Here is a 72,089-nt window from a genome sequence, read left to right as displayed (position 1 = left end):
AAACCAGTTTATTTCACAGACAGAAGAGTTTCTAAGAACAGGGTAAGGAATTTAGATTGTCATTTCCAACTCTGGATATTTGGATTAAAGAGTCATATCTGTTTGCCCACTGGATCCACCAGATCTCCAACTTAGTCTCTTGACTTGAAACAGAGGAGTAACATAATTCTTTCAGCTCCAAGCAACCATTTGCTTCTGGAGGACTTCACCCTAAGGGACTTCAAATCTCCATGTGAACAGAGCAGTACAGTGGAGAGAGAGCACTGTATCTGAAGTCTAAGAAAAAAATACAGACTTCTCTGAGTTCCTTATTAACTATGTGAACCTTTCTTAAGTATCTAAAGTCAGAATGAAAAAACAGGTCCTTCATGGATGGCTTCCTTTTTACTCCTATTGTCATATCACTTAGATGGCCTTTTGCTACCATGTTTATTCTTTTCCTTACAAAGCCAAACCTCTTTATATACATAAGTGATCCCCTAAGTCAGTAGATTGCTCCTTTCTATTTTATCCTCACTTTCTCATTTATCTTCAAAGTCTCTCTGTCTTCTGGCTTCTTCTTAATTTCCTAAAAACACATACCCTCAAGTGAACAACAGAGAAATTTTGAACCAAGGTCTTCTCAGTCATTCCAATGTACTGAGCTTCTTGATTAATCATTGTCACCAGAAAATCACAGAGGAAGCAAAATAGAGGTGAAAAATTCTAACTAGGCAAAATAGTTAGGAATTTAAATAGCATCTAGTCTGCATATATTTTAGATGCAATTCCAATAACCTTCTCCCACATATATGATTTCTTAAATTCATCACTCAGCAAAATATCACTCAGTCATAGAGAATGTGGAGAAACAATGGAGAGCAATGAAAGGAGTAGATGCCAGATATTGCCATTCATTTAGTTTTCATGACAAAGGTGGAAGAAGAACAAAGGTAATGAAGAATGGGGAAGGACCAATTTCTAAATCCAGACCTCCAAGGAAGCTGGGATTCCAGAAAGGTACAAAATGATTATGGACTTTGAGGTAGAATTCAGGGATCAGGGAAATTAATGATATGTGAAAACCTTTCAAGATAAAGGGTCACTGGAAGAATTGTGAGAAGGAGTTCAGCTATCTGTCACCTATTCCATTGCTCTACAGATTGTCCAAACAAAATCATGGTGCACTCATTTAAATGTTGGGATGAAATCCTGGTTTGTTATATGTAGGAGAACATTGCCCAAATAGCAAATAAGGAGCTCCAGAAAGGACACTGCACTAAGGAGGTATAAGGAGGCAAAAGAGAAAGAGGGAAATAGAGAAGAACTTGGAGTTAGTTTTTGGTAATAAGAGAATGGATTGTAGTAAGTAGTGATCATGTGAAAAAGACAAAATCTCAGAAAGATCATACCTCACAACTGAGAACCCACCTTTCAATATTTGGAAAATGAATAAGAGCAAACAATCTTATCTGAGGTCTTTGTGGGCTTCTTAAGGAATAGGAAGGAAACTTGAGAAAGGCAAGAAAATGGAATCTGATGACCTAATGATCTCCTCACTTAGAAGAAATAGAAGGGAGGGTGTAGAAGATATGCAATGGAAATATACAAAGTCAGCATTGGTGATGGTAGAAGAGGTGTCATTGAATGTTATGGGAACATAGGTCAATGTCTGCAACAGAAGATGGAGGTTTAGTGTTCATTATAGGGAGGAGGATGGAAGGTTAGTGACTATCATAGGGACAGAGAAGAGTAAGAGATAGAGTCACAGAAGGATCAGTAATTATAAAAGGGATGTAGGAAGGTCAGTGTCTTGTGAAAATAACACAAAAAATGGGGCGGCTAGGTGGCGCAATGGATAAAGCACCAGCCTTGGAGTCAGGAGGACCTGGGTTCAAATCTGGTCTCAGACACTTAATAATTACCTAGCTGTGTGGCCTTGGGCAAGCCACTTAATCCCATTTGCCTTGCAAAAAAAAAAAAAACCTAAAAAAAAAAAAGAAAAGAAAATAACACAAAAAGTCAAAGTTTGTGATGATTGCATATCACTTAGAGAGCTTGGGGGTAACACAGCTGCAAACAATGGCCAGGGACTAATTTTCCTTGGAAATATAGGGAGGACTGAGAAAAAGACAGACAAGCAAGGCTTTCTCTCACATGCAAAAGACTGTCACTTGGATCTAGACCAAGGGCAGCTACAAACTATAGAGAAATATGACTCCATTTGGCAAAGAACAAGAAATAAAGGGAAGAAGTCTGTGAAAGGCAGGCCTACAGAGCTCTAAATCCAGAGATAAAAGGAGAGATGAAGTATGGAACTTGAGGGACAAAACAAAGTATAACATAACAATCTTAGAGTCTAAAGAAAGAAGACATTCCTTGGGGAGAGTAACAGAGATAGTTTTTCTTTTGAAGACAGATTATTAAAAATTACTCTTAATTCTTACCGTCTCTACTTTCCCAAGGCTCAGAGATGTAAACTAGGAAAGAGTGTGATAGGATTAGACTACATGGGGGGGGGGAGACAGAGAGACAAGTTGAGATCTGTCCAGTAGTCCCTCTGCTTGTGTTAGAGTTGGAGTGATGGCCAGGGTTTCCTCTGATGGAGAAAAAGCTATCTTCTCTTTTAAGGTTCTTCAAAGGACAAATATTATTATTAGCCTCTTGAAACTCCTGCCTTTCCCTCTTGTGATCTATGATAGGTGGAGTTAGAAATCAGCATTGAGCTGAGCTCAAAAGTGAAACTATCCTTCCCCAGAAGAGGGGAGATGGGAGTCTAAGAGAGTCCCATGTTTGTGGCCTACTTCCAGTTCCTGGTTAACAGTCCCATTTATCAATTAAGAATTCAGCTTTCACAATGACTGACCTGGAAACTGATAATTTGCTACTTGACTGATTATTCCCTACTCTTAGTTCATTCCTTTCCCTCGAGGACTCCTTTTACAGTCTCATTATCTTTCCTTCTAAATACATTTTTTCAAGACTAGATTGTGCCCTTCTCTGTCCATTATTTCAGACCTTCATCCCCTGGATTCCCTTAATCCCCTTGGTCCTGAAGAGTGTTCAACTCCAAAATTCCTTTGGCATTGGTTTGGTCCAGAAGCCTTATATCCATTCAGAAACCTAAAGGGTTACAGCTTCCAATGGGGATCTGGCCTTTTTGTACCAATTTGAAAGTATCTGATATTGTATGGTCTTGGGTCTCATGAAGAAAACTGTTTAATAGTTGGTTATATCTCTCCAATAGTAAGTGATAAATTTTTTGTATCATAATGTGAAATTTGGAAAACGTACTACAGGTATCATAAATTTTCAATAAATTCTAAGAAGTAGGTTCTATAGATTTTACTATCCCCATTTGAGAGATTAGGAAATTGAGAATCAAAGAGTTTAAAGAATTTTCCCATAGTCACAGAGTTGATTTCATCAATGGGATATGAACCCAGGTCTATGTGATTCTAGCTCCCTACCAGCTCTCACTTCATCTGTATTCCACTCACCAGTACCTTCCCCACTGTCCCAAATTCACACAGGCCACACTCTCTCCCAGCAGACATCATGGACCTCCCAGGAAGTTCTAACACATCAAGTTCTCAGGTCCATTTCCTCTGATAAAGTATAAGGAGTGGGGGTTTGTGGAAGTGGGAAATAATAGCATTACAAAGTCATAATGATGAAACTAGGGAGAGTATCAAGTTCAACATTCGCTCCACTCCACCGCTATCTCACACTTTATATTCACCCAATCTACATATTTTACCACAAAAAAAAACCACATTAAAAAGGTAAAAGGAAATTTATAGAAAGTCACACATGGTATCTGTGACATTGCCTACCTTGGTACCTATAAGGTCTTCTAGAGTGGGGATAACTTCTGTGTTCTACCTAAAGTGTTAATGCCAAGGCGGGGATTTTGAAACTGCAGGATCACATTCAGTAGGGGTGGGTCAAGTGACAGACTTTGGTGACAGTCACCATGTAGGTGGAGCCCTAGAACGTAGTATCTGGTCCAACATCTTGAAATAGAGGCTGGACTGTTAGCAGCCCTTTTGAAAAAGAGCCAAAGGCTGTTGTGAAGGGAAAATGAGGTTCAGAAATGAGGTTGTACAAGGCAGTAGTAGGGACAGTCTCTGAAGGGGTAGCAGAGAGATGGTATTTGGTGCCATGGATTATTCATTTCATTGATAAATTCCCTGTGGCTCTCTGTTTCCTATTTATGTTCTTTGATAAAATGGCCTCTCAAATGTGACTGGTCATGATTAGCTGGGGCCGTGGGAAGAAACATGGAGACCAGACTATGTGGTAACTGTGAGTTGGCAGGGAGTCATCAGTGACAAGATGAGCTGGTCATCCAAAGTTTGACTTCAAGACAACAAGCATGTTTTAAGTGATTTCTACCAGAATGACTTTTTTTTTTCCTCAGTAATGGGAGAGAAAGATAGGTAGCAAAATAGATGATAGATTAGATATAGATAGATAGATAGATAGACAGATAGATAGAGATGGGTGGATGGGTGGGTGGATGGATGGATGATATAAAAAGAAAGGTAGGTAGAAAAATACTACAGTATAGAATAGATTAAGTACATAGGCGAGGTCAAGCTGAGAGATTCTGTAGAGGGGGCTTTCTTCTAATCCATGAGATTTGTGAAAGTTTCTTGGAAGCTGATGACTGAGCTGTGTCTTAGGAAGTTAAGGAATGAAAAACAATCCTTCTCATACTACAATAAACAATAAGTTTCCTGAGTCTTATTAAATGATGCAATAATTAAGGATGTTGTAAACCTTAAAAGTGTAAGCTATTTGAGGAGATGAAGTGTTGCCATGGATAGTAAAGTGATGGACCTGGAATCAGGAAGACATGAGTTTAAATTGTAAAGCAATTTGGAAAAAAAAAATGCCTTAAGTTAATCACACTACATATTCGAATGAGCTTGAAATAGAGATATAACTTGTATAAAGATGTCATTAAAAATGAGAACTAGTTATCTTTTGCAAGTATACCTCATAAAGAGACACACAGAGAGAGAAGTGGGGGAAGGGGGGTTGGATTGCACCAAAGAAAAATAATCGCTAGTATATGATATTGAAAATATTTTGTGAATAAATTGAAGTAAACAACTGGAAAACACTTCCATCAAATATTTTTTTAAGGCTATGATATCCAAATACATATGAGGAATTAACAGAAATATGTGATGTTAAGAACCCTTCCCTAATGGGTAAGTAATCAAAGAATGTGAACAAAGGAATGGTAAATAACTAAGCACCATGTAAAATTTGCTCCAAATAAATGCTCCAGTTAATAGAAAGATGACAAAAGTTATAATTCTTTGTATTGTTTTCAGATTCTTGGTGCAGAACATTGTGTCTACTGTGAGAATTGGTTAATGTGTTGCTTATTTTTGCTGAGCTGATTTTTTTTTTATTCTTTGTTTTGAAGGATGTCTTGCAAGGGAGGAGAAAGAGATGAAGTGGAAAATAAGGTTATGCAAAATCAAGACAGTCTTTTTTTTTTTTTGTTTTTTTTGGTAAGGCAATGGGGTTAAGTGGCTTGCCCAAGGCCACACAGCTAGGTAATTATAAAGTGTCTGAGACCAGATTTGAACTCAGGTACTCCTGATTCCAGGGCCAGTGCTCTATTCACTGGGTCACCTATCCGCCCCCCCCCCCCCAAGAGAGTCATAAAAAAAAATCAGTGGGGCAATTTGAACACTATATGGCAGACTTTGAAGCAGTTTTTTTCCCCGTGTTTCATGAATCTTATTGCTTTGTTGTCTCTGAAAAATTCTAGGCATTATTAATTTCTACATTATGGAATTGTTTTACCTTTTATTTTATTAATCTATTTAATGTTCAAATGCATTAAATTGACATCATAAACATTTCTGAATTCTAAATTTTTCTCTTCTTTCCATCCCTCTCTCCTCCCCAAAACAGCAAATAATTTGCTACTTGTATAATATTTAAGCTTATTTCCATGTTGATGTTTGTCTGCTTTCAAAGTAGACCATGATACCAGGAAGGTGATGCCCTGGCATGCACATGAATTGGATTTGTGTGAGGGCAGTGTTGTACTAAGTCACCAGCCTCACATACTCCTCCATGGCCATTCGCGCTATTCACCATTCCTTTGTTCACATTCTTTGATCACTTACCCACTGTATCACCAAGCTGCCCATATTAGTGATGTTGTAAAAGAAGAATTGGAAAAAAAAAGGGGGGAAATCATAAGAAACAACAAATTTTAAAGTGAAAATAGTACGCTTTTGTCTGTATTCAGACTCCACAGTCCTTACTCTGGATGCGAATGGCATTTTCCATCACAAGTCTTTCGGAATTGTCTTTGATCCCTGTATTGTTGCTAAGTCTGTCATATACAATGTGGGTGCTACTCATCTCCTGGTTCTGTTCACTTTACTGGGTTTATTTAAGTCTTTCCAGGTTTTTCTCAAAACTGTCTACGCATGATTTCTTACAGTTTAACAGTGTGAAGATCAGAATCTAGATTCCCGTTAGGTCCTTCGGGAGACTATGACAAGGGACTGGAGAGTCTGTTCATGCACGGAGGATTAATGAAGGGTTAAAGTGGGGTACAAAGCAGTAAAAGAGAAGTCTCCAAATCGCTGGGAGAGCTGGAAGGCAGGTTCCAAAAGCATCTACGACGTCACTGGGTTTCCTTCCTGGGAATTCAAAGGCCGATTCACCCAAAACCCGAGAAGCCTCGGGTGGGAGCGAGGCCGGAAGCCAGAGGCCTCTTCGGGCCCCCAGGCCCCCTGGAAAGGCCCTGGCCGGGGAGCCATCGCTGGCTCCGCTGATATTTGGGCGGCGCCCAGACAACGGGTGACTCTGACCCCGCCATCTGGGGAAGCGGCAGCGAAGCTCCGACACCCTAAAACCGAGGCCCGCCCCTAAAGGCCGGAAAAACTACCGAGGCGGAAGGGCGAGGTCGGCCCGCTCTTCCGCGCGGCTGAGACGGAAGTCAATGACGCGAACAGGAACTAGCCGCTCTAGGCCGCCCGGATGACTCTCATCTCGGTGGTTCGGCCTAGCGGGGCCTCCTTAGTGGAAAGGCGTGGGGGTGGGGGGGTGAGGTCATGCCCGCGCGGAGGAGTGCTCCGGATCCACAGTTCTCACTCCGGGTGACCCGGAACAAGCTGCTATTCCCAGGCCTGAACTTCCTATTCCGTACAACGGGGGCAGTAACCGACCAGCCCCTTGGGCGTGGCCCTGCTCCGGCCCCGCCCCCGCCCCAGCACGTGACAAAGGGGGAATGTGCTCAACCAAGGGATTTTCTTTTCTTTTAGGGAGACCTAAAGTTCGGCGCTTTAGAATATAAATGAGAACAGAAGGAGGGGCAAAAGGAGGCGCAAACAAGTAGCCGCACTTGGAAAGAGAACTTGTCCAATTTGTTGCGTATTTAAAAAAAAAGCCAAGTTCTATACAATATCTAGTTTCACATCTCACCCTGCCTGTTGTGATTTATGTAGAAATAACTGAGGTCTTCAGAATAAAGATAAGAACTTTCCTTTTCAAAGTAAAAGGAAAGGGGGCGGCTAGGTGGCGCAGTGGATAGAGCCCTGGAATCAGGAGGACCTGAGTTCAAATTCGACCTCAGACGCTTAATAATTACCTAGCTGTGTGGCCTTGGGCAAGCCACTTAACCACATTGCCTTAAAGAAATAAATTTAAAAAATTGAAAAAGAAAAGGAAAAGTGCTACATCCCATGAGATTAGCAAGATCTTTATCATCACAAAGGAAGTGAGAATAAACTATCCCTGTATTCCGGGCAATTATAGGAAAAGGTAACTGAACTTCTGATCTTTAAATCATGCCTCAAAGAAAGAGGACCCTTTCAACTGCAGGAATTCAACCTTTTAGTTCTTCTAGGCTGCATCCCCCCAAAAACATTTTTTAAGGGCGTTTGTATGTCAAAGTAAAAAGTTGGACGCCCCTACTTTAAAGGTTTTGCATTAACCAGGTACAAAAAAGTCAATGTTAATGGAAGCAGGGATGGGGCTTTCAGGTGGAAAACATGCTCTCCAGTCCAACAATTTCCTTGAAGAATTCCTTAAGCCCAAAAGAAATTAGTATTATATAAAAAGTAAACAGAAATGGGGGGTGGTAATCAAGAGAATTAAAGTAGAAGTTCAAGTTTCTCTTGTTACTATTCAGTTTATACTCTACTATAGTTATTTCCAGGATTTCTAGGGTGGTCAGAGGCTGGACAGGCTTTTAAGGAATTTGGGTGGCTACAAGAGAAAATTAAAGTCAGCCCATGAAATCTCATAACAGTGGATTTAATGAGGGTGTAGTGATGGGCATTAGAGTAACAATTGGAAAATTCTGTCTACTAGAAGAGTTTGAGAAGATTCTTTCTTGCAAAAGTGTCTTAATTAGAGGCTCCTATTGCTTTTGTTCCTTTTTTATTTATTCATTTATATATTTAATTTATTTATTTTTGTTCCTTTTCATATATGAGAAGGGTTATCTACCTTTTAAAAAAAGACAAAAGTAATGTTCACATATTTATTTTTCACTGAACCTGCAGTTAATCATGTATGAAAAGGAGTTTAGAAAAATGAGTTTAGAGTCTTTTGGGTGGAGCATATTTCTACATTACCACAGTCAGAAGAGGGGACACTTAAGTAGGTAGGATTTTCCATACCTGTCCATCAAAGGAGTTCCCAGGTGTCTTTCCTGAGATATGAGTCACAAGTCATGCCCATCAAGGGCATCATCAATAATTTAATTTAATTAATTTCAGTAAAGGTCCCTCCTTACAGACCTTGGAATTTATCAGTTATGCTAAAAGACCTTCACAAAACATGTGGGGGGAGGAGAGGAGGTCTAGATGGGATCTGGGGAGATTTGATCTGATTACCAAAAAAGGATTTATGTGAAAGATAAATTTCTGACTACTTGTGTTACAGAGGTATAAGTATCTTACAAAAACAAAATTCATCATTCACCCTATGAAAGTGGGAGTTCTATCTGTGGACTTCATGAAAATGTCAGTTCCCTAATGGATGACATCAAGGAAGGAGGCAACATTTTTAAGAAGGGACTGATGGGAACTGAATTTAAGCCATCTCCTAAGAACTTTTACCACCAAACTACTAACCATATCTGGTCAGATAAATTGTACAATTTGAAATTTGAGGAGATTGGGGGCAACTCCAGCAACTGCTCTGGCAAACAGGGCTGTCCACACAAATAAGCATCTGGGGATGGTGAGGGGAGGCCTGATGCCTGTCACCATGGTAGCTGGGCAGAAGGGATCAAATTTTGTGATATAAACATGATGGATTTTTTTAAAAGAAGTTTTGAGTATATCTTTTAAAACATGATATAGATAAAAAGATAATTGCTGGCCAACCTATCGAAGTGTTAATGAAAATTTATTGGGACATCTGAGACCAGGGTAATAAAGGGTCCTTTTCTCCCATCAAAATTTAGGCATTCCTGAAAGCTTCTATTCTGTCTGTTGCTTTTTCAACTCATATGATCTCAAATCTTTGTATTCAGATTCATATTTGAAGAAGTACTAGAAATTATTCCCTCTGGGTTAAGTTTTTTTCCAAAAGAGACAACTGTGTCATGTAATAGATAAAAGCACCAGCCCTGGATTCAGAAGGACCTGAATTCAAATTTGACCTCAGATATTTGACATTTACCAGCTGGGTGACCTTGGGCAACTCACCTAACCCTGACAGTCTAGCATTCAGGGTCATCTCCAGTTGTCCTGATTCATATCTAGCCACTGGACCTAAATAGCTCCAGTGGAACTATTTACAAGATGTCATGGCATCACCTCTCTACGATTATGGTCTTCTTCAGGAACAAAGGACAAACATCACAACGAGGAAACTGGTGGCATTTTGGGACCTGGAAGTGCTATATCTCCCATAACCATCTCAGTACAGTGCACCTATGGAAGATGATAAAATCAAAAGCTGAGTGGAGACAAGAAAGGAAACAAAAACTATGAAGCAAAATGTACAAACAGCATAGACTCAGTACAGGAGATAAATAGGGCCACACCAATACACAGGCAGCACTGAGGCAAGCCAGCCTGAGTTACAAGCACAGTACTATTCAGGAAAAGCCCAAGCTCAAGCAGATCTAAGTATAGCACACCCAGACTCTGTCAGTCTAGAAGGCAGGGCAATCAGCCCAAAGCACCACCCCCAGAAGTCCAACCCAAGGCATCACAGGAAAAAGGATCAGCTTTTAGTGCCTCTTTGTAGTACTCAGGGCCAGTCATTTGCAGTACAAAGGCAGCTCAGCACTAGGCAACCACTCCTAGACCATAGCAGGAGAAAGAACTTGGACAGCATCTTGGAAGCAAATCAATAATTTAAAAATATAATAAAAAATAATCAAACAAGTCCTTAATGAAGTCCCAAAGGAAAAAAAATCTCACAACCAAATTCTTTCAAACGTTCAAGGAACAATTAATTCCTGTGTTACATAAACTGTAAAAAGTAGAAGAGATCCTTCCAAACACCTTCCATAATACAAAAATGATTTTGATACCTAAACCTGAGAAATACAAAGACCAACTTTAGATCAATTATTCCTAATGAATACTGTTGCAAATGATTAAACAAAATGTTAGTTAAGTGGTTTCACTAAACAACATTAAAAAAGATTATACATTGGATTTATATTAGGATTACAGAGTTGCTTCAATATAAGGAAAATTATAAACATAATATTAGTAACAAAATTATAAAAACCACATGATTATGTCAATAGTGTTGACCATAATTTCCTTATGCTAAGAAAATAAAATAATAAAGTTATTTTTATAAATGAAGTTTAATTCTCTAGGATCTTACCAAAACCCATGGGTGGATGGCATCCTTGCAAGTACCAATGTTGATACAAAATTTGGGGGGCATTTTATACAGAACGAACAAAGAATCATAAAACTTTTGGTGGATCACCAATGAGATTTCACAAAGATGACATGGTTGTATGACATGATTCTCTCAAATCTTATAACATCTACTTAAAATTCCTATTGACAAAAAATTCCACTTATGCCGAAGAGCAAATGTTTACAAATAACAATAGGATTTTCTCTCTGCTCATACAGGATGTCTCTTATCTTGAGGTTTGTTGATCAAGTAAGGAATTTATTGGTGCTATCAATGAGATGACCAGATAGTATTGACACAGGCCAAGCCAACATAGGAGACAGGCCTAACATAATGGACTGACATTTTATAACTAATTTGTTAAAAGTTAAGAGACTAATTTCTGATCAGAAATATATAGATTAGAAGTATTAATTCCAACTTAAAGCATATCAGATTAGGCAATAGATACTGAAATAGGTAGAAAATTTCAGTACCCCTGTTAAAAAAATACTATAAAGCATGAGAATGAATTTTTTCTTAAGATGGTAATTTCTCTAATTCCAAGAGCCATCATCATATGTAATGACAATTCACTTAGGAGGACTTTCCAATAAGATCAAAAGAACAAGGAAGGCCATTATTAACATATTATTTAACCAGATATTTACTTAGAAATGCTAACAGCAATAAGACAAGAAAAAGAAATTAAAAGAATAAATATAGGCAGATCATATAATGAGTCCTAAGGTGTAAACTAAAAATTAATTAAAACAATAAATTCAGCAAGTCTTCAGGACATAAATTCATACAAATCATCATAATTTCAGAATATCAACTCCTCCCTTCACAAGCCTGAAAAAGATAACTATTGAATCTATAAAATAGGCATAACCCATAATCAGGGAAAAACAGAAATAAAACAAGATCCTTTTGCCCCTTCAGGATGACTTGAAGACTACAGAGTGAAAGACTTATTCCAAGCAAAGCCGAAGTTGCAGCCCAGGCACATCAACACATGTGAGTGTATGGTCATTCCTAAGTCTGAGAGTCAACCAACCAAGGTTGCAGTACTCTGCCCATCAAAATGAACAGCCCTTAACTTACCAAGAAGAGGTTGCAGTGCTGTATCTGATTTTTGAGGCACATTTGCACAAAGGAGTGAATGACTCCTTCCTTCAATTGAATTCATCTTCCAAGAAGAGCAAATAAGGAGGAATGATTCATATTGATGGGCATACCAATATAAGGGAAGTAAAAAGGAGGCTGGGCTGAGGAAAGAACAGAACTCCTTTTTTCCTTGGGATGGATGAAGTGCAAGGAGTGAGCCAGATCATTGAGCAGGGAGCTGCTTCTCTCCTTTCCCAACCCCTTCTTCTAACAGGGATTATGTGACGTCAGAGCCACTTTCAACCTTTAGAAGAGTACATACTTCTAGTCAGGGACACTCATATATCCAGAACCACCATGATTACTTGGTGAGCCCTAGGAACTAGGCAGGCTTCATCAGTAAGTTCTTGCAGGAAAAGAGCAACTTCATATTCATTGGAGGCTTCAAGGAGAGGTGTCCACAGGATATAGGCTGTATGATACTCCAAAAGGCCCCCCAAGTTTTCTCTCCCCAGAGGAGAAGGGGATCAAAGTCCACTAGAGATGGGACTAGAGATCCCACTTCTAGACCTCATACTATAAAAGACAGTAGACATAAAAACTATTTGATATTAGTTATAAATTAGAGAATTAGATAATGGAACAGAATTATGTCTCCTAAATTCTAATTCTCCTAAAGGGGAGAATTAGAAGCAATGGAATTAAATAACCCATTGTCCAATAAACCAGAAAGCAGTAAAAAGGTGCTCCCCAACCCCAAAAAACCAAACAAACCACTTCCAGGAAAACAGACAAACAGGAATGCAGTCTGTAAAAAATTAGGTTTAGATGAGCATTTTATGCCTTTCTAAATGTACACAAGACTTTAAGATCATACTATTAAAAAAAACTTAGAAAAGAAACAGTTTAAACATTTTTCACAGTTAAGGGTAGGAAATATATTCTTAGTTTAACAAGGGGGTGGCCAATTATAAAAGTAGATGACTGATTACATGAAATTAAAGTTTCTGCACAAATAACAATGCAACTGGAATTAGAAAAGTGGGGAATCAAATAGGGAAAACTCTTTGTATCAAATCTCTCTGCTAAGTATTTGATTTTCAAGCTATAGAAACAAATAATAGATATAGACAGATGAGTGGCCAAAATTCATTAAAACAATTCTCAAAAGAATTGTTACTTGTGTACAATCACATGAAAGAATGATGTAAATTACTAATAGCAAGAGAAAAAGAAAAAATGATCAGAATGATCATGGGGGGGGCTGTGGGAAGATAGGAACATTAATGCATTGTTGGTAGAACTGTGAATCTGCAGAAACATTAGAAAGCAATTTGGAATGATGCAAATACAGTGATTAAAATGTTCATATCCTTTAACACAGAGATTCCAATGTTAGGTTTATATCCCTTGGAGGCATAAGGATAAAATACTCATATTCAGCAAAATTTGTTGCAACACTGTAAGTGACTCAAAGAATTAGAAACAAAATAGATCAGGGAATGGCTAAATCAATTGTGGTTAAATGTAACAAGAATTTTAATATAAAATAAGAAAAGACAAATGTAATGTATACAGAGTAGCATGAAAAGATCTGCATAAATTGATGCAGAATGAAGAAAGCAGAGCAAAGAAAACCTGATACACACTGAATACAATGTAAAAGAATGAACAACCCCCCCTTCCCATCAAAATTGAATGTTGAATAATTAAAAAAAAACAACTCCCAAACTTAAGCATAGCCACATGACTCAAAAGAAGAGATATGAGAAGCCACTCTCCCCACTCCACTTTTTTGAGGTCAGAGGTTCACAGGTGTTTTTCAGTGTACATATTGAAGACTTTTTAAATGTACTGAGCAGTTGCTATTATTTTTCCCTCTTCTTTTTTGTCTTTAAAAATATATTATTTGTTATGTTTAACATGATTGTAGATGTCTAACTTATAGCTCAGATTACTTATTGTCTTAGGGAGGAGGGAAGGGAAGAGAGGGGGGGGGAAAAATTTGGAACACAACTACTGATGTCAATTTAATGCATTTCTATGGAAAGCTATGAGTGATGTAAAAAAAAAGACAAAAATTTTATTTTAAAAAAAGAATTGTATAAGAATATCTATCAAGACATAAACAGAAAAACTAAATATAACTATAAAACACTTTTTATACAAATGTACATCTACATAATTGAAGAAATATTAAACGCTCCTAAATATTCTGTGCCAACATAATAAAAATGAAAATAGAATTCAAATTACTTACTCAGTATTATGCTAATAAAAAATTTAAAAGAGTTAAAAAATAATAATAATAAAATTGATTTGGTTGATTAATGAGAAAAATTAGGTATACAACTTACAAAACCAGATGAACACAGTAGCATAATGTTCAAAGGAAAATAACTGAAACAATTAAGAATTCTTCTCAATTCTTTACCAACTAAAATTCCAGAAGACTAATGATGAAGTATGCCCATCTCCTGAAAATAAGACATAACTAGATCTACATTTTCAGACATAATCAATGTGAGGATTTGTTTATTGACTATGCTATTTGTTACAAGAGTCCTGAGGTGAAAGTGAAGTACTTGGGATAGAAGGAAGAAAGGAAGGAGGGATAGAGAAACAGAAAGGGAGGAAGGGAGGGAAAGAATGTAGAAAAAAGAAAGGAAAAGAAGTAAGGAAGAAGAGGATGATCACAGCATTTTTTAAATCTTTTAAAAAGATGGAATGCCAGAACCAATGACTCCACAGGACAAGACCTCATTTAATAAAATTGATGGGAAAACTAGAAAACAATCTAGCAGAACCTAGGTAAAGATGTATATCTCACGTTACATACTAGGGTAATATCTATTTTCAAGGACAAAATGTAATGAGAACCTTCCTCAAAACATATAAGACCAAGAACCATGCGACTATAGATATATGATCAAAGTAAATAAGTAAATAAACAGGATGTTCTCAAGGGATGAATTCTAAGCTATTGTCAAAAATGAAAAAAAAAAGCTACAATTAGGGAAATGCAAATTAAAGCAATTCTGAGGTTCTACTTCACTCCAACCATAATAAAAAAATAACAAAACAATTATTGGAAGGGCTACATGACAACCAGCACACAAGTGCATTTTTGGTGGGACTGTGAATTGGGCAAATCATTGGTGAATACAACTTAAAATTAAACCTCAGAAGACACTAAATTTTGCAAATTCTTTTAACCATCTGTACCACAACTAGGCCTATATCCTAAGGAGATCAAGGATCTTAGAAAAAGATCCATATAGTCAAAATATCAATAGCAGATCTTTTTGTTATAGCAATCAACCACAGGGGTGTCTGAACACAGACACATTTAGGGCAAATTAATATAATAAAATATCAGTGTATCATAAGATATGAGGAAGGGGATGGTTTCAGAGAAACCTGGGAATACAACTATGAACTGATGCACTGAAGTAAACAGAACTTGAGCAACTTATACATGAACAATGTGGAGTAAATAACTATGAAACAATTAAGAATTCTTCTCAATTCTTTGTCAACCAAAATTCTAGAAGACTAATGATAAAGTATGCCCATCTCCTGAAAATAATACAGAACTAGATACACATTTTCAAAGTCAATGTAGGGATTTGCTGATTGTCTGTGCTATTTGTTTCAAGGGTTCTGAGATGGAAATGGGATAGAAGGAAGAAGAATAGAAGGAAAGAATAAAAAGGAAGGAAGGAAATGAAGAAAAAAGGGAAAGAAGCAAGGAAGATGACCACAGCAGTTTTTAAAATGTTCTTTTGAAAAGATGGAATGCCAGAATCATAGACAAGCAGAAAAGTTATGGAAGTTACATAATTTATTATTTATTTTTAAAGAAAGTTCTACATAATAGAGATTGGAAGTTTCACAAACTACTATAAATATGGGAATGTCCATTTTATTTGGTGCTGTTACAAACATTTTTAAAATAAAGTACTATAGAACTTCAACTACCATTTTTATGCAGATGACTTCTAAATATCTTGCTCTGAATTCTCTTATTAGTCTGAGATATTCAGCATGGTTTTACTGAATGAATGAAAATGAAATATATACTCAATTTGAATCAGAGGATTCCAAATTTTGAATCCAAAATTCCAATTTTAAATCCCAGATCTACTCTGTATTACTTGTGTAAGCTTTAACCTTTCTGGGCTTGTTTCATTATGAGTAAAACTGGAGGGTTGGACTGGATGGGAGATTCTTAATCTTTTAGTATTTAGACACTTTTGTCAGTTTGGTAAAGCCTATGGGCTCCTTCTTAGAATAATATTTTTATATGTATAAAATAAAATATGTAAGATTAAAAACACTAAAAAGATATCAACAAGGATACAATGAGGTAGATCCAGTCTGAGTCATCATAACAGGTGACCAGGAAGCCACATCAATATAGCCAGAGGGTACCAAGGAAGCTATCAAAGGAGGCAGGAATCAGTAAGGGCCCAGTGACAGTTATTTCATCTTTTAGGAAAAACCAATCAATATTAGAAGTTCATGAGAGGGGTGGCTAGGTGGCGCGGTGGATAGAGCACCGGCCTTGGAGTCAGGAGTGCCTGGGTTCAAATCAAACCTCAGACACTTTAATAATTACCTAGCCGTGTGGCCTTGGGCAAGCCACTTAACCCCATTTGCCTTGCGAAAACCAAAAAAAAAAAAAAAAAAAAAAAAAAGAAGTTCATGAGAGGCATAGGCCTGACTCATGTGTATATATGGGGGGAAGGGGGCAGAGGAGGAGGAAGCCTGGTAGATATTACTCTATCATACAAGCCCTTTTCTCCATTACCATAGCAGTCCTTATTACTAATACTCAGGATCACTTTATTGACCTAATAGTTTTCCAGCTTCTAATATCTCTCTCTACTTCATACTGCTGCCAGAATACTTTTCCTGAGGCACAAGAAAAGATGACACCTTGTCAAGTCACTCCTTTATTCAAAACCCTTCCAAGGCTTCTGATCTGCACATAGCAACTTTAAACTTCTTTGCCTGTCATTTAAAATCCTTCATGTTTGTGTGATTTTCACTTTTCAGTATTATCTCATTATTCTCATTGATATACTCTATTCTTCATGTTAGGTTATTTTCCTTTCTCCTTAACAGAATCCTTGCTCTCCTGCCTGAGTTTTTTCTCATAGACACTTTTAATTCCTAGAATCTTCTCCACCCCCATCCCCATCGCTAGATGAATTCAACCCTCTACCTCTCCCCACCCCCAGACTTCACATACTAAGGCATATTAATTATGCATTTATATATAATTATACATACCACATTAGACTGAAGGATCCTCAAGGACCTGGTCATAGATAAATTTTCAATCTTCCCCAGCTTAGCACAGTTTCTGTGAATAAATACAACAGGGATTTCATAAATTTTTTTTTAATTGAAAACAACTCCATTGGGCTTTTGAAGATCACCTGATTATTCAATCCCACTAAGTAGAAAATGAAACATAGTTTTAAGAGGTATTTGTATTATATAAGAAGAACTATTTAACATAAATTCATCTACAATTATCTAAGGACATTTAAGTGATTTGCTCATGGTCAGTCACATTATTAGTCAGAACAGGGACTGAAGCCCAGGTCTTCTGACTTCAGCCCCAATGTTTTCACCACTACTCCCACTGTTCAGAAGCAGTCATGGTAAGAATAGAAATCTAGCAGGGAACCAGGATACCTTGGTTCAAGTTCTGCCTTTGACTATCTGTGTCAGTGTAAGTCCATTCACATTTCAGTGTTCTGGACAAGATGGGACTGACCTGTATTCCTGGCTTCTAATAATGTTTTGTCCTTCATTTTCAAAGAAGACCAAGATATCAGGAAGGTGATGTCATGACAAGCATGTGAACTGGATCTGAATGAGGGGGCTGCTGTGCTAAGTCACCAGCCTCATTTTCTCCTCCAAAGCCATCTGGGTTCAGTGGCCCATTATGAATCAGGATGACTAGAGATGGCCCTAGACTCGAGTCAATCAGGGTGAAGTTACTTGCTTAAGGTTACACAGCCAGTAACAGTCAAGTGTCTGAGGCTGGATTTGAATTCCCATCCTCCTGACTTTAAGGCCAGTGCTCTATCCACCTACCTTCCAGGAACTCCCTCTACCAAACAATGAAATCAGGGATCTATAATGTCTATCTTTCCCACAAGCAGAACTTGGTGTTGGACCCTGGGAGCATGAAATATATCATTAAGACAAAATCCCAGGTCCTGAAAAACATAAAGTAATTCAAAATTGCCAAAGGGATATGTAAATACAAAAAAGCTAGTGAGTGGGAAACCTCTAATAACAAATGGGGAAGATTTATAAATTTTAATAAGTCTTTGGGAAAGGACCATTCAGCTGCACTAAGGTGAGCCCAGATGGAAGCCTCTACTCCTGTTGTGCAACAAAGTACAGTGAGCAGAAAGTCATTCCAAAAGCATCAAGGTAAAAAAAAGATAAAATAGGACTGAGAGGCACCAATCATTTTCTAAAGATGAGAGCTGTAGGGTCTCTGGACACCAGAGCTGCTTCCTCTGAAAGTCACCACTGAAGTTCCTCAACTTCAAGGAGTCATTATAAAGTGTTGAACACAAATCAGTCTCTGACTATACAAAGGTATAGAAATGTCTGATTTAGTCTCTCAGAGTTGCACAGTGAATGCAGCCTCTTTATTTCAGGGAGGAAGGTACATGTCTCAGGAGTTAAGTCACATATTGATGCAATCTTCCCCATATCCTAACAGAGGACATAAATTGGACAGGTTACTTCTTGAGAAGTGGCTAAGTCATGAAGCAACAGCTTTTTCATAGGGTCTCTCTCCAATGTAAACTCTCTGATGTTGAATGAGGGATATTCTGTGACAAAAAGATTTCCTTCATTCTTTACACTCATAATGTTTCCTCACATTCATTGCATTCATAAGGTTTCTCACCTGTGTGAATTCTCTGGTGTTAGATAAAGCAAGAGTGGATGCTGAAGGATTTTTCACATTGATTACATACATATGGTTTTTCTCCATTATGTACCCTTTGATGCCAAATAAATTCTGAGCATATATGGAAGGCTTTCTCACATTCATTACACTCATAGGGCTTCTCTTCAGTTTGAATTCTCTGGTGCTGAATAAGAGATGCACGAGCAATGAAGTTTTTCCCATATATGTTACACTGAAAGGGTTTCTCACCATTGTGGGTTCTCTGATGAAATAGAAGTTGAGAGTCCTGATGGAAAGATTTTCCACATTCATTACATAAATAAGTTTCTCTCCATTATTTGACCTTAGTTAAAATCCGGCCTCAGACACTTAATAATTACCTAGCTGTATGACCTTGAGCAAGTCACTTTAACCCCACTTCCTTGCAAACACAAAACAAAACAAAAGATCACATTTAGTGGGTCTCTCAGAGGCTCAGTTAAAGAAAACTCAAGCTACCAGGTCTACATGTATAGAAGGTATAGGGATAGATTCTCTAATATGACAGAATGTATAGAGAGCAATAATTCTTGAGGTTTGGTCCAGAGAATCTTGAGGTTTCTGAATATTTTTTCAGGGTATCCTCAAAGTAAAAATATTTTCATACTTATATTTAAGACATTTTAATATGTAATACAGTAAATATAGGTAAATATGTAACCCACAAAAATAAAAGCTCTTTTGGGGATAGAGTCCTCAATAATTTTTCAGATTCTGAAGGGATTCTGAGATCAAATAGTTGGAGAATCAGTTGGTTAGAGTAACAGAGTAAATATATCACTAGATAGAAGTTTCCAGAAATTGCTAGAGGTAGAAATTCTACACTAACAAAACCAATAGCAAACCAGCCCCAGCACTCTCTATCACACTATTTCACTAAGCCAAGAGGGATGAGATGAACATATAAAGGAAGGCTGGGTCAGCTGCCAGACAGGTGAGCAGTTACCTAAGAATTATTTTTTGCCCAGACCTTTGACTTTATCATTTGCTAAAATGAACCCCATAGTATGGAATCTGCATATCAGCTATTCTTTTGTAATGTCTTAGTGACTTGTCCTTACTCATATCCAAGTTATATCAGAAGCTGGATTCAGGGGCTGGATTTATATACCTATTATGCCACATTTCTTTCTCAATCTAGGAATAATAACTCATTTTTCTCTAGTGCTTTAAGGTTTGCAAACCATTTTCTTTCTGCCAATCCTGTGAAGTAGGCAGTGCAAATATTGCTAGATTCATTTTGAAGATGAGGAAATTGAAGCTCTGGGAGGTTGAGTAATTTGTCCATGGTCAAACAGACAGTAAATGTGGGAGACAAGATTCAACCCCAGGTTTCCTAACTTGGTCAAAATCCTTATGGGAGCAAGATTTACTTGTCCAGGACTAGTTCAGTAATTCCACAGGACTAAAGGCAATAGTGAAGAGGGTCTTGAATGAGAGTTGATTCAGACAAGACCAGGGCCCAAGTCACTGAATGACTGAACAAACAATAGTTTAACAAGTATCTACTATGTACCAGGAACAGGGATTGATCTTGGGGATACCAAGATCAATAGGAAATCATCAGTAAAATGAAAAGTCTGGGTCAGATGGTTGCTATGGGCTCTTCTAAGGCTAAAACTGATTTTAAGTCATCCTGAGGAAAACATAAGGTCATACAAATCACAAAGTTATTATATGGGATGTTATTTTTGACTCAGGTATCAGATTCTAAAATCAATGATTAAAGCAAAATTCACCCATGGTCAAAAACAGTCTACCTTAAGAATCTTCAGATGCCCATAAAACACAGCAGATATGGAAGCCAGTAACTTGGATCTGTAATTTAAGCTTAAGGATTGGTTTTATGGCTGGGTCCTTTGTAGTAGAGCATGAAGCAGGTTAAGCAAAACCAAGGCTGGATGAGATGCCACTATCTCCTGTTTAGTGGCCTGCCCTTTACTTTCTCCTCTGATGCTAGTTCTACTGCACTGTCCCTTCTTCCTGCCCCTCAGAGGAGTAGATTCACATCTCAGATTCACTCTGGGTCATAAAATTATTGAGTGTTATTAATATTATTTTTTCCAAGTAGATATAGTTTAAAATTAATGAGTATGGTATACTCCACAGTGCACAATCTTTAATGAGAAACACAAAGTGAAAAGGCAAATGTGAAGAAAGAGAGGATAATCCCAGGATCGTAGGTCCTAAAGCTGGAAGGGATCTGAGGATACATCTACTCCAATCCCTTCATTTTAAAGATTAGGAAACTACAGCTCAAAGAGGTTAAACTGTTTGTCTTATAAACTCACATAGGTAGTGTTTTTGTGTTGACAAGAATTCAGAGTTAAGAAAGCAGTGGGTGAGATGTACCAGTAGGTATGTTTGGATATCTAAGAATTAGATATAAATAGATGTAAATATATATATATATATGTATAAAATATACTTATAAATATCTAGCACCTCAACAGAGAAGCCTTCAAAATAAGATTGCTGTGAAGATTCTCAGATAAGCTTTCAAATGGTACCTGGGGTTGGCTAAGGGTAATGTGGATTATCTGGTTCGTCATTACTAAAAAACCAATCACCACTGGGATGCCAGGATATGATCTGACATCACCATCTTATGAAGGTCTAATCATACTAATAACTCATATATACTGAGCATTTTAAGATTTACATAGCCCTTTTCCCACAAGACTATGAGGTAAGTTGTATTATTATTTATTATCCACATATTATTATTATTACTTATTTATCCCCATTGTTATTTAATATCCCCATTTTGCATTATGGGGAAACTAAGAATCAGAGGGGCTAAGAGACTTAAGGGTCATGTAGACCAATGAATATCAAGATCAGCTGTCAGAGCTAAAAAAGACCTATAATATGGCAATCCAACAAAGGATGTAAGTATGTTAAAAGTGGGAAGCCCAGAAAGTATGCCATGGAAGAGTAAATAACATAATTCAAGTCAACATTTATTAAGCTCTTGCTTTTCAGCACATTAGGCAAGACTGTAAGTTAGAGAGAAAGTGTTTATCTGCACTGGTAGAAGCAATTACTCATTCTGAGGTTCCTTGCATCAGTGAAACCACAAATGCAGACCCTGTACCTATAGGCCAGACACTTGGTTACAAAAATAAAAATTAAACAGAATCCAGCCCTACTGAGGTTATATTATCCTGAGGAACATGACATACATAAATGACATAGAACCTCTCACCTAATCTCAATTCCTGTAAAATTAAGGAATTGGCCAAGATGACTTCTAAAGTCATTCCCAACTCTTCAATCTTATAATCCTTTGACTTTGAATTGACATCAAATCCTCTCCAAGGAACCTGCCTATGCCTCCTTTGCTCTAATCATTCTAAGGCTGAATTTACCTCCTCAGCCCCTATAGACACAGGCAGGACTGGTGGGCCTCTATACATCGTCATCATTTGTTCTCTGAAGAGTTCATTTTTCCTGTTCTATTTCCTCAATCAGAATGACCTCCTTTGAAGCAGAATCTGTCTCTACTAATTAAAGTAAATCTAATTCAATAATCATGGCTAATATCATGCTAAGCATATCAGAAAGGCCTGGAGGCTCTTGCCCCCCAGGGTTGGAGGGGTTGCCTGCTAGAGGGGTGGCCTGCCAGACTGAAAGAACTTCAGCCTCCCGGAGGCAGCCCTAGGGTGCTGGGAGCCGCAGCTCACAGCTACGGGGGAGTTTCCGGAGGTACACCCTGGGAAGCACCAGGCACAAATTGGGGGAACAACGGTTGGGGGGGGGGACCTCTGCCAGAGTGAGCACATGAAGCCCAGACCTCAGATCACACAGAGAGCAGTGTGGCCAGCCCAGTTCCAGGAAACAGAAGCAGGCAGAGCCCCAGAGAATGAGCCCATTGAACCTAGGGAGGGGAGTGAAGAGAGAGAGACTGCTGAGCTCTGTCCCTGGAACAGGACTCTGGGGCTCTGACCACATTCAGATCCTGATCGCAGTCTAGGCCCCACCATAGAACAGCAGGGCCACCCCCCACTTCAGCCCCGTGGCAGAGGAGGGGCATATATGGTCACTCACAGACCAGGAGGGAGCACAGAGACTCACACACTGAGACCCTTGTGGGAGTGTCCCAAAAGCTCAGGAAGCACCCCCAAAAACAGGCTTAGGTTGGGAAAATGAGCAAGCAGAGAAAAAAGAGGAACACCATTGAGAAATATTTTGCATATGAGCCCAAGAAGGATCAAAATACTCAGTCTGAAGATGAGGAAGCACAAGCTCCTGCATCTAAAGACTCCAAGAAAAACAGAAATTGGGCTCAGGCTATGACAGAGCTCACAAAAGACTTTGAAAATCAAATGAGGGAGTTAGAAGAAAAACTGGGAAAAGAAAGGAGAGAGATGCAGGAAACACATGAAAATGAAGTCAGCAGCCTAGTCAAGGAAATCCAAAAAAATGCTGAAGAAAATAGCATGCTAAAAACCAGCTTAGGTCAAATGGATAAAACAGTTCAAAAAGTTATTGAGGAGAAGAATGTTTTAAGAAGAAAAATTGACCAGATGGAAAAAGAGATAAGAAAACTCTCTGAGGAGAACAAATCCTTCAGACAAAGAATAGAATTCAGGGAGATTGATGAATTCACTAGAAATCAGGAATCAATAATTCACAACCAAAAAAAATGAAAAATTGGAAGAAAATGTGAAATATTTCATTAAAAAAACAACTGATATGGAAAACAGACTTAGGAAAGATAATTTAAAAATTACTGGAATACCTGAAAGTCATGATCAGGAAAAGAGCCTTGACATCATTTTCAAAGAATTACTACAGGAAAATTGCCCTGATATTCTAGAAGCAGAGGGCAAAATAGAAATGGAGAGAATCCACTGATCCCCCAGAGAAAGAGATCCCAAAAAACCAACCCCTAGGAATATTATAGCCAAATTCCAGAACTCCCAAGTCAAAGAGAAAATATTACAAGCAGCCAGAAGGACACAGTTCAAATATCGTGGAGCTGCGGTCAGGATCACACAGGACTTAGCAGCAACTACATTGGAAGCTCGTAGGGCTTAGAATATAACATGCTGGAAGGCAAAAGAGCTTAGAATGCAGCCAAGAATGAACTACCCAGCAAGGCTGAATATCCTCTTCCAGGGAAAAAGATGGACTTTCAATGAACCAGGGGAATTTCAAATGTTCCTGTTGGAATGGCCAGAGCTGAACAGAAGGTTTGATCTTCAGATACAGGACTCAGGTGAAGCATGGAGATTGGAGGAGAAGGGGAAAATATGAGGAACTTGATGATGAACTTCATGTATTCCTGTATAGAAAAATGACACTGATAATACTCATATGAACCTTCTCAGTTAATAGAGCAGGTAGAGGGAGCTTTTATAGTTGAAGCACAGGAGAAAGCTGAATTTGAAGATAAAATATGGTGTAAAAATGGAGTCAATAGAAAAAAGGGAAATGTAATGGGAGAAAGAAAAAGGAGAGGGGAAATAGGCCAAGATATTTCATATAATAAGATTCTTCTTTATTACAATGAGTTATTACAGTGATATGGGAGGGGGAAGGCAAGGGGGAATGAAGGAATCTTCACTCTCATCACAGGTGGTTAGGAGAGGAAACAGCATATATATTCAATGGGGTATAGACATCTGGAGTAAGAAGGGGGGGGACAGGGGGAAGGGGGGTGTGTGTGATGGAGGGGAGGATGGACCATGGGGGGAGAGTGGTCAGATATAACACATTTTCTTTTTTACTTCTTGCAAGGGGCTGGGATTGGATGGCCTGTCCTGGACCATAGGGCCAGGTGGATGCTGGGCCTAAGGGGTGGTATGGGGGCTCAGGGCCTCTTGGCCCCAGAGCTGGGGATCTGTCCGCTGTGCCACTCAGCTACTCTACAGCAGAGTCAGAGTGAATGGAGAGAGAAAATATAGTACATGGTAGTGAAGAAATACAAAAAGTGGTAGTTGCGATCAGCAATGGCAACGGTGGAAAAATATGGAAGTAACTTTTGCCATGGACTTATCATAAAGAATGTGATCCACCCATGACAGAGTTGTTGGTGTTGGAAAAAAAGACTCAAGCACATTTTTTATTATTATTATTTGGAGGGGTGCAGGGCAAATGGGGCTGGGTGGCCTTTCTGGGGCAGCATAGCAGGGTGATCGTTAGGTGTCTGAGGCCAGATTTGGACTCGGGTGCTACTGGCTCAAGGGCTAATGCTCTGTCCTCCACCCAGCCACCCCTACTATTATTACTATTTTATTTTATTTTGGGTCTTTTTTTTGGTTTTTGCAGGGAAGTGGGGTTCGGGTGGCTTGCATTTCACACGGCTGGGTGATTGTTGGGTGTATGGGGCCAGATGTGGGCTCAGGTGCTCATGGCTCCAGGACTGGTGCTCCGTCCATTGCACCACCTGGCCATACCTACAATTATTACTATTATTTTTTTTATTTTAATTTTTTTCTCTCCCCTTTACTTTATCGCTCAAGCAAATCTATATTTATGGGGGGAGAGGGTATTTCATTTACTCTTAAACAAGAATATTTTATTAATGTAAAAAAATTATTTGTACGAAATGAGAATAAATATTAAATAAAAAAATAATGGGAAAAAAAAGAAAGGCCTGTTCAATAACCAAATGAAGCAATTATTCTCACACACTTACCTGAACAATCTCCTTTCAAGGTCACTTTCTCCTGTGTTTGCACAACTCGTGGCTCTTCCCCTTGCTCCAGCTGAGAGATTGCATCAAGTTTAGATACTGGAAATCCTGTTCATAGGGAAGGAAATAATAGTTTGTCCTGAACACAGAGATGCTCCCAGCTAGTCCTGACAGACTTTTGATCTGTAAGAGAACAGACAGGGAAGAAACTATGAATAGAGATGTAGAGAAAGTTCACTAAGGCTTTAGGAATATGCTGCAAGTCCTCTAAGGACTATACTTGTATGTGGGAAGCCTTGGAGAACAAAGGAAGGAAGAGAAGGGAAGTCATGTCACAGAAAACCAATAGTTTTATGTGTTCTCCTCCTATTAAGAGAACAGGAAATTCCCACCTCTGGGTACAGCCAATTCAGCAAGCATTTATTAAGGTGTGTTAAAAACCATGCTAGGTGCTGAAGATACAAAGACAAAAACAAAGAAGTCACTGACCTCAAGGAGTTTATATTCTATTGGAATAGGGAACATATATGCACATAACATACATATAAATCAGATATGAAGTAATGGGGATGGATAGAGAGGTCTGAAAAACTGGGGAGGATCATGATTAGCATCCTGCAAGAAGTGAGTCCTAAGATGAGCCCTGAGGATGGATTCTACAATATTGAAGTTGGAAGGACATGAATGCATTCTAGCCATGGAAGCACAGAGTACAGACTATGCAAAAGTAAAGAGATGGAATGACAAGTACAGAAAACTGACCAATAGACCACTCTCCCTGGAAAACCATAATAAATAAACCTGGAAGACCAGACTGAAGTCATCTTATAAAAGGCTTTAAAAGGTCAAAGAGAGATATTGTATCTTGGATAATAGGGAGTTACTGGAGCAGAGGACCACAATGCTGTGTTAGGAAGATCAATTTGGAAGTTGTGTGAAGGATGGATTAGAGAAGAAAAAGGCTGGAGGGAGAGCAATTAGATGGAGAAGTGAACAAGGTGGTTTTGAAGTGAAAAGAGAAAAGAAGAAAATTACAAAAATCAAGTGAAAATTGTATCTTTAAACCCGTCAGTATTTATAAAGTGCCTTACCACATTCCAAATACGGTGCTGGGTCCAGGAGACAAAGACAAAAATAAAACAGTCTTTGTCCTCAAGGAAAGAGTACTAGAAGCAAACCAGAGCAATGTCATGTGATGGCATCTAAGACAGGCAAGTCCAAGAAGGCTAGGAAGAGGGAAAGAAAGTAGAGCAACAATAGTATCTGATATTTATGTAATAATAGCTGATGGTATATTTTGAAGTCTACAAAGCATGATTCAGACATGGTCACATTTGATCATTCTATAAAGTAAATGCTACAGGTTTTATATCCATTTCACAGATGATGAAACCAAGGTTCAGAGGGGCTAAGTGACTAGACCATGCTCACTCAGCTATTGAGAATGAAAGGCAGGACTGGAACCTAGTTCTAACTACACTATATCTCACTGCCTCTCAGAACTTCAAAGGGCCTAGGTGAGAGGTAATCAAATATGTTCAGAACAGGAAATGAGAAGAGGGATCATGGAGCTGAAGGGCACATGGACCTGGGGAAAGGTCCTCCTAGAGATTCAGGGCAGCAAGACTTGGTGCTGACCGGATATGAGGTATAAGGAGGAGAGAAGTCAAGGATTTCTCTAAGGTGACTGGATAGATGCTGGTGCCTGCAACATTTCCAATGGACACCGAAAAGAATTCTAAGATTAAGGTAGAAAAGTCAAGTTTCTTATAGAAAACTCGAAGAAGAAGAAATTATAATTCCAGGGATCATTAAGGAAGTTGCCTATTTTTAGTTTTCAGCAGATCAGCCTTGTGGAATGAGAAAAAAGAACAAAAACATCTTATGTTTGAGTCTCAACAAGACTAATGATTTCTGATTCCTAAACCTTTTAAACAACCAGAAATAGCCAATCAGACCCCACTGTTATAATAATAATAATGTTTGTCCTCCATTTTTGAAGAAGAGCATGATATCAAGGAGGTGATGCACATGAATTAGATTTGAGTAAGAGGGATGATGTACAAATCCGCTGGTCTCACTTTCTCCTCCAGAGCTATCTGGGTCCAGTGACCAGATATGAATCAGGAGATGGCCCTAGATGTGCAGCAAATCAGGGTTAAGTGACTTGCCCAAAGTTACAGTTAATAAAAGTCAAATTTCTGAGGTTGCATTCAAATTCCCATCCTCTTGACTGCAAGGCCAGTGCTGTCCACTGAATCACATTTACCAAACAGGAAGTGAAGAATCTTAGAACTGAGAGCCAGATAACAGAACTTACCGAGAGAGACCATGTTCTCATAATTCTCCAGCATTACATCCCTGTAGAGGCTCTTCTGAGCAGGGTCTGGGTAGTTCCACTCACCTCGGATGAGGTATATAGCTATGGCCTCAAATATCATGGGTTCCTGAAATAATATGTCCTTGTTGAAGTTCCAGCACAGTTCTAATTCTCTGACCAAAGGTGAGAGGACAGGAAAGGAAAGTGGTAAAACTGAGTCTGTGAAGCCATTTAGGTATATTTAAGAATGTGGATAGAGTCCAATTTATGCATGTTAACTCAGAAAAGAAAAAAAAGAATATGTTAATCCTTTTCTCAGCAGGAGGGCTGGGGTCAATAGAGTAAGGATAGTCACACTTTGGGAGGGATTAGGACTTTCAAAAATATTTTCCAAATTCAAAAATAAGCAAAATCCCTCATCCTAGCTATAATGATTAAAAAGAGGGATATTATATTCTACACACACACACACACACACACACACACACACACACACACACACAGACATGTATATGTTGTCATTCCCTAGACCTGGTATAGGTACCCCCGAAAAAAGGGAATTTGGGTCTAGGTCTCTAAGAGGAAAGAAACCAACCAAGAAGCTCCTCCTTGAGGAATTAAGACCACATTGGGTCTGGAACAATTAGACAAAAGATTCCTCATCTGGAGTCTAACTGACAGGCATTCAACCTCCATTATCAAATTTCCTGGCCTTTCTGTGGTATAACTGGCAGGAACCTAGAAAGATTAAGGGGGAAAGATTAATTTTGGGGAGACCAATACAGATCTCAAATTTGCAGCCTCTCAATATGAAAAGTTCTTTCCTCACTGTTGACACCACTTTATTAGCTCCTTATAAATCTATTTTTAACATTCATTGTCTCCAGAAAGCTTTCTTCAACCACTCTACTCCCATCTGTGAGCCATAACATCTTTTGATGCTTCAAAAATGCTACTGAGGGTCATAGCCCCACAAAGAAAGCCATGGAACCAGGGAGGCTGGCTGTTCTTAAGGCAAAAAGGGGACTATTAGATAGTTGGGAAAATCCCAGTTCTACCTCAAAGGATCCTAAACTTCCTTTACATTTGTCTTGAGAGCCATATCCTACAGGAAATCTATTCATTGATAATGTTCTCTCTTGTAAATTACATATGTTATATTTAATTTTTTGCATACATATTATTCTCCTCAATAAAATGCAAGCTGTTTTATTTTTGTCTTTTTACTCCCTGTGCCTAGAACAGTGACTGGCAGAGTGTAGATGCTTAATGAATACTTCTTGTATTGAATTTATTAGCAGACTCAGGCCTCACTATAGCAAGTTTGTGAAGGTCTGTTCCTAAAGCACTTATCTTTCAAAGCTCAATAAAGAAGCTATATCAAGATCATCAGTGTCAACAGCAAAGGTCCTTTCCCCAGAAAAGTGTAACTAGTAACAACTTGCAGTAGTTAGGAAGCAATGGAATTTCTTCTCATTTCAGTAATCTTATGAGTCCTATTTCTAAGGACATACTCAAATAGGGCTGTGGAATATATTCTTTGGGGTGGGATATCTAGATTCTGTGTCAGCTTTAAGACTAACTTACTTTGTGACCATAAAAAAGGTACTACCCTTCTCTTTTACTTCTGTAAAGTAACAAAATAATCAATTATCAACCAAATAATCTATAAAGTCCCATATAGCTTTGTTATTCCATGACTTTCTAAAGTCTCTAGGCCTGTAATTGTTAGAAGGCTAGTGTAAGAATAACTATAGAATTACAAAACAAGAAGAAAACTTGGCAAGGTGAATGTAGCTCAACTCGTAGTGGAATAAAAATTTCTCTTACAATCCAGAAAGCATCATGGTATATACTGAGGTCAGAGTCAGGTCAAGGAGGCAGAATATTTGATTTTCCTCTTAAGTAGATGACTCCATGGTCATATCTTCCAGCTCTAAATCTATAATTCCCAAGTGGTCATCAGCTTCTATCTGCTCTTATTGCCATGTGAACTTGATCAAATCGTTTAGCCTCCAACTTCATCTGCAAAATGAGGGGTTCTAGTTCAAGGTCTGATCTTATGCTCTCCATATATAACAACTTTCATCCCTCTGAGGACAGCCTTCTCCATTTGGGAAGAGTTGTAACTATTAGAAAGTTCTTCTTTCTATTAAACTGTAATCTGTCTCTTTGCTGATATTACACTCTACACACACACACACACACACACACACACACACACACAAACACATTTTGTCATTCCCTAGACCTGGTATAGGCTACAAAAAAAGGTTTTTGGGTCTAGGTCTCTAAGAGGAAAGAAACCAACCAAGAACTTCCTCCTCAAGGAATTAAGACCACAATAGGTCTGGAACAATTAGACAAAAATTAGACAAAAGTCTGATTGCTTCTGTTCCAGCATTCCGGCGTTAAGTAGAATAATTCCCTACCTTACAGTCATTAAAACAATAAGTGACAAAGTCACATTTTTTATAGCTCTGTACCTAGATAAGAATCATAAAGGATGAGAAAGTATGGTTAGGTTGTGATATGTGCCAGGTGATGGTAAATCTTTTTTCAATGTGATCCATTAAAATATCACAGTATATATAACACCTTATGATTTATAAAAGTCTGGGCAAGTGATAATGAGATCTTGCAACTGGGATAGAGAGAAGGGAACATAATAGATATAGCCAAGATGGAAGGCAGAATTTGACAATTAAATGAATGTGAGGGAGAAAGAAGATTCCAAGATAACCTTGTTGTTTTGAACATAGGAGGTTGGGGAGAATAAATGGTAGTATCACAGACAGAAATCATCAAGTTAAGGATAAAAAAGCAGGTTTGAATTTGGAAGGGCATGGGATAGGCTGAATCTAGAGAAGAAACTTATCTGTGAAACAACACAATGCACTGGAGACTTTACGAGAACATTAGCAACAGAGGCACCATACCTCCACATATTTATATACATATATATAGTATATATGTGTGTGTGTGTGTGTGTGTGTGTGCATATATATATATATACATATATACATTATGCCCATACATTACTAATATTATCCTATGTCTCCATTGATAGTGTACTTGAATTTGCCTCAAATGTATGGGTTCCAATGTTTCATTGATACTTTTCTAATTATGCTATTTCAATAAATGCCTTTGACTCAAACCAATTATGTCCTCTAGCTGATTAGTAAGCCCAAACACATCAGTATGCACTCACAAGCTAAGATTTTTGAGAACATATGAACCCAGAGAACCAGAATCTAGAGACACACAGCCTTTTTCAAAGGGGCCTCTTTAGAAGTTAGAAGGTGCTTCCAGCCTCTAAAATGTGGGTCAGATAATTTACCATCCACTCTAAGTCATTTACCCTGTAAAACTTCGTATTACAAAGATCTGTGATGTCACTTGTCCCCTAGCAGGAGAGCCCGGCAAGTGCCACCTAAGCTTTGCCTCTCCTGGGGCGCCCCGCTGCCGTCCTTGGTAAACCGGTGCCGCTTTCCACTTTACCATCTTGGAATCCCCACTTTGCCATCTTGGCATCCCCAAATGCTTTCAAGTCTCCCTGGAGGGCCGCGGCCAACAAGGTCCTCTGGCCGCTTAGGCGCCGGTGCCCCCCCCCCCCCATTCTGCCAGGTGTCTTAGCACAAGGCCTACACGCGGGAGATGCTGGATACATTGTAACTGATTTGGCCACATTGAAGCATTTGCATATTGGCGCTAGGCACTAGCCAGCATGGCTGGAAGAGCTGAAGTTTGTCGGCGACTCCGACTCCGTCTCAGGTGGGGTGGGGGGTGTTCAAGGGAGGCCCACTGGTGGCTAGGGGTGGGGAGGGAGGCGGGGGGCCGGGCGAGGGGAGTTCTGCGGGAATTCAGCTGGGACTCCGCCGGGGCTCAGCAGGGCTTGGAGGCTCCGTGGCCTCCGTGGAGGGATTCTTCCCCCAGGCCTAGCGGAGAGTCACCCGAAGGGGCGGGACGCGCGTGGCGCTTGCCCAGCCCGAACCTCGCTCCCCTGTTGTTCCAGCCGCTCCCCGAAGCCCAAAGCCCCACCTCCGGGCCCGCCCCTCCCTCCCCGGGGGCAGGCGCGCGCTCGAAGAGATCCCCCCCCCCCCCGACGTTCACCCCCTTCCTCCCGGTCTGGGCCACCCCCGACTCACCCACCACTTCGAGACGCCCCCCCGCGAGACAGAGACCTCGGACCCGAAGCGAGGGTCTTGGGGTTCCCCGTCCTGGAGGGTCGGCGCGGCCACTCTCGGCTGCGGGGAGGATCAGCATCTCCAGGGCCTCCTCTGCCCCACCTAGTCGAGTGTTCCACGCGAGACTTCCCTAAGATTTTTGTTTTCCTCTTTCCCTCACGCTCCCGGGTTCCCGTCTTCTCTGCCGGGTTGTTTAAAAAAAGTGAGGTCGACTGACCCCCCTGCCGTGCCCAGCTCTCCCTGCCGCCCCTCCCGCGCTCGGGCTCCAGTGGAGACACCGACTCCAGTCTTCCCTCCCACTGACTTGCATCCAAACGGAGCTCTCCAAAGCTAGTGATGATCTTAACAGTGAGAAAGCATCGGCCTACAGCGTTGGGTGGGTGGTTGGGGGTGCCTCCCGCAAGTAGTTTAACTCCTTTATTTTACAGCATACAGCCAATGGCGCCCCAGCCCTGGAGTTCAGATCTGGCCTCAGACACTTCCTTGCTGTGTATCTTTGGGCAAGTCACTTCACCCTCCTTGCTTCGCATCCAGGGCCATCACCATACCTGGCCCATGACCCCAGAGACATTGAGACTGGTGACTTAGCATAGCGCCCCCTCACTGATATCCAATTCATGTGCTTGGAATGGCATCACCTTTTTGAAGTCCCATCTTGAAGGACAAATAACAGCACAGATAAGGAAGTCTCACCCAGAGTCGTACAGCTACTGAGTATTTTAAGTCTTAACCTAGTCGGGTCTTCCTAATTCCAAATCCAAATCCAAATCCAAATTCCAAGTCCTGCAGCGATTAGCATAGCATGGCAAATCTGTGCCAATCTGCCACTTTGTCATTCAAGGCCTTCTCTCAGTCTCTTTCCCCCACCCTAGTTCTCATATTTCTTGACCTTCCTGCAGCTTTTGACAAAGTCAACCAAACCTCCTTCAGGATAGCTATTTTCTCCATTCTCCTTTGTTCTTTCCTGGTTCTCCTTCTGCCTGTTGACTGCTTCTTTTTTGGCTTTGCAGTTTGTGATCAATGATATCCTCTGTCCACTAAAGACAGGTGTTTTTCTAGGGTGATGATGGGAGAGGTAAAGGGCACAATACTCAATCTATAATCTCAGGTGGTCTGAAGAGTAAAATGGGGCTTTGCCCATGATCAGCTCACTCATGTGGGAGATGGACACGAACCTGTTTCTGTATGTGTCCCAGCTGTATCTGACATTTCTGTTCAATTTACAGTGTAAGTACCATAAACCAAGCTGGGTGTCTGTCAAGTACTAGGAACCAGAGTAATCACCAGCAGAATAGTCTCAGGGGGCTACACAGTAGAGACTATATGTTATATTCAGCTGAGACCTTCAGGACTCACAGAGGAATGTGCCCAAGATGCACAGTAATCACCAGGAGATAAGCAGGGACCAGGAGCCCATCAGAGCTATTAGTTCAGCAGAGACCCTCACCATCAGAAAATGGGTCTAGTTAGAACAGCACAATTATACCACTAGACATCAATAGTATTGCAGCATTAGAAGGATGTTGCCTTTCCACATGTAATCTTTGAGTGTGGATACATTCTTGTGTACATTTGTGAGAGAATATACCCTAGGCTTATGGAGTATCCTATTGAAAACCTATTTTATTTCATTAGAGGCCTATGCTTTGAAGTAATTGCCTCTTCCAAGCCAACTAGGCAAAAAAGCGAATACTTCAATGGAGACTAGTGTGCCTTCATTTTAAAATGAGTATAGAGCCACAGGTTCCCTTGAACTTCTTCTTGAGGTCCCACTTGTGAGAAAGATTTCTCAGGTACAACAAATGTAGTCATCCTCCATGCCTGGAATGCATTCCTTCCTCATCTCAACCCCTTACAATTTTTATCTTCCTTCAGTATTCATCTCGGGTGTTATTTCCTCTGAAATATTCCCTGGTCCCCCAATCATTAGTACTCTCTCCCACTTCCAACTAATTGTTTTTGCTTATAAATGAATGGATGAATGAAAAAACAGTCTTTGGCATTTACTGTGTGCCAAGCATTATATACTAAGGGAGAGAGGCTAAAGGCCCAAAATAGAAAAAAAAAAAATGGATCTGTCTCTGCTCAATGGATCTGTCTCTGCTCTTAAGAAGGAAGACAAGAGGAACAACAATGGGAAATCCTGCCTCTATATTAATAGAAAGGCCCTCTGGACCTAAAGATACAGAGGAAGAGTGGGCAGCAATCCCCAGGGGTCATTACAGTATACTCTCAAGTCAGATGACAGGGTCCATGTATCGGAAGGGAACAGTGTCAGGAATGATAATCAAGCTCAGAGGACTTGAAGATGCCTTGGTGAATCAACTCAACTCTACACTCAAATCCTTTGACCCACTGACCTATTACCAATCAAGTTTTGCCATGCTCCAACTTAGACTCCTCCTACATCTGTCCCTTTCAAAGATTATTACATACAATTGAATGCAAATGATGAAAGTCATGAAACTGTATAACTGAGAGAATTATAAATGTTATACTGTAACTCATAACTAAAATTTTTTAAATGAATATTAAAATATAAAATGTATATTTATGCTACAACACAATATATTTATATTATTGATAATATAAGTATCTATTTTAAGTTTATTATATATTTATAATTAATATAAACATTATAAAATATATAATAAAATAAAAATAAACATTAAACAAATTATAAAAAATAAAAACAGAAATAGCACTTCTAGGCAGAGTAGCCTGTAATCAAGTTCAAGAAAGAACTCATTAAGATCCTTCAATTAAATCAATATATGCTTTTAATACCCACTGACTTCAATACAAAGGCAGAAATATGGGAGAACATCAAAAATACATCAGTAAATGTGCTCAAAATTATGAAATCAAAGAGGTTTGTAGAGCACACACAATTTTCACACATATATTTCATGAATACTTAGAGAAGTGTTCAAGGGATGTTGTACCTGGCAAGCACCAAATAGCACAAAAAATTAAACTGATCATATCTTAAGCATGGATATTAATATGAAAAAATCCCACAATCAAATAGCAATAACTGCTAACCTATATGCCTCTTTTCCTATATTAAAATCTTTGTGAGAATAATTTACAGAGATATCAAAGGTATATTTGATTAAAGGTAAGAAGGTAATAGACAGGCAAATGGTACTCTGAAGCAGACCACATTTTTGTAGTCACACCACCATAAAGAGTACAAAATCCCACTGTTTGTGTTGACAATCCAACATTTTATTTCAGAGGGCAAAATGTCATCTCAAAGGGTTCAATACCCTTCAACAAGATGGTTCCCATCCATATGTCAACAATTCAATTCACTTCTCTATTGCTGTCCAGGGCAGTTGAGCTCGCAACTTTGAGGTCACTTTCAGTCTTGTCATTTCTACTTTCACATCTCTCAGTTATTCCTTCATCATCTCAACATTCCCCATCATGGTTTTGGTATAAGAAATTAAATGGGAATTTTTTGAGAGTTTTGCAGAAACCACAGCTAATATGTGAAGGTCAGTAGAAAACACAGAGACTATGATCAAATGCTTAACCAAAATATTACACTAAGGTGCTGTAAATATCCCATAAAATATTGAGACTTCTTTTCTAGTACTGAGGACCAAAAAATTTTATGCAGATTTGCCAAATCATGGGGGCAGTATGTCCTTAACCCCAGAGATATAAGGGATAACTGTATGTCCTTCATCTTCTTTGCTACAGCCACCATTTAAGCACAGAATTTCATCACCTCACTTCTGGACCATTGCAATAGATTTCTAGCTAGTTTCTTTAATTCAAGTCTCTTTCCACTCAAGTACATCTTCCACTCAGTTGCCAAAGTGATCCTCCTAAAAAATAGTTCTGACCATGCCACTGCCCTATGAAATTAAATTCCAGCAGTTCTCTAGAGGGATCAAACAGAAAATTTCATTTGGCTTTTAAAATCCTTTAAACTGATTTATGATAGTTAACATTGGCCTTCATATTCCTCATAGTCACTTCATCTCCCAATTCTGTGCCTTTTCACTGGTTGACTCCCATGCCTGGAATGTTCTCTCTCCTCATCTCCATTTCCTGGTTTCTTTCAAGTTTCAGTTCAAATCCTAACACTGCAAGAAACCATTCCCAGCTCCCCTCTCAAAGCTAGTGGCGAATCTTTGAGACTGCTTCCAGTTTATCCTTTAGATCACTTGTATGTCCATAGTTGTTTGCATGTTGTCTCCCCAGTTACAATATGGGCAGGGACTATTTCTGCCTTTTTTTTATTGCCCAAGCTCTTAGCACAAAGCCTGTGCAATATAAATGCTAATGATTTGGAAAAAGTTTATCAATAGATAATAAACAATCCTCTTTGTAGGTCACACTTTGTGGATCATTAAAACCCTAGAATACTGCAGAGCCTCCTAAAAGAGGACCATAATTCAAGATTATGGTTAAACTATTCATATAAGAAAAACAAATGGGAAAAGAATCTAGACTATGATATGCAGCTAGATAGCTGATGCATAGAAATGGTCCATCAGTACATTTATCTTGGAAAGAAAATGTGCATGGACAATGATCTATAGCAAGAACTTAGGGGAAGAGAGCAGGTTAGGTTAGCTACATTTGATAAACTGAGCAATATGTTTAACCACCACAAAATTCTTGAAACAAGGGCCCATCTTTTTTACCACCAATATTCTTCCATTGATGCTAAATTACTCTGAAACAGAAATGGAGAAACATATGGTAAACATGAGTAGTACATTTCACATCACTAAGAAATGCATGCCATTGATATAAAGGATATCATTAAAATACTATGGACTTGGAGAACTGATATAGGAAAGATATCCTTCCTCTTTTTGACTGAGAAGCAAGTTATATAGCATGCAGTATGTGCTTGTTGTACTGGCTTTCCTTTAATTTTTTCAAATACCAGGAAGGGCTTAAGGAGAGTGGTCTGTGAGGGAATGGGTAGAATTTAAATCAAAACAACTGTTCTGAAAATGAAAGCAACATCAAAGAGGAGTTGGGCTAGTGACATGACAATCAAGATACAACAAATAAAGAGTATCCATTATCTGTGTTTTTCTCTGGCCCCTATAAGTTCAAAAGATCTACTGGAAGGTCCAACACAATGGGTAGCCAATGTAAACTATTTCAGCATGAGGTATGGATGCAATCTGTCTCTGAATTTCCCATACTAAAAAAAATTACAGATCTGATAAATATTAATGAACAACTCATTTTTATTTGGGAGGTTTTCATTTGTACCCTTCACTATTCTGTCATCACCAGCTTTGTTTTGTTTCATTTTCTGAAAGGCTTATCTCCCCCCTTTCCATTAACCAATACAACTCGTTAGATATTACTCATTTTCTTCAGCTCATCTATCACAGGATTCAGAGCTGAAAGGAATTTTAGAGATTATCTAATCCAGCATCTTTCAAAGTGTGACTAAGGATGCATAAGGGTACCCAAGACCCACTTAGTTGGTTCATGAGGTAGTCAAAACCTCCAGTGCCTGGCACACAGTAGGTAATTAATAAATTTTTATTGACTGAAAATGACTTCCATAGTATTACTGTTTTAATTTCTAATATGATAACTATCAAGAGATATAAACTGCATAAAGAGAAGTGTTTTGGGAGTAGTCAGTAAGTATTGGTTGGGTAAAATGAGGACCTTAGGCCAAAAAGTTCTCAAACTGCTAATCCCTACCTCCTGAGATTTAAAAGAAGAGGTCACTGAAATTGAGGGAAGTGATTTGCTCAATATTATACAAAGTAGTAGCAGAGCTGAGATTTGAATGCATCCTCTAATTACAAATGAGATGTTTTTTTATTATACTATGATACCCTTTTTCATAGCACACATAAAATACTGAGTTTTGTTGGTTTTTGTAAGACAAATCATTATTTACAGAAACCAAAACCCCAAAACTTGGAAGGGAGAGAACCTCTGACAAAGTGCACTTCTGTTTATCTTGTTCCTACTTTGGCAATGTATCCTATGTTTTCAGTAATCTAAGTCATAATTTTTCCATCATAGTGATTTTTCTAACTAGTTTGCACTCAAAAAAAATTGCTTGGTGATTTGATCTTGATGACATTTTGATTCTAAGAATTATTCCACTCCTAAATGCTGGAAGAGGAGACCTAGCAGCAGGTGTAGGCAACAGCTGCTTTTCAACTCCCAGTCTGAATGTTGCAACTTCAATCACATGACCATCCTGCACAACAGCAGCACTAGCAAATAAGTCCAAGAACCAATAACAGGGGTAATGAAGCAACACCCAAAACCTTGGATAATTTTCAGGAAATAAAACTGTTGGGGAAACAAAGGAAAAAATGAACATTAGCAGAATTCTGATTTTTGAAACAGATTTAGTATTGGTTTGGATGATAAAACAGAATTATGCTGTAGGGAGTGGGTTAAGGTAGTTTTTACCAGGGAGCCAATAAAGGTTTGACAAAGGTTTCTGGTGACTTCCACTGCCTCTCCTCGACCTTTCCCTGGGTTTTGTGCTCTTCTCACTGCAAAGATGGCTGCTGACCTAGGCAATTGCCCCTGCTTTTCCTGAATTGACTTAAGGGCATTAAGATAACAGTATGATTAGAGGCTAATAATCAGATCTCTTTTAATCTCTTCCCGAACTCATTTCATGGCTGTCTGAGGAAGAGTCAGACTGAAAAGGGAATTTAGAGCTTTAGGCAGGATCATGACCATGAGTGATCACATTGTCCAGATCATAATGGAGATGGTTCCTTCTATCTCTTACACTGGAGGAAGTGGAGATGGTGGTGCAGAACACTGGGGAAGGGGAAGGGTGGTGCCAAATACTTAACAGTAAATTCTGGGAGCAACCAGATGATTCAACCCAGCTCATTAGAATGCTTTAGCATACATGTTGCACAAGCCAGAGATCAAATCCTCACATATTTTCCAGAGAAAATAGGAGACCCGGGGCGGCTAGGTGGCGTAGTGGATAAAGCACCAGCCCTGGAGTCAGGAGTACCTGGGTTCAAATCCGGTCTCAGACACTTAATAATTACCTAGCTGTGTGGCCTTGGGCAAGCCACTTAACCCCATTTGCCTTGCAAAAAAAAAAACTGAAAAAAAAAGAAAATAGGAGACCCTATCATTTCAAGGATAGCGTTATTAGTCATCTAAGTATCCAACATTTTTGCATTTGACAGTCTTCAATATTGTTGCATTTCTTTTAACAGACAGCCAGTTGTTGACAAGGAAGAGACCTCTGGAAATTTGGGTATTTGAAGACAGTCTGGAATGGGGGGGGGGGGAGAGAGGAAGAGTCTTAATATACCCTGGAAGTAGGGACTGAGTGATATACTCCAAAATCATTTCAGATGGCACTCTGCTGTCCCTCTTAACTCCAGTTGGACAAGGTTGCAACATTAGAGAATAGAGCAAGAATGTGAGAGGAAGGAGTAATGAGCCCAAGGCCTGGCAATCTAAATCCTGAGCCTGTATAATGGAAGTCACATTAAACTGAGAAACATCTTAGTGTTAGCAGTATGGGCAAGTCATGGTGGGTACTTTTCATGTAGCCTGGAAGCCCAGAATAAGAAGAGTTTGAAGAGATGCAATAGTACAACCACCATGGACAATAATGGGCAGTAACCACTCCCTAAGGAACATGGGATGTGGCATATTGGGCCTGACCTGGAGCTCGTATTTTCCACCTGGAAGTTCAGACACTCATCTTCTAGGTAGCAAGCTTTCCTTGAGGGAAGAGATAAGTAATTCAGCATGGACTCAGGCTAAAATCTGCCAGCTTGAGTCCATTATAACCAATGGAGAGAAAGCCATCCTTCCCTCTCAAAAGGGGAGGGGAGTGGAGGCTTTATAGCCAAGCTTAAAGGAGTATGAATGAGTCCTCCAACTCACCTTGGTTAAGAGACCAAATAAAGTAATAGAGACTTATAGGCTGCAGAAAGCATTGGCTTTGACTTAACAACACTCAGGACATCCTTAATCAAATACATCATTAAACATTTACTATGTGCTCACCACATAGCAGATAAACAGTGCCAGTGGACAGGCTACAAAGACCCAATGAAACAGAACCCCATTCCCTGCTCACCAGGGGCTCCTATCCTATTAGTATGAAAACCAAAAGAAGCTGAATAGTCCTAGGCCAGTATATTTGGAGATTTTCCATATTTGTGCCTGTGCAACACTGCCATCTGGTGACAGTTCTCTTGGCTAAGCCACTGAGAGAGAAGTGTGTGAACTGAAAAAAAGATGTGGAAAAAATAAAACAGCTGTTCCAAGGCTATGGGGAAAATGCTGCCTCTGTTTCTGCAATCTTGTTTAAGGGGGTCAGAAAGGAGCTTCAAAGATGCGGTTGGTCATCTTGGAGCTAGAAAACTAGCCTGAATGTGGTAAAGGAAAGTTTGGACAGAGAACTAGCTAGTCACTAAATAAGTTTAATGAAAAAATATATTGAGTGTTTGTGAGATTTGGTTGAGCTAGAGGATTCAGAAGTGATGTTACTTAAAGAGAGAGAATAAATGAGCATTCAAGGGAGATGGTTTGAAGGAGAGGAATCTATGACTCGAACAATGCAAGGATAGAATGGAGACATGCTTGAGTATGTGTAGCCTGACAAGAGAGGGGCTTTAGAGGAGCTGTAAAGCACCTAGGAGATTCAACTTTATTAACAAACATTAATTAACCACTATATACTACAAAAATAATTTCAAGAGAGACAATAAAAATGGGCAGAATGAGAAGCCATTAAAAAAATGACACCTGACTTGTACTCTGAAGGAAGTTGGGGGAGTCTAAGGACATGCAAGTCAGCCATGTCATGCAGAAAACACTTAAACAAGGGTCAGAGGTGGAAGATAGTGTTTACCGGGAATGGGACTAGGTCTGCTTGCCCTGAATAAAGAATATGAAAAGAACAATATGAAACAATATTGGTTTTCAAGGTTAGAAGTTTGTATCTTATCTTTGCCCTTTTTCTGCTTAAGCAGGAGAGTAAGATGGCTGAATTTATGTCTTAGCATTATGAACTGAACGGCTGTGAGGAGAATGGAGTAGAGTGAGGAGAAATTGGAGATTCTGAGTGGTTATTTTAATAGTCTAGTGGAGAAATAATGAAGGCCTGAAATAGAGTAGAGGGTACTTAAGTGGAAAGGAGGGTTGGATTAAAAAAAGAAACACAACTGACAAGTCTTAACAACTGGTTGAGTCTGGGGGATGAGAGGAAAAACACATGGATGTGAAATTTGGCAGGGTTGGGAAGAAAATAATGAATTTTGTTTTGTATGTGGCTGAATTTGAAATGGCTATGGGACATTGAAGATATGCAGTAGGTAAAGACAATTTAAGCCACATTAAAGCTGAGATTTTGGTCACCTGCAGAGCTGACAGAGCTGAGGGCTGAAACCCTGGAAGCTAATAATGTCACCAAAAATGTATAAAAACAAGGACAAAGTTTTAGGGGTTGCCCTCATTTACTGGGTGGGAAGATGACTTCCCAGCAAAGCAGACTTAAGAGTGATCAGACAGGTAGGAGAAACAAAAGAGTGAATAACATCACAGGAATCAAGGAAGAATGATGTCCAGGAGTGCTCCAAAGTGTCAAAAGCTGAGGAGAGGCCAAACAGAATGAGGTCTGAGAAAAGGTCATTGATAGTAGTGTAAGATCATTAATATCCTTGGAGAAGGCAATTTTAGTTAGGTGGTAGGATAAGAAGCCAGAAAGCAGGGGGTTGACACATGTATGGAAGGTGAGAAAAGAGGCAGCAAATAAAGATAAATCTTTTCCGGGGAGTTAGGCTAAGAATATAAGAGGATGGTAGGGAGAAGTGAGGATTTTTCCCCCATTTTTAATATTATTTTAATGCAATAAAATTACTGAATTGACATTATTTAAATCAATTCCCACAAAAAAATCTTCTACCAGTCAGAAACTTTAATGACTTCCATAGTAAAATTATGTTAAGTATGTGTATAACATTAAGTTATCTAATCCAATGAAGATATAAATGTGCCCACATCTCCTATGTCAATAATGTCTCAAATTAGCTACATAGGTTAACTGTGATATCAAATATACCCTCAGTAAAGAACAAAACACAAACCCCCCAACATTATTATTTGGCATTATAACAATTTAACATTCCCCTAAGGCATTGGCATGTACACAGAAAGCTTTTGTCTAGGAGAAAAGATTTCTTACAGAAATCAAACATCCCTCTGCTAGACAGATTTTTCAGGCAAAGCCTGAGCTGTATATATTCTCTTAATCAGAATATGTTCCCAAATCAAGTGAGGATTTTTTAAGGAGGAGGTAAACTCAGGCATGTTCTCAGGCAGTGGCAAAGAGAAAGTGAATTAGGAGATATTGGAGAGAAAGGGTATAATGAAGTGAGCAAGTTCCCAGAAGAATGGGTCTGGACTGAGAGTAAAAATTAAAGGGATCCAATCTAATACCTCATTTTACAAAGAAAGATACTGAAGCCCAGAAGTGGAGGGACTTAAATTCAGGCAAATAAATCAGGTTCACAGCTTAGACTAGAATATAGGTCTTCTTATGTAGCCCAAAAGAGGGAGTGAGATTAGGGGGTGAGGAACCAAGAAACAGGGCTAGAAAATTCACTTAGGTTCAATTTAGCTTGCTCCTCTCTAATGGTCTCACATAAGGTTGTAAATTAGTTATCTATATACCCATCATCTACTGCACTGAGCTCCATAGTATATCATCACACCCCGCCCCTCCCCAGCCCTGTGGGTAATATGCAAGTTGTAGAGGAGTCTTGTGTCTATGATATTGCTGTCAATTCCGAGTCCAGTGGAACAAACATTTTAAAAGCAGTTACTATGTGCATAGTACTGATGATAGTGACAATCCTGTCCTCAACATTGAACTAAGTATTCAAGTAAATCAAACAAGGTGATTTGTGGGGACACTACTTATCACTGACTGAATCAGAGAAGGTCTCATGGAATTGGAACCTGAGCTGAACCTTATAGAACTCCTAAAAAGGGGCTAGAAATCTATACAAATACAGAGGCAGGAGATTGCATGTCAAATTTAGGAAGTGACTGGTATGCCAGTTTGGCTAAAACTAGTATGTGAGGAAGAGTAATATGAAATAACCACCAATTAGTTATTATTATCATCAATATACCTATAAGTAGAAATTATGGAGGATCTTAAAGATCAGGCTGAAAAATCTTCATTTTTTCTGAAGGTAACAGAGAGCTATTAAAATAAAATGTCCATATTGGACAGGTAATATGGTCAGACTCATTCTCATAATAGTTTTGGTAGCTTTATGCAAGATGAATTGGGAAACAGAAAAAAAACAATTAGAAACAGTCCAAGTTATAGGTGGTGGCAATTTGAGTAAAATAGAGGGGATTTCTTTTTAGGTAATTCTGGAAGATAAATTAGATTTGTTTAACTTGTGGGGTGGGGGATAAGATTTGAAGAGAAGGAAGAATCAAGAAAGGTGATAAACCTGGATTATTTAGAAGATGTGAATTCTGCTTTTAGTTTGAGTTTGAGATGACTACAAGACATACAGGTGAGAAACTGTTGTAGGTAGAAATTTCAGTGGCTCCCCACAGCCTCTAGGAAAAAACAATACTTTTAGTTAGCAGTTAATGCCCTTTATAACCTGTCTTTACAGACTGATTTCATGTTATTCCTCCTCACCCTCAGTCATACTAATACTCCAGCATCCTACCCTATCTCAATCTCTTTGAAGAGACTGTCCCCTCACTTCTCATTTCTGTCTCTACCTCTATCTGCAAACTCAACTCAAGGGTTATCTCCTACAGGAAGACTTTCCTTTTTGATCTCCAGAGGTTTTGGTGCTCTTCCTCCCTTTCCATAATCACTCTGCATGTATTTTACAGATGCCTATCTGAATACACGTTATTTTCCCCAAGAGGAATAGAGGCTCCCTCCAGGCAGAGACCATCTTGTTTATCCTTTTGGCTTTGGTCCTATCAGTCCTGAGCTAGCTGAATTGGTCTGTCTGCAGGACTGGAGTTCAGGAGAGATATAGATGGGTGGGAGCCAATAACACTGGAGTCTGCTGTGTGTTCACAAGCAACCATTGTTCCTCACAACCCTGCTGCACTGCCTTTGTTCTGGCTAACCTCCAAGCCTGGAATACAGCTTTGTTCACCTCTGCCTTTCAGAATCCCCAAGTTCTTTCAAGGCTCAGCTCAAGCTGAAGCCTTTCTGTTCCTTCCCTCAAATCACATCCATTTATTTTATAAATAACTACAGATGCATGCAGTCCAGGCCTGTTGGACCAGAAGCTTCTCAAGGGCAGGGACTGATTTCCTTAGTCTTTGTCTCCCTAAAATAGTCCAGAGTATTGGGCACACAGCAGGTACTTAATAAATGCTTGAAGACTGACTGAAGGACTAAGGTAAAGCTTTAAGGGACAATTCACACTTGCTACAGGAGATGGATGATGATTCAACAAAGCAAACTAGGGAATTAGAGACAGAAGAAACTGGAGAGAACAACAAAAAGAGCCAAGAGTATAAATACAGAAAGAGGGTAGGATCAGCAGTGATGAATTCTGCAAAAGAGAGAAAGCATGAGGAATGAGAAAAGGCCATTAATTCTGTAATTAAGGAAAGAAGTGTTAAACTTAGAAAGAGGAGTATGAATTTCCTAGTGAGATCCATGGTCAAATTTGCATGGAGTTAGGAAGTAGAAGGGCTGCTCATTTCATCCTTCCCCCACCCCTCAAACTTGAGCCATACATTCTATGTTTTTGTCATAAGGGTCTCACACAGGGACCTCCTAAAGCTCCTTTAGGAGACTGACCAGGACATGCTGGCCTATTCCTACATCTTCATCCACAATTTGGAAAAAGAAGTCATTTTCCTATCTTCCACCATCTTAGAACAATGCTCAGAACACACACACATGCATGCACTTTCACATCTCAATCTCCTTGATTTACAGATGAGTAAACTGGGGCCCATAGAAGACTGTGAGAATTGCCCAAGGTCACACATATAATAAGCAATATTGTCAGGATTTTTAACTCAGATCTCTGACTCCAAATCCAGTGTTCTTGGTATTACATATACATATTGTCTTACATAGTCATCATTCTGTCAACTATGTATCCCAATAAACAGCATTCTAGAACTTGGTAGACAGATGATAATAAGATCAAGAATTATAACTGGAAAGGAATTTATAGGTGATCTTCCTATTTCAATACAGCTGAAGAGGAAGACAGATATGATGAGGTCCCAGAACTTTCCATAGATCCTAGATCAGATTCAGGAGAAAGGCAGGAATACCTGGGCAATCTGAATCCTGAAGAAGCATTCAGGGGGCAGGCTCGGCATAAAGCCGGAGTGAAGAGTGGCAGTGTACTGCCCACAAAACCACCTCTGCTTTTTTCTAGGTATCCCTCCCAGCAGGATTTGGGCCCTTGCTTGGGGCAGACCTCAGAGGCACTTCTTGGTTTCAGATTGGCTTCCCAATAACACCTTTCTTCTTTCCTACCAGCTTCCTTCCTAAGTGCCACTACTGTGTCTAGGCTACTCCAAAAACAAAGAACCCAATTTCCCAGTATCTCTCCACTCCCTGTCCCTAAGGTGGTAACATATGTTTTCTGAAGGGGTTTTTGATGCTCTAACTATACAATGATGGATTGGGGGCTTGAGAGGTGAAGGTCAATGAAAAGAGCAAATGAGAGGAAAATTACAAGCATCACAAAATAAGTTTGCTCTGGTATTCAATGGAATGTCATGGGAATTTGGTCTCTCAGCTCTTGACTCACTTCCACAGTATCTTTTTTGCGGGCCAAAGACCACTTTCCTTTCTGTCCTCAAATTTGCACCCCACCTCTGTTCAATAAGGAAGTCTCCTTCTAAGACACCCTTATCCTCAACTTTTCCTTTGCAATTATAAGGGAAGACTGGTACACAGAGGGACTAATATAGGTCTTTGATGGACAAATAGGACATAACTGAGAGTAATTTATGTTTTAGAGTTATCCTAGATGAAGAGTCTGTTTGATCCAATGCTGCCTCCTTCATAAGGGAAGGCTGCTTCTCTATGTGTGGTTGCTCACTGCCTAGAATGACTCCTCTGGTGTTCAACAAGCCCTGAACTCCGCAGAAAGGCTTTCCCACATTCCTCACATTCAAAAGGTTTCTCTCCAGTGTGAATTCTCTGATGCTGAATGAGGGTTGAGATCAGCCTGAAACCTTTCCCACATTCACTACATTCATAGGGTTTCTCTCCAGTATGAATTCGTTGATGCTTCCTAAGGCCGGAACTCTGGCTGAAATTTTTCCCACATTCACTACATTCATAGGGTTTTTCTCCAGTATGAATTTTCTGGTGTCTGATAAGGACTGAGTTCCGACTAAAGGCTTTCCAACACTCAGTACATACATAAGGTTTCTCTCCTGTGTGAATCTTCTGATGTCTAACAAGGTGTGAACTTTGATTAAAGGCTTTCCCACATTCATTACATTCATAGGGTTTCTCTCCAGTGTGAATTCTCTGGTGCTGAATAAGGTGTGAGCTTCGACCAAAGGCCTTTCCACAATCATCACATTTATAAGGTTTCTCTCCAATGTGTATTTTCTCATGTTCGATAAGCTCTGAAGCCTCTTGAAAGATTTCACCACAGGTATCACAATGAGCGTCTTCTTCAATAGAAAATCGCTGATTTGTAATATGGTTTGAACTAAGATTGAAACTTCTCTCAAATTCATCAAATTCTTGGCTTTGCTCCCCTATGGAGGCTGTCTGGTGGATTGCTGTCACTGGTCTGAAACCCCTTTCCAAGGAAAGGGATCTGTTCAGGCTCTCCTCCCCAGGTTTTCCCAGTTGCCTCTCTAGCCTGACCTCGTGTTCAAGAGTTTCTACAAAAACAGGTCCCTGGGAAACTTCTTCTGTGTGTCTTTCTGAAACCAACCACTGAGATTCCACCTCTTCAGAAATTTCCTGCTTTAGAATTAACTCCTCATTCATAGTCCTGGTTTCATGATCTAAAATAAAAATGCAAAGATTATTCAATACTCAAAATCTGAGACAAAGACCTCACTAAGACAGAAACAGTACAATCTCAATGAAACAAAGATATTTTTTCCCTTCAATTTTAGTTTATCCTTTTCCCAAATTTATTTTCCCTGTATCCCATAGCAATAAAAAAAACCACGACAAAAACATAATGACCCATCTTAATAGAAATCTCATTATGAGTAAACAATGAGAAAGAAAAGGATGAAAGAGACATAGTAGACCAAAGTAATCTGAAAGACAGTGAGAAAAAAAATGAAGGTAAGAAGGGTGGTCAGGGCAATAGAAAAACCAAGGAGATAGAGCTCAACAGGAGTATCAGGGATGAAAGAGGACTGATGCTTTCATACTTCTCAACTTTTGTCCCGAAGTCCTTAATTATACTTCCTGCTTTTTCACTAAATTGATGATGTTAATATCTTGAGTAGACTAAAACCATTTTGAGAGGAGCTATCCTTGACTTCTATTCCTCTATTCATCTCAATATACTTATTTACTCTTTCCTTCTTCCCTTCAGTTTTAGAGGAGACTTTCTCCTTGATAAAGAAAATCCATATCTTGGATCAAAAATCCTATTTGATTTCAATGAATATATTTTTTTGAACATCAATGAATTCAATTAATAAACATTTATTAGGTACCTATTAAGGGTTAAGGTAATGGGGGAAAAAAGTAAAACAAATGAGAGTTGCAGGCCTCAAGGAGCTTAGATCCTATTATAGGGATAAGGTTTGAAAGGAGTAAAAGAGATATCACAATAAGATGGTCAAGCAAAATTTAAGGAGAGAGAGAAAACAACTCATTGTAGGAACTGGAAAAAGCTTTAGAGAGAAGGTAGCAAATGAGTTAGATGACTCAGACACATACAGCTAGAAAATAAACAACAGTTGTATTGGAACAAAGAGTACGTGAAAGTCATTCTGGCTTCCTCATTATTTGTCATTCCTCATATCCAATCTGTGGCCAAAGTCTTTTTGATTTCACCTTTGCAACATCTCTGGAATAGATACCCATTTTTCCTCTCCTCTGCCCTCATCACCAGGTCTGTCTGTCTTAAGTCTTTCTCCACTTCAATCCTTCCTCCATTCAGCCATTAAACTGATTTTCCAGAAGCACAGGTCTGCCTATGTCACTCCCCTCCTCCCCAGCTTTCAGTCTTCTAACACTTTACCCTTCAAACTGGTGATATACGGCTCTTCCTATGAACAAGACACTTTTTTCTTGGTTTCCAGCATTATCTACAGTTATTCCCCATACCTGGAACATTCTCCCTCCTTTACTTCCAACTACTGACCTCTCCTTGGCTTCCTTTAAATCACAACAGAAGTTCCACCTTCTAGAGGAAACTTTCCCAACCCTTAAACAACTTTAATTCCAATGCCTTTCTTCTGTTAATCATTTTCTATTTATCTCATATATAGCTTGCTTTACATATAATTGTTTACATATGTTCTCCCCTATTAGAATGAAGTTTCCTTGAGGGCAGAGATTGTCTTTTAACTCTCTTTGTATCCTCATTGTTTAGGGCAACGCTTGAATTATTAATGTTTACTCATGTAAAGGGAATTATGTGAAATCATGCTATAATAAGGGTGGTAGTTAGACTTTAAGAAGGGTCTTAAATTCTATTCCCTAAAGAGTCTGTATTGCATCCTTTAGATCTTTCATCCAATTTCCCTACTACTTCCTAGTTGGTAACTTACAATATATTCTAGTTTACCCTACACTACAAAATCTTGATCATGCCACCCCTTCATATCATCCTTACCTTTAAATCTCTACTGCAAAACTCTCTGGGTCTATCTCTTCATAATCCACTTAGTTCTTTGCCTCCTTCAGTCTGATTTCTGTCCCACTTCTCTTCTGAAACATTGATTATTAATAAATACAATGACGTTTTTTCTGTCCTCAATTTCTTTAGTCTCTCTGTAGTGTATGACACTGTGGACCATTCCCTGCTTACTACTTCTTTTCCCTTGGCTTTTAAGACACACCTTCCTGATACTTTTCCCATTGTCTACTTTTTCTCTGTCTTTTTTATTGGAACAAAGAGTTCCAACGGTTCCTTGGCTTCCTTTAAATCACAACGAAAGTACCACCTTCTAGAGGATGCCCTGATATGCAACCCTTAAAGTTAGGTGGTACTCTAAACTCTCATATACTACATAATACCTTCAATTATTGTTTTTATGCAGGAAATGCCATATGCCACATCTCATTAAACTTCCAATTGCCTGTTGAACATCTGTCAGTATGTTCTGCCAGCAACTCAAATTCAATATGCTCTAATCCAAACTCATTTAGCCTCCAAACCTGACCTTCCCCCCAATTCCTCTATTTATTTTAATGGTATCACTATGCCTCCAGTATTACTAAAACCCAATTTTTCTATCTGATTTAAGCTACTCCATACAAATACTCAAATTAATCTTTTTCCCTTCTAATCACAGCAACCATCCTAATTTAGGCCTTTATCACTTCTTATCATCAAATCTCATCATTTATAACTGTTAACAACTCTGCAAGTTATCCCCTTCCAATCCCCCAGTCTCAATAGTTCAAGACTTTGCTTTTCTTACCAGGATGATATAATAGCATTAACTGGTGTTAGTGCTGTCAGGCTCAACTTCTGGACACTGACCTCCACAATGATGTCCCAATATCTTAAAGCAAGCTTAAGAGCAAGTCATTCCTCTGCTAAAAAAACTTCTAGGAAAGATTTACATGAACTAATATGAGTGAAGTGAGTAGAACCAGAAGAACATTGTACATAGCAATAACAATATTGTTTGATCATCATTTATGGTAGACTTAGCTCTTCTCAATAATATAGTGACCAAAGATAATTTCAAAAAATTTGTGATAGGGGCAGCTAGGTGGTATAGTGGATAAAGCACTGGCCTTGGAGTCAGGAATACCTGGGTTCAAATCTGGTCTCAGACACTTAATAATTACTTAGCTGTGTGGCCTTGGGCAAGCCACTTAACCCCATTTGGCTTGCAAAAACCTAAAAAAAAAATTTGTGATGGAAAATGCCATCCATATCCAGAGAAAGAATTCTGAATTCTGAATGTGGACCAAAGCATTACTATTTTCATTTTTAAAATTTGTTTTTTTCTTTCTTGAGTCTTTTCCCTCTTTGTTCTCATTCTTCTTTCCCAAAAACGACAAATGTGGAAATATATTTTAACATGACTATGCATGTATAACCTATTTATCAAGTTGCTTGTTTTCTTGAGGAAGGAGGAGGAAACGGAAGGAAGAGGAAAATGCATAATTCAAAATTGTATAAAAAATGAATGTTGAAAATCAGATGCAATTGGAAATTTTTTTTAAAAGCCTTATAAGATGTATCCTCTCAGCAAGGACATACATTGAGGAAATACAATTAAAAATGTTACCCATTCAATTTGAAAAAAAAAACCCCAACAAAAAACAAAACACAAACCCTCCCCCAAAAACTTCCAAGGACTCTGAATTGCATTACAAAGGATAAACTCCAAACTCAAGCCCAGCACAATGGGATTCCAATAAATCAGTTCAATCTTATTTTCTAGTATTTTACCCTACAGATAAACTTGGCTGATTTCAGGCTGGTCCTGAGCTAGCCTTCTCTTTTATCTCCTTTACTTTGCTCAGACTAATATTCAGCCTTGGAAAAGACATTCCCTTACTCTCATTTGTTACCCATTCCTTCAATACTCAACTCAAAAAATTATCTACTTCATGAAGTCTTCCTTGACTGTAGCTCTCATCCTTTACCCCAGGTAAAAGCAATCTCTTTCCTTTTTTTCATAACACAGTTTTGTACTACTTCTTTGTATCCCAGTTACTGTATATGTAGATGCCCAGATTCTGTCTGTCAAGGTTTGTCAAAAAAAAAAAAAGAGGAAGATGAGCTGGGGAATGCAGATGGATGAAGAAGTGGAAAGGAATACAGACAGTGTAGTGAGGAAGGGTAAGGGAGTTCTATTTCTCCTCTGGACTCCTTATAATTTATACCATGCATTTTGTCATTGCCTTTCAAATGTAATGCAAAGACCAATAAGAGAAAAAGACAGGTTTGATGTGACCTTGAGCTGGTTACTTTTATGTCTATATGTCTTAGTTTCATTGTCTATTAGATAGAGATATATAACTTATACTATCTGTTTCATAGGGTTCTGGTGAGACTTAGGCTAAGTCATGAAAGCTTTGGAAATGAAAGGCTTTATAAATACATGCTATATCCAAGTTCCATCAAAGTTCTACTGTCAAGAGATAGATTTTCAAAGTCTATGGCAGCAGAATTACATGTTTTTAACAAGCTAGAAAGGTTTCATGCATGAGCCCAGTTGGAATGTCTATCTTTTGTTGGATGATCTGCATAGACAAATTGAGCAAATTTCATTACTGGGTAGGCTAAAAAATGATTATTTGGTTACAGCAACTAATGGGAGCACAGAGAGGGTGGAATGCCTGCACCAATGAAATCATAGATCTGTTAAGTCTTTAAGTCCCACTAAGGAGAATGAAGAGAATACCTTGTTGGGGATCCTGGAGGGAAACCAGGGTTCCATGGTGAAGAGATTCAGACTTTGTTCTTGAAGGGTCACTGATCGGGGGCAAAGCAGATGACTCTGGCACTGTTCCCAGGATTGTCATCTCTGTCGCTTTCTCCTCTGACAGCACTTCTGATTGCTGGACAAAGCCTGGTACCTGGGAGACCATTAGGAACATGGCAGATGAGAACAGGGCTGAGAGGAAAGGGGAAGTCTTCCATTAGCATAGTGTCAGAAACTATCTAGGGCTCTAGGGAAGTTTCCATTTTCCTGGGAACCTGGAGCCAGAGGTATGCTTAAGGGAAGAGAGTACCAAAGACAACAAAGCACTGGTGAGACATGAAAGCATTCAGGAAGGCCTGGCTCATGAAGATAGATAATGCTCAAAAGTGCAGGACTGCAGGCAATAGAAAGGATTTAAGAGAAACCCTGGATTCTATTAAACAGAGAACATGCATAGGGAAAGTATAGATCATAGATTCAGAATTAGAAGGGATCCCAGATGTTGAGTTTAATCCCTAAGGAAACTGAGGTTCAGGTTAAGTGATCTGCCCAGAGAAATATAGGCAATGTCTGAGGCAGACTGTGAATACAAGACTTCCAGGTCTACTGCTCTAACCCCATGGAAATGGCAGAGTAGGTTTATTGAACTCCAAAGAGACAACTGGGAGGGGTTTCAGCTACAGGAGATGTGGGTGGCATCAACATAAATGGCATTTTTTCACTTCCTTACAATTGCCCTTACCCACATTTTGAGAAAAATCATATTCCTATGTAATCTGCCTGGTCCTATTTGAAATACACTCCCTTCCTTGTATCATTCCTGCTTTAAAGAAGCTCCTGTTGCCAACGATGGTTCTGAAAATTCACTATGCTGCATCTTTCTGGCAAGTGGATCCATGACCACTGCCTGGGAGGAATTTGTTACAATCCTTTTGTCAGCATTCATGCTTTGACCACTTCTTAAGGCAAGGAGTCTCTAAGTTGGTAAGACAGGACAATTTCTGATTTTTTTTGGAAAAAAAAATAAACCTAAACATTAGCAATCAGTCATAGAATCTCAGAGTTGGCAGTGACTGAAGATAATCTTGTTTGACCTCTTCATTTTGTGAGGACGTAAAGTGGAAAAGAAGAAAAGTTAGTTTGCCCAAGGTCACAGAATAAGCAGGTAGCAAAGCCAGAATTCAAACTCAGCCTTATTATTAAAATCTAGTTTTCTTTCTAAAGTAACAGGCAGAAACCATATAGTGTAGAGGCAAGAGGGAGCTTTAGGGAGTCAGAAGACTGTTTCATTTTAGGTTCCTTCTCTGGGTTCCATTCTGAATCGACGACAAATCTCTGAATGGGAATCTTTTAAGCCCTTGCCCCACATATATTTTGTGATCTTTTGTCTTAGTACGTTTTTCTCCCCCTTTCCCCTTCCCTGTCCTTCTGGCCTTCCTGAGGTACATATATCAGTGGTACAATGGAAAGTGCTGCTTTGGAGTCCATCAATAATGGAGTTCAAATCCTGGCTTAGCCCTTTCTATCCAAGAACTAGCTCTAAAGCATGGGGTGATCCACCTGGCCCCTCTCAGTTAGTTTCCTTGTCAGTATATGATGACATAGGAGGGTTCTTACAGCTTAAATCCATGAATCTTTAAAACTTAATTCAAACTCTACCTCTTCCATAAAGTTTTTTAATTCATCAGTAACAACTAGGCTGTGACTATATATTGTGTTTTGCAGACTTCATCATGAATTTTTGGTGTATTAGAGTACCTGTGTTTACAGCTTATCTCTCTATTAGAATATGGGCTTAGCTAAACTTTGTATTACACCCCTTCCTGCTACAGAGTGAATTGGTACTCTCAAGGAGCTAATGTACACAATGAACTGAACCTCCCCCTCACAGGTTTCAGTTTACCCATATGTAAAAGGAAGAAGTTGGACTAGAAGCTCTATAAGGTCCCTACAGAGCTAATGATCAGGGTTTCTCTGGTTATTTGCCTTTCCTTAAGTGCTCACTGAGGAAAACAAGAGGAGCCCCCTTCACACAACAAATTCTACACTGCTCTCTCTACTACCATAAAAGAGCTGCAATCTGCATTGGTGGTTTTACTCACCCTAAAACAATCAATCAATCCACAAATATTTACAAGTCTTTTATATGTACTAGGCACTATGCTGGGTAATAGAAAGACAAAGACAAGAGTGAAAAGTCCTTGCCCTTGAACATTAGCTAGGTACAGACAAAATAGTAACAGGTGATGGGAGTAAGGAGAAGGATCAAGAAAGACTTCCTATAGAAGGGAGACTTGAGCTAAGCTTTACAAGAAGCTATTTCACATTTGAGAAATGAAGGTAAGGAAAGAGTACATTCCAAGCAGAAAGGGTTCCTGATCTCCATGGAAATGAACTTAAGGAGTCAGATTCACTATGCTGACAAGGACCAACATAACCTTTCTGGGTTGTGGAACCAACTGTATTGAATAAAGACTAGAAGGGATTCAACAATTAAGTATTTATTTAATAGGTTCCAAGCATTACTGTTTGCATTTCTGTAATATGTACCTATAACATTACACATACTATCTATAAAATATTTCTTTTTAAATGAGACATTTAAACATGCACAATTTATGAGAAAGAGTTGCCATCTTGAAATATTTCATTTGGACTATAACCTTGAAAATTAAAAAAAAAATTTTAAATCGATATGAGCACAGGAGTCTCAACTTCTGAGTTCCAAAGCTAACACACAAACCGGTCAAACTTCAGTTTTAGAAAATTAACCCTCTAGTTCCTTTATGCTTTACTCTTGACTCCGTATATTTTCAACCAACTTTTTTCTAATTTTTTTTTGGCAGAGATTACAAAGAACTCTGGTTCTAGGGATTTGGCAGAATTGCTATGACATTAAAAAATCTTGTTTTGCTAATGTTATGAGCCTTGCTTGAAATCTGTGTACAGATGACCTTCAAAAAGTTTTAAAGCCTCGGAATACCTCTAGCAGAACATTCAAAGAGAAAACATTAAATTTGATACTGAAATATAAGATTTGTGTAAGTATGACAGCTTCAAGGCAGTAGTCTAATTTTAGATTTCAATATTTTCACTTGGCCCTGAGAATCCTGGTGAAATGGACCCTTTAAAAATTTTCAAAAATCTACATGTACATCTGATACAGCAATATCAATTCCTGTTGTAAGATACTGTAAAAGTGCAAAGCATCTAACTAAACATGTAATTACAACAATTAAAAGTTAAAATTAAAAATTAAAGAGATAGATCAAAGGCTACATTTCATTCAGAAAGTTCTGAAGTGTATACTCTTACGAATTAGTGCTAATATCTCTTGGTGTAACATTGGATGGATAAGTTTTGGTGCAAATGGTGATGTACTTTTCCAAATCCCCTAGTGGTTTCTACTTGTACTTCAGCAACACACAGTCAAGTCAGAGCATACAGATTGATGGTAGTGTCTAAAACTTCTAGTATCTTCTTTGTTATCAAGTAACCAACCTAAAAGTATGAACATGGTATTTTCAAAGGCAAAAGTTGTTCTAAATTTCAAGTTCCTTAGAGATAATTGCATTATTTAGATATTTTGCCATAGGAATTAAATTTCTTCTTGTTTTAGTTTTATAGATCATGGCTCCTGAAAGTCCTAAGGTACTCCCAGGCAAAATCTACCATGAATTTTTAAGCTGTGTATACAATGTGTTTTAAGAAGACCATATGCAAACAGTGAACACAAAAGCACAAAGCATCAAGGAGATCATCAGATTTAGGAAGAAAACCAGAAGGAAGCAGGTTTCCCTCAATCTAGGTCTTGTATGTCCAACCTGCAAAGGCCTATTCAATGGCCCTGCTTCACTTTTGTAGTTGTGCTCATGCACTGCATTCATGAATGGATAGTGAATTCTGTCTGTGGCCCAAAAGGAGCTTTTGTTGAATGAGATCAAGAAAAGCTAAAAGGTGGGGCAGCCCCACTCTATGTCTTCCAGTAGGAAAGTACAATTATTTGTAGATATAGCAGAAGTGATTTCTGGACAGAGTGACCCTAAGAGTCTTTCCAATTATAAGATGCTGTGGAAAGCTGAGCTTGGAGAAGACTGAAGGGGAAATTTAGGGAAGAGAAATGTAGGACCACTTGTTGGAGATGAAGCAGAAAGGTTAGATGAGACAGTCTGAGATTCTATAAACAATGAATAAAGTGCCAATTGACCAGATTGGTCTGTGCTAAGAAGCCTCAAGTTCAGAACCCTCTTAATCCTTGGAAATTCTTCACCTGAGTCTAGAATCTCTTGAGCGAGGCTCAGTTCTGGAAATATCACTATTTTCAAAGGGATAATATGAAAATAGGTAAAGAAAACATTCACAGAAGGCCTTGGAAAATTTTTCCCTTTTCTGAGTAGAGACTGACCAGCACAATGGAAAGATTCACTCAGAAACAAGTTTGCCTCTACTAGGACCTTAGTTTGTAGAGTGCACCCTTTACCAAAAGAAGGGAACAACTGTTCTGTGACAATTCCACAAAAAGCAGTTCTATCAATGTGAAACCCTGTTTCTAGTTAGAGTCAGAAAGCTCAGGGAACTATGTACAGTCTGAACAACAAACCACAAAGGTAAATTCAAATAGGAAAATCAAAATCTGCAGGCCAATTGTATACAGTATGTTGGGTGTGACAAAAAGAAAATAGGAATGTGGGTTGCAGGACAGATAGAGAATTAGTTTACTTGGGGCGAAAAGGAGAAATGGCCAGTTCTAGGAATTGCTTCAGTTGAAGAAATGCAGAAATAAGAATAAGAAGTGTGTCCAAAACTCAAGAATCAAGATTGTTTTAAGGTTTACATCCTGAAGGCAGTGGTTTGATGAAAAGGGAAGCTAGTTTACCTTCCTCCTCCCTACCCCCCGCCCCAGAAAACCCTGCCTCAAACGAAAGGCCTATATCTGTATATAGCAGCTCTGTTCCTGGAAAGGGACCATACCTGATGAACTAAATGTGGGGCTCCAATTTCTGTGGGAAGTTTGCTCTGATTGAGTGAGTACCTGCTCTCATATAGGGACACACAGATAGACCCACATGGTAAGAACCTAATGCTGAAACAAATACACTCTCAGAGACCCACAGGCAATGCCCTTCAAAACCCTTTGGCATTAAAAGACCTCTACAAAATGGTCTATCAACCTTTATTGCCCTCTCAGTCATAGATCACTAAAGTCAGAAGAGACCTAGGAGACCATCTAGTTGAAGCAACAAAGTTACACATCTAGTAACATTCAAACCCAGAAACCTCCAAGGGTTCTTTCCATCATTAGCCACATGAACTCTCCATTACTGCCCAAAAGATTACTTTCTAGCCTCTAAAACGTATCTGCTATTCTCTTGCTAATACCATCACCCTTCCTTGTCTCCTTGATTCCACTCTCTTCCAATTCCTTCACACATAGCATTAAATCATTCCCTCTCTTTTCTTCAATCTCTATCTCATTTCATTCCCTGATTCCTAGTCAGGCCTCCCAACCCTCATCTCTTTGTCCCTTTCACAGTCAGGAACTGTCTATTTTTTGTTGCTGTATTACCAGCACGGCTGCTGGTAAATGCTTTAAGATTGATTCTCCTCTCCATGCTTCTCCACAGGCCAGCCCACCCGGCCTGGAATGCTCCCTCCCTTCCAGATCCAACCCGACCTTCAAGTTCCTCAATGAAGCCTTCTGGGATCCTCCCCAGTCAGGAATGAGCTTTCCACACAGATCTCCTAAAAGCACTCGGTTTATACTTCTCTAAAGTACTTATATTGTAATTGTTTGTTTTTCTAAAAGGACCCGGGATTTCTTGGAAATAGGGAGATTCACCCATGCAAAACCAACTTTTCCTGCCTTTTCAGGACTTGCCAAGGTAGGGCAGAGTGGGTGCAACTCAAGGTGAGCTCAGTTATCTGACCCGAAGATTAAGGGGGGAGAGGAGGCAGGGCACTGGGTTATGCTGGGCAAGTCCCTTCCCCTCTCTCTACCTCAGCTTCCCCATCTGTGGAACTCAACACATTTTGTCTCCCTTCCTCATAAATATTTTGAGTAGATGTTGTTCCTATTTTCTTTTTTTTTCCACTTATGAAGAAAACGATGCAGATAGGCATTAAGGGCCTCGCCCGTGTGAGTGTCTGAGGCCGGATTTGAACCCCAGGTTCAGCCCTCTTTCTAGCAGCAAAGATAAGAGACTACGAAGCGCGATGCCCCGGTGCGAGGTGGTGGCAGGCCACGGCCCGTGCTACGGGATCACATTATTTAACCTAACTATGCCATGCGCTGGCGTGGGGGCAGAATGCAGCCAGGTGCTTGCAGTGACTGCCAGGGGGTCGGGGAGGTGGTGCGCACTGGGGAGGCCCCCGCCCCCCTGCCCCCGGCCCGGCTGACCTGCGGCTCGGCCCCCTGGTCCCGCTGCAGCCGCAGCCGCAGCAGCAGCTCCACGCCGGCGGCCGCTTCGTCCCCGGAGCGCGGGCTGCGGCCCCGCACCCAGGCCTGCACGTCGGCCGGCAGGATGGTCAGGAACTGCTCGAGCACCAGCAGCTCCAGGATCTGCTCCTTGCTGTGGCGCTCGGGCCGCAGCCACTGGCGGCACAGCTCGCGGAGCCTGCGCAGCGCCTGGCGCGGGCCGGCCGCCTCCTGGTAGCGGTACCAGCGGAAGCGCGGGCCGGACGCCGCCCAGGCCTGCGGCGGCGGCGGCGGCTCCGCCCGGGCCCCGAAGGCCGCCATGGCCCCGCGCGCGCGCTCGATGGCGGGGTCGCCGCTTCGCCGGCGGAGCTCGGGGGTCAGGCTCGAGGGGCCGCCGGCCGCCAGCGGGATGAGGCGCGACGAGCTCCGGAGCCGGGCCCGGACTCAGTCTTCCCCATGTGGGAAATGGGCGGGCCGGGCTCCGGGGCGTCGGGGCCACGCCCGGGGGCGTGGCCTCCCCCCGCCGGAAGTTCCGCTCCCGAACGCCGGGGCTTCTCTAGGCCCCGTGGAGGCCTCCGCGACTCGGCTGTCCGCCCAGCAGCCCCACCCTCCCTGCGGAGGAGTCCGAGCAGAGCGAACCGACCTGACCCTTCACCCCACTTCCGCCCCACCCTCTCAGTGGGACCCGGAGCCTGCGGCCCCTCCCGCTCAGACACTTCCCCCTAGCCGCGTCTCCGCGTTTAACATGATCTCCCCAGTTTTTTTTTTAACGAAACACATTTAAGTTTGAAGAAATATTTTCGTCTCTTTAAGTCTAGACGTGAAGTGAAGATAAAGAGGGCCCTGCTTTGTAGCGTCCCCCGGTTTCCGAGGGGTCCCCAAGGGCTCCGCGCTCGACCCCGCCCCTCCCCCAATCCCTTGCTTTGCGAGACTCCGCTTCTCTCTTACTCTGAGCTCCGGAGCATCCCCGGCCCCCTGGAGGAAGGGTGGGCAGGATGTCCCTGTGAGCCATTCTTTGGCTTTGAACTTGGAGTCAGGAAGCCTTGAAATGAAATCTACTCTCACCTATTCATCCTGGCTTAACCTCCTTCAGTCTCAGTTTTCTCTGGCAAATGGGAGTAATAACAGCCCCTGTTTTGAATGCATAGAGTGAGGATAAACTTGAGACATTTGAATAAAAACTCGCCACGATTATTACTCAAACCAAGTCACAATGTATAGATTTAAGATTGGATCTTAGAGATCACCTAATATACTCATTTTATGTTATTTTTAAAATCTACTTTGAAATGTTTTAATATTGACATTTGATAGACTTCATGTTTTTGTCTTTTTCACAAAAATCCCAAATTTCCTACTGTACATCTAACGGTCTAGGTTCCCTCTAAACTAAAGTCTTTATTAGAAAATGTTTCATTTTTAAAGTTTCACATTATTTGGAGATATGAGTTGTGACTTATGAAAAGAAATTCTTTGATCTCTGAAACATTGTTTCATTACGAATTCTTGGCTTCCTTCTTGAAGTGTATTTTTCCCCCACACATGTGGAAGTTGAGGGAGATCTTTTGAGATATTTAAAATCTCTGGTGGAGATAACATTAAGAAACTACAAGTTTACAGATAAAGAAAATGAGTTCCAGAGGACTGACCTATGTAGAAAGTTCAAAGCCCGAGTTTGAACACTGGTTCTCTGACTTCTAAGTGCATACTTCCATTGTACCTTGATTTCTTCCTTCAATTCGTATAAAGTCAAATATCTTTTCCCTTTAAATCTATTTCCCCTTAGATTTCATACCTGTAATGAGGAAATCATATTTCTAGCCACTCATGTTCCAGACCTCAGTGTCATCTCTGACTTTTCCCTATTCTTCACCAAACTCCCTCTCCCCTCAATATCTAATCAGTTAGTAAGTTCTGTCTTGTTGATTCTATCTCCACAATATCTTTTATATTATATTATATTATGTTTATTATATTATATATTGCATATTTTATATTGCATTATATATATTGTATTGTAATATCTTCTCTCTATTCATGCTGCCAATAAACTAGCTCTCATCCCTCTTGTTTAATTTTTTTTAAATATCATTTGAGTCTCACAACAAGCTATTCTATGTTGGTGCTATTAACATGCCCATTTAAAAGATGAAAAGATTAAGGTCCAGAATGGTGAAGCTACCTGGCTAGAATCACATAGGTAGATAGTATCCAAGCTGACATTCAAGCACAAATCCTGTTGCTAGGGCCAGCACTATAGCCATTTTGCAGGCTATAGGTGCAAGGGGAAAAGGACATGGGACCTTGCTTTTTAATTTCTGAGTTTGATGATCCAAGTCCTGTTGCATAGGGGAGTCAATTCCATCTCTGGGTTTCAGTTTCTTTCTTTGTAAAATGAAGGAATAAGGCAAGTCTCTCTTGATCCAAATCTCTAAGTTTTCTAAGATTTCATTAACCTTCTTAACCTCCTTCTTGTTTATTTTGTGGTTAGATTTATCTAGTTCTGAGAGAGGGAGGTTGAGGTCCCACTTTATTAAAGCTTTGTTGTCTATATCTCCTTGTAATTAACTCAGTTTTTCCTCCAGGAATTTGTATGCTATACCACTAGGTGCATACATGTTTAATAATGATATAACTTCATTACCAGTGGTGCCTTTTAAGAAGATAGAGTTTCCTTCCTTATCCCTTTTAATGAGATCAATTTTTGCTTTTACTTTTTCTGAGATCAGGATCACTGCCCCTGATTTTTTTATTTCAGCTGAGGCATAATATATTTTTCTCCATGTTTTTACTTTACCCTGCATTTATCTCTCTGCTTCAGATGTGTTTCTTGTGAACAACATATTGTAGAATTCCTGTTTTTAATCCATTCTGCTATCCTCTTCCACTTCATGGGACAGTTCATCCCATTCACATTTACAGTTAAGATTACTAATTCTGTATTCCCCCCCCCATGCTTTCTCCATTTATAGTTTTCTCTTTTCTTTCTTCTTATTCCTCCTCACCAAAATTTTATTCCCTTTCCCCTTTAACTTTTCTTTTAAAATTTAACTTTCAGTTTATTTGCATTTATACCTTTGCCTTCCCTTTTATCAGTTCTTTCTTCCCTTATCTTTCCCTTTCCCTGTAATTTAGAATAGATTTTTAAACTTAAGTGGGAATGCATCTTATTCCTACTCTGGGCCAAATCTATTGAATAGAATTTACTCAGTATTTCCACTCTCCCTTCTTTCCCTCTAAAATTATAAATTTTTGTGCTTCTTCACCTGGTGTTATTTATTGCTCACATACTATTAATCAGGTATCATCAATGACAGTTTGAATATTTGATTGCTTGATAAGCTCATATTATTATCATATTATCATCACAGAATGATTCCTTGATTGCTTGTTAAGCAGCATTTTCTCAAATTACATCAAATTATCATTATAATAATTTTTTTTACCTTACCCCCCCTTTTCAAGCACCCTCCAAGGACACACAATCCCCTCATGAGTCAATGGATCATCCAAAGCCAAATCATTTCATGAACTATTTGTACCCCTCCCCCGGGTCTATTTTCTCACACACTTTACCCCTGCTCCTCCCCACCTAGGGTACCCCTTGTTAAGTGAAGCATGGATTAAGTCAAACCCTGATTTAATTAACTACAAGAATCTTAAAGGGCTCTAAATATTAGGAAGCTCTTGGAGGTCTCATTTGAAAACTTTACAAATGATTGTAAGTTATAGAAGACACTGACTGGAGACCACTGAGTTTATGATGCCCTCATCAGACAAAGTGCTAAACTTTTTCAGCCCAGCAGAATTAAAGTGGGTGAAAGCATAATGAGACACTTAAGTTTAAAGTTAACATCCCTACTTTCATCAGAGCTTTTTGTCTCAAACATAATGATGTCATCATGGGCTTCTTCATTGGAGAGACAAAACCCAACTATACCCATATCCTTTAAATCCAATCTCTTAAATTATATTCTACCTTTTAATTATCCTAAGAGAAGTAAAGTTCTCAAAAATTAGAAGTATTACATCTTGTCTTTTAGGGTTGTATATAATTTGATGCTCTTGACCAACATTTGCTTTGTTTTATTTTTTTCCTTCCCCTTTTCATTTGCCTTTTTTAAAAATCTTGGATACATATACATAACAAAGCCTATTGGGTTTTATTTCCCTTGCCCCCTCCAATTTAGTTCTATAAATCAGTAATTAGCTGTAGTCAACTGAACTCTGAGAAGTTATTTAGACCAACTTTGAGACATTACAGAATACATCTTCCAGCATTGGAAAGATTTAAGCTTTGCTATGAATATTTATTTCTAATTTTTTTTAATTTTTACAAGGTAGTGGGGTTAAGTGACTTGCCCAGGGTCACATAGCTAGGCAATTATTATGTGTCTGAGACCAAATTTGAACTCAGGTCTTCCTGCCTCAAGGGCCAGTGCTCTATCCACTGTGCCACCTAGCTGCCCCTTGCTACAAATATTTAAAGAAACAATCACTAACTCCCCAGAAATATTATCTTCAGTAGAAATGTAAATGGATGACATCTTTCCAATGTCAAGTGCAAGATGGATGGGAAGAAAGAAAAGTGTAAGATACCCTCTTTACATAACAGAGGTTCACTAGGGAAAACAACATTGCTTGTATGAAAAGGGAGATTTAGAATCCTGTAAGCATCAACACAGTCATGTCTCTTGGTTTGAGGCTATGGGTCTGTGGAGATTGTTTTTTTTTTCTTTCCTTCCCTGTAAGTTCCATCTTGGGTGGCTTGAAGACTGCTAGGTCGTCTACAATTTTAGTAGCCTGAACCTGAATAAGTTCCATTGGTGATGGCTTCTGATTACCTCTGTAGGATTGGACACTGAAACCTGAGTTGGATTTCTGAAGGGTTCTTGATCCAAAAAGGCTCCATTTTTCAGATGAGGGTTTGTCTCTGTCTCCATTTCCAGCATCCATGCTAGACCAAGTAAGGAAGTAGAAGATCCATGAGAAAATCAACTTCTGGACTTTTGCTTGGGAGAAGACTGGGGGTGTACCACTTGGAGTGAACTGGGCTGAAGCAGTCAGTCTATCTTCTGTCATATCTCCACTTTGAAACTTGAATTTATGAACTATCTCCACCATGTGGTAGTACTTGGTTTCTTCTGTGGTGAGGCCTTTATGGGGAATGTACTCTGCATCTCTTCAATTACCCTACCTGCTGCTCAAAGTGCTGGATGATCTCTTGTGTCTGCTTTGTAATTAGAGAATTCATGATGACATGCATAGCCTTGGCCTTCACCAGTGGGACCTTGTTTAGTCACTGGAAGCTGAGGGGACGTTATGGAGAAATTATTGTCTCCCTCAATCTTGGAAAACTGTTGGTACTTCTGATCTGGAATTACAGGCTTTTTCCACAGAGATTTACTGCACATGTCAGATGAAGGCAGAAACATTGGTGTGGGATCCTCCAGGACATTATCATAACTGAATGCTTGACCCTGCATTACAATTGGCAAAATCATTATGCCTAAAAACCTATCTGTACTGTGCTCAATAGCTTCTCCCCCAGAGCCATCTGGATTCAGAGGCCAGATATGAGTCAGGACAACTGGAGATTACCCAAGCACATCTGATTCTCTGGATGATGCTATGAAAGACTGTGATCCAGATGTTTCTCTGGATAGATGTCCAGAATTCTGATTCCCATAGTGAAAGTCTATGGAAGTTATGTAGATAGGACAAAGATGTCAAAAGGGAACATTCTGCAGCTAGTGATGACACTAGCAAAAAGTCCCAAGCAGCTTTCATGCAGAGATTCTACACAGCTGGGTCTCCATGAGGAGTGGGGGTGGCATGGAGGGAAGGGATGGGGGGAATAGATTGTCCACAGCCCGAGGCTCCAGCATGGAAAAGAAGCTGATACTAACAAGGTTCCAGGGCCTTGTCACTCCCTATTTATCCTAGGGTCTCTTTCTGGAGGGATTCTGAATATTCTTTCAATGGTTAAGTGTTCTCTTTTGCTAACAGATTTGGAGAATTTTCTCTAATAATTTCCTGCATGATATTTTCTAGTTTATTTTTATTTTTAATCTGGGCTTCCTAGTAGTCCGATGATTCCTAGATTGTCTCTTCTAGATCTTTTTTCCAGTTCATTTGTTTTCCCTAAAAGGTACTTTATATTTTCTTCAATTTTTCTCAGCCTTTTTATTTGGTTTGATGGAATCTTGTAGTCTTGTAGATTCATTGGTTTCTATTTGTTCAATTCTAACTTATAGGGTTTTATTTTTTCTTCATTACCTTTTGTGTTTCCTTTTTAAAGGTGATGAATTCTCTGGTCAATTTTTCATAATTTTCCTGCACAACTCTCATTTCTTTTTTTCCATTTTCCTTCTTTCTCTCCTCTTTGGTTTTTGAATTCTTTTTCTCTCTTTTTTTAATTTAAGGCAATGGGGTTAAGTGAATTCTTTTTTAAGCTCTTTTTTTTAGGTTTTTGCAAGGCAAATGGGGTTAAGTGGCTTGCCCAAGGCCACACAGCTAGGTAATTATTAAGTGTCTGAGACCAGATTTGAACCCAGGTACTCCTGACTCCAGGGCTGGTGCTTTAACCACTGCACCACCTATCTGCCCCCTTTTTAAGCTCTTGATGAGTTTTTGGATTTGAGTCCAATTCATAGACTATTTTCATACTTCCCCTGGGAGTGATTTTTCACTGATTTCTTCTTCAGACATGGCATTGTTATCATTTTTGTCTGTAAAGTAGTTTTTTTCTAATAATGAGAGCTCTTTTGGTTATTTTACTCATCTTTGCTGTTTTAGCTCTACACCTGAGATATGGGGAGTATAGAGATGAGCATTTTTTTTTTTGCTGGGATTGGGATCTGATCCCTGGCTTGTTGTTAGTCAAGATGTTGCCTATGCAGTCCAGACCTTGTGTTTGCAGAGGTTTGTTTCCTCCTTTATGTCCGGGTTCTGACTTAGTAGTGCTTTGTTCCTGGCCCAGTCCTGTCTTTTACTCCAGTGTTCCCAGGGTTCAGACTTCTGGCTTGTTATCTAGCTGTCAGGACCTCTGCTACTGTCAAGCTGTTGGGATCTAGATTGCACTGAGGGTAAAAGACGTGGCTGACTTTCCTGCTCTCCTGTCTCCTAGGCTTTACTTCCTCTTTCCCCCAAAGAGACAGACCTTCACTGAAGATTCTTCATGATGTCTATCATTGAAAACTTCTTTGAATCTTCTCTTTTTCATTGTGGGATCTGTAGCTTGAATGTCAGAACAGAGGCCTCATTTATCTTAGGTCTGGAAAAGCTCCAGGTGAATGTTCACTTCATACCTCCATCTTGTTTTCAGCAAATTCAACAAGAATTAGTCTTGCCATTCGACTTAGAGAAGGGGAAGACTAATGACTTCATGCAACTCTGTCTCACTTAAATATAATTTATATGTGAATGAAAAGACATCAGTCTTACCATTTTAATCATTTTGAACTACCTCAAGACCTGTGGTAAGGGGAAAGTGACAATGCCTAGGTGTGAATACACTGGGAGTTATAGTCACAACCCCGCACATAGACAATCCAGTCCATAGAATCCTCTTCTCACTGATCTAGAGCAACAGTGAGATTTGGAAGTCCCTGGGTATCTGAGTAGCGTTTGTTTTTAGAAAGATTTTATTTATTTTGACTTTTACATTTCCCTCGCCCCACTCCCCACAGAAGGCATTCTGTTAGTCTTTGCATTGTTTTCATGTTATATATTTATCTCAGTTGAATGTGATGACAAAGAAATCATATCCTTAAGGAAGAAAAATAAAGTATGAGAGAGCAAAATTACATAATAAGATAATGGTTTTTTGTTTTTCTAATTTGAAGGTAATAGTCTTTGGTCTTTGTTCAAATTCCATAATTCTTTCTTTGGATACAGATGGTATTCTCCATTGCAGATATCCCAATATTGTCCCTGGTCATTGCACTGGTAGAATGAGCAAGTCTATTGTTATAAATGAATGCAAAGAGAAACCTGCTAGAGTGAGAGAAAATGGTACATTTTATTCATGAACCTTGCAAGATATACCTTACAAGGTATGGGTACTTCACCTGGACGTGAGGCATGAATTGCTCTTGGAAGTCAGGTAATTTATGATCTTCAGAAGCTCTTTCCCCTCCCTCTTGGATTTTGATAGGCTCTCAGAGTTTGAGTTACAATCTAAGAGGTCCACTCATTCCATGACATGCCCCTAATATGATCCCCCCCACATCATCCCAACGCATGATATGCTAATGAACCCAAATCATCACAGGGGGTGTGTGGGTCAATATTCAATTACCTAATTGTGCAAACTCAGTAGCATTAGGTCAAGACCTCTAGGTCACATTTGACCTGTTGAGCACAGGCTTGAGGTTTGCTATCCTCCTTAATCAGCTGATCCTTCATCTGGAAGATGATTATCTGAGAGCTAGGGTGGTTTTAGAAAAACAAAAACAGAAAACAAAATAAAACAAAAAACCAAGGAGTGGTTAATATGGTGTTTGCTGCCCAACTACTCCAGAACTTCTCTGAATAGAAGTCTGTACACAATGTTGATCTCATCAACACTTTAAATTTTCTACTTGTGTTCATGAAAGATCATAGCAAAATTTCATTACCTGGAGAAGTTTATCAGTATTTTACACTAGTTCCACAAGGGCATGCTTACTTGGGTTCTGGTATTTTCCTAGTCATCAATGGAGTGGAGCAGAATTGTATGATTTTTCCTTTGATTTTCAGCAATTTGGTCAGATGCCTTCAATGATATTAAAAGATCGGTTACCACACTGAAAGGTCACCTAGGACAACTACTTCAGTAAATTATTAACTTGAAAAGGCTACAAGTCCAGGCTAAAGTGTTGAGAGAATTGGTAGCAACTTTAATTCTCAAATGATCATACATTCAATGCAGCCTGCAGCAGTATATGGATCAATTTTCTGTTGCTTGTGATTACTTTAGTCTGACAATTAACACAGAGAAAAAAGTGGGTTCTTTATCCGCCAAAACCATACCATCCATATATGGAACCATCAGTTATAGTAAATGGATGCTGTAGTTGAAGTTCACTGCCTCAGGTGCATACTTTCCATGGATGCACATATAGGTAATGATAGTGATGAATGCATTGTCAGAGCTAGTTCAGTGTTTGAGAGACTCCAAAGAACACTGTGGGGGCAATAACAGCAATATTGTAATGATGATCAACTGTCAAAGACTACTCCAATCAAAGTAATTCCAAGGTGTTCATGGTGAAACATACTATACAGCTTTAGAGAGCAAACTATGAGCTAAATGTAAATTGAGGTATTTTTTAATCTTTATTTTTCTTACTAATTTTGCCATAACTAGTACTGAAATTTTTTTCTCTGATTTCATATATATAATTGATATTCTTCTTACCTCATCAGTGGGTATAGGAGGAATTGGAAAGTATCACCCGCAATAGCTCTGGTGTGGGCCTGGACATGAATTTCTGAGAGTCAGGTTGGGTAGACAAACATACCCAAACACGAAAGGTTGGGAAGTGAAAATCTACCAACTTTATTTTTGGAAACTCAGACTTTTTATAGAAAAAACATCTCAGGAATGACCAGTTAAAAGAGACCCAGTTTTACAATTTCCTGGGTAAATTTATGAAAGAAACCTTTTACAACCACCTCTGGAGCCACAGGTTATCCTAGGTCAGGGTTCACTGGTGAGCCAAAGGATCCATAGAATGAGCAATAATCCACACATATCTTTGATGGAAAAAGTCACTAAGTATATGTGAATATCACTCCCTGGGGTTGATCCTCTACAGATTCCCCCTTCTTAGACATGCTGAAGTTTTAGGATCTGTGTTAGGACATCTATATTTTGTCCCAGTGACAAAAGGAATTTAATACAAGTGGGTATAATACACAATATCAACAGTAATGCAAAGATACCAGGAAGCATGCTCACTAACAGGTTCATAAGAATGAAACCTATCAACAAAGTTAAACTATCATGAGTCCATTTCCATTCTAGGTGCCAATGCAATATCATTAACAATTTTATGCAATTGATTCATATCCATAGTTATGTAATCATTATATTATATTCTATTCAAATAACCTTATATATTATCCCATGGAATAAGTGAGGTATTATAACACAAATAGTAGAAAATCTATAATCATATTGTAATTGTCCCTTGTGTTCATTACAGAACTTTGTAATGCATTAATCAAATGGTAAAGATCTTCATTAATTCTCTCTTGAGCCTTCAATGTTCTAGTAACATTTTCAGATAATTCTTGAATATATTTGACTTCTATTTTTTCCTTATTCCCTACTTGTACAGAAATAGTCACTGAAGTGACTGCTACAATGGCTGCCATGATACTTAATATCCCAAATACAATACAACTAACATATATCTTCTGCCTAATTTTCTTTAATGTATTTTCTAAGAACTCATCAGCAAGAGACATATACCAGCCTTCTACCTTGGTAGGTATTATAGCAAATTTTGGTTGTCTTATTATGCAAACAACAACATCATCCTCCACTTCCTTATTCCACATGCTTGAATAGTGCAATTGTAACAGTTAACATTATATCCCTCTTCCTTCAATACTTTCTACAAATGGAATTTCTGATATTTCTAAGGTCCTAAATGTTCCCATGTTATAAATATTTGGATGAGTTGAATGTCTAATTTTACTTAATTTAACACATGGTTCAACAATACACATTTTACAAAAACATATATGTGTCACAGTATTTAAACCAGAAAAAATATGCCTAAATATCCTTTTCAGCTTCTCTTCTTTGATATCTCCAGTAGAAACTTTGTTATATATCCAACAATCTTCAGCTTCCCCAATTAATCCAATTTCATCCATATTCTCTTGAACATAGGTCCAATATTCAATTCCTTTTACAGTCTCCAAATTGTTCCTGAGTAATATAAGCATCATAAATTGTCCCATATGTCCATGACGTATTCTCCTCTCATCTTTTCCTTTTCAACTTCTTAAGTGCAAGTTATTCATTTTCTGTATTACTTGACTCATCTGGGCTGCACGGTCTGATGCTTCTTTCTGGTACCCAAACAGTTTCTCCATCTGTGGACAAAACAGAAGCATACCCTCGACCCCACGTTAATAATGGATCCAGTCATTTTCATTGTTGATGCCCTAGGATCCTTCCACATGAACATGCCCTTCTCTTCATGTTGCATATCCTTAAAAAAATCTTTCTTCAGGTGTTAATTATTTATTATGCAATGTTAAAAAATTCATGGTATATAAGGCAAGATTTACTCTCCTTCCTTGTTTCTCCTTTGTCCCTATATATTCCCCCTTCTTTTGCACTTCCAGAAATCTCTTAAGATCCTTATGTTTTCTTTCTACTAAATCTAGACTAGTGGGGTTATAGGGAATACCTGTAATATGCTTTATATTGTAATATAGGCAGAATTGTTTAAATGCCATAGAAGTATATCTAGGGCCATTATCTGTTTGTGTGGATTTGGTATCCCTACAATAGCAAAACAATGGCATAAATGATCAATCACACCTTGTGTAGCCTCTGAACTATGTGCTGTTGCCATTGCACATGAATCAAATGTATCTACAGTAACATGAATGAATTTCATTTTTTTTCCAAAAGATTATAAGAGTCACATCCATCTGCCACAATTCATTAGGAATGTGGCTTCTAGGATTCTTAGAATTTGGAGGGGTAGGTAAATATGACAGGATATTACTATATTCCTTGCTTGCTCTCTGGTGACTTTAAATTCTTTCCTTAATAAAGAGACATTCTAGTGAAATTTTTCGTGACACTGCCTAGCTTGCTCTTCTACTAAGCTTATAAGAGTAGAAGGGTTAATTGATCAGCCCTATGATTGCCTTCATATATAGGCCTATGCAATTCAGTGTGGGAATGTATATATTCAAAAAGGATTATATTTATCTCTTATAACTTCTTGTAATTCTTTAAAGACTTGATATAATTTTTCATCAGTGCTATGTTTAACAAAAGCTGTTTCTATGTATCTGACCACATGATAACTATACTTACTATCCATAAAAAATGTCAAGGGTTTGTAGCTGTTTTATTAATAGAATTAATTAGGCATATAATTCATTCTTTTGTTTTGATTAAAAAATTATTTTTTTTAATTGCATTTATACTTGGACCCACAGGTCTAGAACAAGGTCCATCGCATTGTTCAAAAATTTCAGGAAACTTAAGAGTATCATAACTTCGGATATTTTCCCTCATTACCTCTATAGAGCAATCAATCATTAACTCCAGGCTTTGACATCATTACAGTAAAGTAGCTCATATTGATAAAACTAGATCATATAACTTTTCAACATCTTGCTCATCAGTAAATTGCCTAACTATGGGGTTACATAATTTTCAATCTCCCAATCATTTTTCAAAGCCTCTCACATTTGTTCAGTATTATTGGAAATAATTCCAGTTAAGCTATAATTTTCCAATTTCTTATACAACCTTCTTCTAAAGTTACCATTTTTGCTTTTTTAAAATTAAAACATTAAATTCTTAACCTACATGAAACATGTTTCCATGCTGACATCTCATTCTCTTAAAGTTAACCTTATAACTAAATATCTGTTACACATAAATTTCTTTCACATCGCTGTTTTATAAGCTTATTTTCCTCATGCTCAAATATTCTTTTATTTTCAAAAAGAAAATAAGATTCTCTATGAATTTAGTTTTATATATAATAATTTCAAAAAATCCAATGTAGTTTTATATATAAAATAATTTCAAAAAATTCAATGTAAAACTTTTACCAATGCCAGGGTTACAGGATACATATATAATTTCTCCTTCTTAAATAACAGATATTAAATAAGTTACTTTGATCATACATATAAATATTCCCTTTAAGAAACACTAGGTGGAAGAAGACAGCTTTTCACAATCTCTGAGCCAAAAGACTTTGAGAAATATAACCTTGTTGGCAAGGTATTATTCTCAAGTTGTCTTTATAACAAATCTTTAGAAAGGTGATGGATGTTACTTCAATTCATCCATTTTTTGTTACTGTAACACAATATTAAAGTTTCAAAAAATTGTCTGAATCTGTTCTTATACAAAGTTTACTAATTAATACATACCACATTTCAATTTAATGTATGTTTGCTTTACTCCCTAAAATTCTGTAATACATAACAATTTCTTGAGGCTAGATGTTTCCAAAATTTTCTATATAGTTCTCTTAATAATCTTATAAATTCCAAACTCATATTCAAAATTACCCTAAATTATTTTCCTTTTCAAAGTATAAAAGTTTGCAAATCTTCTTATCTGTATCAGTGCTATTCTAACTTCTTAGTGCTTTAATTTAGAAGAGCTTTCTATCCTCACTGACAAAATGATGTTCTGGGAATTGGAGATTCCTCACATTTTGAGATATCAAGATAGTGTACACTAATTATATAACTTTACTGTTTATCATTCCTTGTTCACCCCCCAAATTTTTTTATCATATATATATATATATATATATTTATCATGCTAATTAAGACCAGTCCAAAAATAATTTTAGGGACAATTTCAATTTCTCTTAGGTCCCCCATAAGTATAATTTGCCAAATCAGTAAATAAAATTCTATTAGTCTATCAGACCAGAAAAGAAACACTATAAAATAAGAAAAAATAATAGAACCCCTTCTCCTCCAAAAACAACATGATTCTCAGGAAAATCTCCTTTTTGGGCTCCAATCATGAGTTTTGGGGAAAAAAAGAAGATCTAATTTTGAAAAGAGAGAATGGAAAGAAGATTGGCCAATCAGAACACAGAGAACAGCAAGCCTGAGAGAGAGCTGAGAGCTTCTCTCTACCTGTATTTTAAAGCAAACACATATAGACACATAAACGGAGTCAGAGATTTAGAACCAGAGAGGCCCCCCCCAAAAATCTGGGGAACCCCACTCTGCTTTAAACATTACACAAAGACAAAAAAACAACAGAATAACGCCACCAA

At 39.0% G+C, this 72,089-nt stretch overlaps 2 protein-coding genes and 1 pseudogene across 2 annotated transcripts; all 3 read right to left on the bottom strand.

The window, feature by feature from the left end:
- Positions 1-17,252: 17,252 nt before the first annotated feature.
- Positions 17,253-31,698, bottom strand: LOC141500199 (zinc finger protein 300-like). Its single transcript, XM_074203187.1, has 4 exons — positions 27,907-31,698; positions 25,590-25,694; positions 24,041-24,233; positions 17,253-17,326 (listed from the first exon to the last, which is right to left on the bottom strand). The coding sequence occupies exons 1-3, from the start codon at positions 28,025-28,027 to the stop codon at positions 24,151-24,153; spliced, it is 309 nt and encodes a 102-aa protein (XP_074059288.1). The 5' UTR covers positions 28,028-31,698; the 3' UTR covers positions 17,253-17,326; positions 24,041-24,150.
- Positions 31,699-37,297: 5,599 nt separating this feature from the next.
- LOC141499452 (zinc finger and SCAN domain-containing protein 26-like) lies at positions 37,298-58,410 on the bottom strand. Its single transcript, XM_074202160.1, has 3 exons — positions 58,072-58,410; positions 51,654-51,828; positions 37,298-47,099 (listed from the first exon to the last, which is right to left on the bottom strand). The coding sequence occupies exons 1-3, from the start codon at positions 58,408-58,410 to the stop codon at positions 46,168-46,170; spliced, it is 1,446 nt and encodes a 481-aa protein (XP_074058261.1). The 3' UTR covers positions 37,298-46,167.
- A 4,338-nt stretch (positions 58,411-62,748) lies between these two features.
- On the bottom strand, positions 62,749-63,593 carry LOC141496964 (putative monooxygenase p33MONOX pseudogene; annotated as a pseudogene).
- Between the last annotated feature and the right edge of the window lie 8,496 nt (positions 63,594-72,089).

This window comes from Macrotis lagotis, chromosome X (assembly GCF_037893015.1).
Source record: "Macrotis lagotis isolate mMagLag1 chromosome X, bilby.v1.9.chrom.fasta, whole genome shotgun sequence".
Taxonomy (NCBI): Eukaryota; Metazoa; Chordata; class Mammalia; order Peramelemorphia; family Peramelidae; genus Macrotis; species Macrotis lagotis.
The sequence above is the reverse complement of the archived record's forward strand: the minus strand, read 5'-3'. Positions and strand labels throughout refer to the sequence as shown.

Bases quoted from the DNA above. Each gene is read 5' to 3' on its own strand.
- LOC141500199 (XM_074203187.1), bottom strand. From the start codon at position 28,027: ATGATATTTGAGGCCATAGCTATATACCTCATCCGAGGTGAGTGGAAC. The intron at 25,695-27,906 runs GTAAGTTCTGTT...CCCTATGAACAG, and splicing joins TGAGAACATGGTCTCTCTCG to GATTTCCAGTATCTAAACTT. The intron at 24,234-25,589 runs GTAAGTGTGTGA...TTTTCTATACAG, and splicing joins CTTGAAAGGAGATTGTTCAG to GAATACATGAAGTTCATCAT.
- LOC141499452 (XM_074202160.1), bottom strand. From the start codon at position 58,410: ATGGCGGCCTTCGGGGCCCGGGCGGAGCCGCCGCCGCCGCCGCAGGCC. The intron at 51,829-58,071 runs GTCAGCCGGGCC...ATGGTCTCCCAG, and splicing joins ACCAGGGGGCCGAGCCGCAG to GTACCAGGCTTTGTCCAGCA. The intron at 47,100-51,653 runs GTATTCTCTTCA...TTTTTATTTTAG, and splicing joins CCTCCAGGATCCCCAACAAG to ATCATGAAACCAGGACTATG.